A 69,159-nucleotide genomic window follows, 5' to 3' on the forward strand; every position below is an offset into this window, starting at 1 on the left:
AAGTCCAAGTCTTAGTTTTCTTATTTTTTTAAAAAAGATCCTTGCAGGTATGAGGGAGCATTTGAGATGATAAACAACACATATTTATTAAATATATAATATAAACATGCTATATAAACATGTTATGTAACCATTAATCACAAAACACAACATTTATTTAGTGCACTCGGCATTGGACTGATTTCTTTACGTACATTATCTCAGGTTTGAACATGAGATTCAGCATTTTGTGTGGAGATTAGTTTTAATTTTCATTCCAACATGGTTTTACCGTGCTCATATTGGAGCTTAAAGCCAGAGACATTAGAAACTTAGCACAAAAGGAAAATTAAAAAAGTAAAACAAAAAAAGAAACAGCCCAGGTTGGCACAGCACCCCGGTGGCAGAGCCGGGATTGGAGTGGTTCCCTGCGCTGCAGGTCCGGCTCCCTCTGGCGGGCCTTCTGGGCACAGGCCCTCCTCCCAGCCGGCCGCGCTTGAACCTCAGGTCTCTCCGTAGTGCATAATTCCGCCCCTTGGAACTCCACCTCCTTCTTTTAGCCAATTGTCGCGGTCTTGGTATAACAGGAGGCGGGATTAGGGCGGGGCTCTCATTAGATTGGCATCATCCCTAACCATTAGTATGGGGATGCTCCGAGATAGACAGCATGGTGGCCCCATAGATGTGAAGCCAGAACCCGGCGCGGGCCAATGCGGTCGGGAGGCGGGGCTCGGTTGTGTGTAGAAAGGGCCCGGGGGATTGTGGCAGCTATCGCAGCGTCGGACGAACGGAGCAGCTACCGGAGTCCGCGGGTGCAGTCTTCGCTGCTGCCATGAGCTACACAGGTGGGCCCGGCGGGGCTAGGGATTGAGCTCCGGGTGGGGAGGAACAGGGGCGTGCCCGGGCCGCGCCCGGCTCACCCGCGCCTTCACCGGGGCCTGGACACTGTCCTCTGTTGCGGTCACAAAATGGCGCCGCGGGCCGGTGGCCTCAGGTTCGCGCCCCTCGGCTCCTCAGTGCTCTGTGCTTGCACACTAGTGTCACGGCCACCCGAGATCTTAGCTTCTGTCGCTGGTGTCCGCGGGCCCCGCCCTCGGCGCTCGACGTCTCTCCTCCCAACACCTCCACCCCGGCCTGGCCTCCTCGGACACCTCAGGTGCCTTTTTCTCAGGTCTCGGCTCTTACGGTCAGCCAGCGGGTTCGCCTGCCGTCGCCTTTACGGCACCCTCCCCCGCGCAGTGTCCCTGCAAGATGCCGCAGCTCCCCTCGCCCAGCGCCTGCCCCGGGCTGGGAGATGCGCCAGGCCCCAGGCCGGGGAGTAAATATTTGGAGGATTTGTGCTGAGCGGGGCACCGTGGGTCCTGAGGGGCTGAGCCTGAGCCTTGCGAGGAATAGCTGGGCTTCCATAGTAATTCGTTCACCATTGTCAAATTCTTGGTGTCAGGGGCTGAATAGACATTGGAATACTGGCAAGAATTCTTCAAGCAGTTTATAGGCCAGGGCAGACCACAGTAGGCAAGCAAATGAATCTGGGATATATTGTGGGGTGGTCAGTACCCCAAGGGGGTTGTTGTATTACATGGGGTGGTTGGAGATCTGTAAAGAGGTGATATTCAAGCAGAGACGGCAATAGAGTAACAGAGTTAAGGATATCTGGCCCGGGAGCCTTTGACATAAAAGCCCAGGGGCAGGAGCTGCCTGGCACCTTGGAAAATCTTCCAGGGAGACCAGTGAGACTTGAACAAAGGGGGCGGGGGGGATGAGTTCAGAGAGGCATGCCTGGGATGTGTTTGGGTGATTGTAAAGCTCTCTGGATGAATTGAACTGCTGTGTTTGCCTTGGCAGTGACCAATGAGGCTGCTCAGTCAGGAGCCATGGAGGAGGCCTCCCTCTTTGATGAGGGTATTAGGCTGAACTTGTGTGGTTGCCTGGTAACCCACATTCTCCTGAAAGTGTTTGGGACTGAGAATGGAACCTGAGACTCTGCGGCTCCTACAGGCTGCTTTATGTTGGCCTAGGCAAAGAGGTGGTGCCAGGCTTTGCTCCTCTGGCTCCCAGATCGGGAGCTTGGCAAGAACCCCAGTTTTTCAAGCAACCATCCTTTCGACTAGTGGTTTTCAACCTGGGCAATTCTGCTTCTCAGGGGACATTTGGCAATGTTTGGAGACATTTTTGGTTGTCACGTCTGGTTGGGTGGGGTTCTCCTGTCATCCAGTGGATGGAGGTCAGGAATGCTGCTGAACATCCTACAGTGCACAAGACAGGCCTCACCACAAAGAATTACCGGGCTCAGAAATCAGTAGTACCAAGGTTGGGCCACCCCCTGCCCTAGGCCTTTCTGTAACTTTCCTGGTTCAGGAGGAAAGGCAGTAGGGTTGTTACTGGCATCTCTGGAATTGAGATGTAATCCTTCTTACCAAGTCTCACTGAGAACTGGAAGACGGTTCTGTGGTTTTTAGGGGCAAGATTACTGAAGAAACCAGAAGATGTATGGTTGGGTTCTGTGGGGTAACTTAATAATGGAGCATTCATATTTATAGACAAGGAAACTGAGTTAGAGGTCACTAACGGCTAAGTCTGAATTTCAACTCCAGATCTTGTAGGCTGTCATTCTGGGTTTGAATAGGCCCTGAGATAGCCAAGCTAATGAGGTAATGATTAGTTTTTCCTTGGTCTTGATCAACTGGAAACCACAGTAGCTTTATAAAGCCTTTCCTTTTTAAGAAGCAGACCACTAAAGTCAAAGGCATTTTAAGTCACATCTCAGACGACTTTCGCGTTTAAGGAGAAGTTCTGGAGGCTGTGAAGCAAATGTTACCATTACTCGTAGAAGGTGATGAAAATAATCTGTCTTTCTGATAACTTGTCCAGCTTTTGAACCTTGTTAGTTTCTATGTACTTAGGAAAGGAGTCTCCATCTCTGGGACTGAGGGGAAAGATGATCCAGTGGAAACACTGGACAGAAAAATCCAGAATCAGGCCTTCAAACAAAGGTCTGAAATGCTACCCATCGTTTTATAGGAACATTTATTGCCTCACGGTTTCTGTGAGTTAGGAACACACAAGTGGTTTTAGCTGGACGGTTCTGGCTTGGGATCTCTCATGAGGTTACAGTTTGCATGTTAGTCGGACTGTAGTCATCTGTAGGATTCACTGGACCTGAAGGACCCCACCCCCCCACAAAGTGATGCAGACTTACATGACCGGTCAGTTGATGCGGCTGTTGGCTCCTGACCATGTGGACCTCTCCACAGGCCGGCTGGAGGGTCCTCGCAACATGATGGCTAATTTCTCCCAGAGTGAACGATCTGAGAGAGAACAAAGGGGAAGCCTCGGAAGTCACACTCAGTCATTTCTACAATCTCTTATTGGTTACACTGGCTACCTCTATCAGTTTGGGAAGGGACATGTCAGGAGGCAAGACGCATTAGAGGCCATCTTGCAGGCTGGTGACTACCAGATAGTATCCCCTTTCAGAAAAAGAAGGAAAAGAATAAAACTGAGAAGCTTGGTGTATTTTTGTGGGGAAAAGATGTCAGAGAGGCTGGCTCAGAGGGAGGGGCTGTGATGCGTGGTTATCCTAAATCCATGGTCTGACCTTTAGCTTTATAGGACCGAAATTTTGCTTATTTTATTTTTTTCACTCAGAGCTGATCAGGCTGGTAAATCAAACCGAGAAGAAAACGCTTCACGAACCCAACCAGAAAGGCTTTACTCATAATTGGAGTGTAACTGGCCACAGAAGGCCCTGCCCTGCAGACAATGTTGTGGAGCAGAATGTGAATGTGGGGAGAACGAGTAGGTTGCCATTGAGCTCGGAAGGTTGGACAGATTGTCTTTCCTTTTTCCCAGAGAACAAAGAACCAGGGGCTCCCTCCCCTGAATAGACAGAGCTTTGCTCTGCAGCTTTTATTCTGTGTTCCACGGTGTATTCTTGTCAGTGTGTGGTAGGTTCCAGTTGCAGCTGCAGTATTTACAAACCATGTTACTTAAAGTCTGGGGCCATTTTGCTGTCGATTACTGAACACGTAGTTTCTAGAGGCTAGTTGAACAAACGGTGGAGAAAGGTGTTAGGGTACTTTTTTACACTACGAGGCTTCCTCATGGATGAACCATCTGAAGAGTGCTTTCAGTGTTTCTTGTGGACAGTTAATCATCAATGCTTAGAATTTAGGCATCTCTGGAAGGGACTGGGTCCCTGGAGGGAATCCCTTTGAATTTGCCCTGTTTAAATAGGGAAGGTGAAGAAGATTGGGTTTGTATACTTGCGGCTTTCTCCTTCCCCAACACCTCTTCTCATTTCCCTCCTCTGGGGCTTAAAGATGAAGTGTGGCTGCACTGATCCTTGTTTGAGACTGTTGGAGCTGGGTGTGTTTTGGATTTCTGGCTTGAAAGGAGGAGATTCCACAGCACCCGCACCGGGATCTGGGCCAGCACCTGCTAATTATTGATAAATGTATTATTTCTGTACCAAGGGGGGTAAAGAAAGACTTTAATTGTCCTCAAGAGGTCCGTTTTGCCCCCAAATGAGTGTTGTACCACATTTGAGGAGAGCACTTGGTTTGCAGACCTCTTTGGACTATGGAATTGCAGGGTCAGGGATCTTGGCCGTGGCCCCTTTGTTGACTGTGGTGAGGATGGAATGAAATAATGCAGGTAAAGCTCCTAGCACCCGGCAGTGGAAACACTTGTTCAGTGTTGGCAGCGGTTGCTGTCATCTTTCGCTGCGGTTTTAAGAGATGAACTAGAGACTGCCAACAAAGAGACGAATGCCCAGTGAGGGGAAGGCACTTGGTCTATGCTTCTGTGGTAAATAAGTTATTGGAGGCACTGGCTTTCATTTTTAGGGCATGAGTTGACTCTGATGGGAATAGGCAAATATTGCCTCTGACGGTGTCTGTCATAATTTTAGTGCTATGGGTAAATCGTTAAAAAAATTTTTAAATGTAGGTTTAAAGAAGTGTTAGGGTTCATCATAGTCTGTTACAACCAGCATTTAAGAGCAGTAGTTCCTGATAGAGGTTCAAGTTTTCCTTTCTTGGTACTAACTCATTTTAAGTTGAGAAATAGCTTGAGAGTTGAGAGATTAGGAAATAATACCTGTATGTTGTATATAATATTTATTCCATATAAACATGCAGACCCAAGTAATTATGTTTAAGAGGTAATTGAATATATACATTTTAATGGGAAAACTGAAAAAATACAAAGCAGTTTGGATTTTAGATTTGGGGGAAGAAAAGGGGTATTATTGTCTTAACATTGTTCAAAAGTAACCCTATCTTTATTTGAATTGGAGGTGGCTCACCTCCAATTAACTGAATGATAATTTGAGTACTCATTTATCAAAATATGTTACTGGTTTTAAGTATTTGAAAATATTTATCCTGTTCTTCTGGTGTAGCAAGTTAAACATAGCCTGCCTTTCCATTGGTTAATAGGTTCTGGAGGTGCAATTAAAGTGTTCAGAAGCTAGAGTTTTGGTGGCTTTGCAGTGAGGTGAGGGTTTGCCCGCCAGTCTACATAAACGGTAGTCTTAGGTCATCATCATGTGTCTTGTTTGGGGAAATTAACCGCTCTGTGCATTTGTTTAGGCTTTGTCCAGGGATCTGAAACCACTTTGCAGTCAACGTACTCAGACACCAGCGCTCAGCCCACCTGTGATTATGGTAAGTGTGGGCCCCTGGGAATCAGAGCACTGGTGAGTGGTCTTCCTTCTAGTGGCAGAGCAGTCTGGTGTCTTCTTGCCTTTGGCATTGCTGTCACCCTGTCTTACTTTTCTAAATCAAACTTGTACAAAATGGTGTGATGGGCTGTTAAAGTATCCGGTGCTCTCCTTGGAGGCAATCACGGGAGAGAGATCTGTGTTTTTGAGCAAGCTGGAGTTCTTAGGGCCGGAAATTGGTTCCTTTAACACTTTACCATTTTGTTAGAAGTCTGTGACAAAGGTCTGGCTTCAGAAACTCTTACTGAGGGCCTGGGAAGGAGTACCAAGGATTGATCTGAGCAGAAATCAAACGGTTAACGTAGCCCCAGGGTAGTGCACAGACAGGCAGCCTCTCTAGCGCTGCCTGTCTGAATGTCGCAGGCTTTTAGAGATGTCAGCCTGTCTCAAGCCATGCAGCTCCTCGCACATAGGGTTAAGGGAAAATCTCTGATTGATTTCTCAAGTGTGGATAGTCTCGAACTAAATCTAATTCAGTATGACCCCGGGGGGTCATACATATTGTGTCGGCTTGCTTTGGCGGGCGTCACTGCTAATAAAGCTGGTATTTCCATGGTCTGTGACCCTCTTTGGAATTAATAAGGATAATGCTTTAGTTGCTGAGATGGGTAATTTGTTTTACTACCAAGGTCTGGGGAAAGACTGGACCTACATGTGACATTCCCTTAGAAATTACTGAGTAAATGGACATAAGTAAACTCCTGGAAGTATTAGCAGCTAGTCCCTGTGGGAGAGGGAGACTTAGAATGTTTTGAAATTGGGGCAGCCGGGTGGCTCAGGTGGTTGGAGCGCTGTGCTCGTAACACCGAGGTCGCTGGTTCAATTCCCACATAGGCCAGTGAGCTGCGCCCTCCACAACTAGACTGAGAACAACGGCCTGACTCGGAGTTGAAGGGGGGAAGGGGGTAAGAAAAACATGTTTTGAAATTGAATCAAGAGGTATCAGGTATTTCATAAGTGAGGAGCAACTTGATTTGCATGGCTTCCCTCTCCTGCCCTCCCTGCCTCATTCCTTTTAATTAAATGTACCAAATTGCAAGTCTTTTTTGAATTATTTTCCCTCTGGTTTACATATTCTGGGTCCAAGCGTCAGATACGCCATTTGCAAATATTTTCTCCTAGACCAGGGGTGTCCAAACTTTTTTCAACGTTTTTCACCAAGGGCCATATGCGGTAAAATACACAAACAGCCGGGCCACTCACTCGAGGTGAAGTACGTATTGCCTCACCTGGTTTATTTAAGTAAACTAAATATATTTTCAGAATTTGCTGCGGGCCAATTAAAAATGGATTGCGGGCCACAGTTGGCCCGCGGGCCGCAGTTTGGACACCCCTGTTCTAGACTGTGGCTTATGTCTTTCTTCTTTTGTCAGTCATTGTCTTTTGAAGAACACAAGTTCTTCATTTTGATGAATTCCAATTTACCAGTCTTAATAGATTGTGATTTTGGAGTTGTGTCTAAGAAATTTATGCCTAACCCAAGGTCACAAAGATTTTCTTCTAAGTTTTCTTTTAGGGGCTTCATAGTTTTTACATTTTACATTTATTTTGTGATCCATTTTGTGTTGATATTTCTACAAGGTGTGCAGTATAAGTCAAGATTCTATTTCACCTTTGTTGAAAATCAATTGAACATACATGTGTGGGTCTGTTACTGGGCTGTAATTCTGTTCCATTGACTTACGTGTCTAAATTTTCTCCAGTACCACACTTTCTTGATTACTATGTAGTGAGTCTTGAAATCAGTTAATGTGAGTCCTCCAGGTTTGTTCTTTTTCCAGAATTGACTTGGATAATCTAGTTCCTTTGCTTTTGCATATAAATTTTAGAATCAGTTTGTCCATTTCCATAAAAAGTCCTGCTGAGATTTTGGATGGCCTTGAAACTATAGATTAGTTTGGGGGAATTCACATCTTAACAATATTAAGTCTTCCAATCCATAATACTCCATTTATTTAGATCTTTGATTTCTTTCATTAATATTTTGTAGTTTCAAACACAGAGATCCTATTTTGTTATACTTATATTTCAGTGTTTATGTAGACAACCATGTTGTGAAAGAATAGGGACAGTTGTGTTTTTCCTTCTGGCTTAAACTGCAAGAAAAATATAATAACATTTAAATAACATTTTGAAAAACCATCAACATGCCTATCTTAGGTGATTGAATAATTTATAGGTGGATAGAATTGTGTATCCTGCTTTATTTTGCTTACTGTTAGAAGCTTTTCTTTGTGCTACAGAAAGCTTAATAGATTCTCTTTTGATTCCTCCATGAGATAGTTCACTGAGTATTTATTTTTGCTCTATAAGTATTGCTTACTATGACCATCTCCTTTTCTTGTGTTTGTTTCTTTTCTTTTTTTAAAAAAAATTGTACTAAAAATTCCCTTTGTCAGCCATGGTCTCATCTTTTCTGAGGATCGACGTGAGTTTGGATGTTCTTTTGGAAGGGGCAGGTCTTAGGAGCCCCCAAATGCCATAGTATAGACAAAGGCTTCCCTTGAAGGGACCCAGCTGGGGAGCCCATCAGGGAGTCTGGGTTGCTCCGAGCATAGCAAATAGCACATAGGGAGTGCTTGTCTGATCCTGTTTTAGTAGCCAGTGCCCACTCCTGCTTCCTTTTCTTGTGCTTCCTTGCTGTTCTGCTGGGCCCTCCGCAGTTCAACCAGGGCACCATATTCTAGCCTCACAAGCAGAGCCCAGGTGGGTCTGCCTTTGCCTCCCAGTCCTGTTTCCTTTTGAGTAGTGTCCACTGTCCCTCGTGCAAACAGCCACGAGACCAGGCCCTTGTTAGCTGCCAGGGCTAAGTGTGCATTATTCCTTGTGTGACTCTGCCAGCCTCTCTGCTTGCCCGTCACTCGTTATGTGATTCCCTCCTCCTGGCTGGCTTGCTGCTTACTGGCTAGTGGTGTCTCTCCTTTCACATGCAGTGCTCTGGGCCTGAGTCGTGGCCAGACCTGCCAGCCTCTGCGCTGTTTGCTCCGGATGATAGTTGCTGACTAAACGAATGAATGAGAAGCCTCTGCTTTGCTTTCCCCAGACGAAGAGGAGTTTTGCTTTGGGAGCTCTCTCGCGCCCGTGTTCATTCCTTGCAGTGGTCATTAGAGTCCCTCGCGGGTTTTTGATACCTGCCATTCTGTTTGTGTGCTGGATTGAGGAGAACCTCGGCCTGCTCCCTGTTCTCCCTGGTTCACCTTCTCGTTGTGTGCACGCTTGCTCCTCTGTGGCTGGATTCTGCCATGTATCATCCTCCCGTCTCACGAAGCTTTGGTCCTGCCCTGGGATGAGCACGGTCTGTTTGCAGGGCAGAGAGAACCGGAAGTAGGAGATGCTTCTGGGCTCCCACCAGAGACACTGGGAAGGTGGTCTCCTGTTCTCATGGACTCTCCTGGGGAGGAAGTGTGTCTGCTTGACTCACTTAACTCTGCATTTCTTCACTTCTCAGTGGCTGTGTGTTCTTGAAGGAATGAAATTTTCTCATGTGCTCTTTCAACTCCAGAGCATATTAATTTATAATCCAGAGTTGTGTCTTGTCCTTCCTTCTGTTGATGTCCAGCGCAACTCGCACAATTCAAGGGCTGGGTGACCCTGTTAAAGCAGACATTTGTGAGACTAGGGTATGTCTTCAGAGTGGATGAGGGTTCTGTGCTGAGCTTCTTGTACAGCAGAGTCTGTGTGAGGCTCTTATGGGATTGGGGGTAATCTTCTAATTTTGGCTCTTTGAGGGAGGAGTATAGGAGCCAAATTCCTTAGCTCCCAAGGATCTTGTGAAGGGGAGGTCCCTCGAATAGTAGATGGTCCAAGCCACAGAAGGTGGAGCACCAGGGCAGCAAGTGGCCTGGACCATTTACATGGTGCTCGCAAGCTCCAGGTTTCTCAGCTCCGGGCAGGTTCAGGCTCCTGCAGCCAGTCAGATACTGGGAGTCATTGTCTTCATTTGTGCCTGAATTAAAGTCTCGTAAGCAGTTGTAGATGTAATTACCCTTTTACTTTTTGTAGGATATGGAACTTGGAACTCTGGGGCAAACAGAGGCAAGTATGATTCTCATGATTGCTCCCCTCTCCCTTGGTATTGAACTGATGTGTTTCTGCCACTATCCAGTTTGGCCCCGGGTGTTGGGGTGATTACCTTTAGGGGCTCTGGACCAGTTACTCATTCACACAAGGCCTCATCGGGAGAGCTAGGGCCCACCCAGCCTCGGGGGGCTAGGGTCCCCAACTTGTCTCTGTGATAGAAAACGTCCTTGTCTCTCTCTCTCTGTCTCTGCCTCTCTTCTCCCTCCCCCCGCCATCTCTACCTGTGTCTCTCATTGCAGGCTACGAGAACTATGGTTATGGCTACGGCTATGGCCAGGATAACACCAGCAACTATGGGTACGGTATGGCCACTTCAAACTCTTGGGAAACGCCCAGCTCTGACACAAATGCAAACCCTAGTGCTACAGGTAGCGCCAGTGCCGATTCCGTTTTGTCCAGAATGAACCAGCGCTTAGATATGGTGCCGCACTTGGAAACAGACATGATACAAGGAAGTGTGTACGGCTCAGGTGGAGAAAGGTGAGTGGGTGCCTGCCTGGGGGCTGAGGCTCGGCGGGGGCACCTCCCACCTCCTGCCTGCTGGCTTCTCCCTCTCTGAATCATCTTCCTGTCTGTTTTCTCCCTCCTTGCTCTGTTGCTGGGACTCTCAGAGACTCTGCTGGGATCTAGTGCTCGTCCTTTCTCTGGCTTTTGTCCCCCCTCATTCCATGGCCTAACGGCCAGCCTCTCCCCCGGCTTATAGGGGGAAGAACAAGCCCAGACTGGGCTGGCTTCCCTGGACCCTCCAAATGCCTCTTAGGAGCAGAGTGTTAAGTGGCCCTTCCCTCTGGAGACAGGCATTTGGAGTTCGCACGAGACTTGGCATCCTGCCTGCTGTCAGGGCAGGACAGGTTGGGTTGAGTGTGCAGAGTGGGATGAGCCTTTGGGGCTGATCACAACGGGCTGGGCTATCTCCACATAAGGGACAGGTCCTGCCCTGGGACACTTCCTGGCTGCTCTTCAGTGCCTGGCAAATGTGCGCCTGTTGAGCCTTGGAAGTGCCCTGTGAAGAACTGTCACCGTCCTCTTTCTGCAGATGGGGAACATGAGGCGCAGGCGGGTCACACCCTTGCCTGAAGGTACCCAGGAGTAAGTGGTGGAGCTGGACCTAGCACCCAAACCTGCCCTGCTCCCCAGCCTCACGTTGTAGGTGTTTGTTGTGGTCTAAACTGGTGCGGGCCCAGGAGGTCCTGTGCCCTAGCAAGAGCTTCAGTGAGAGGGGCACGTGGGTTTCTAGCGCAGAGCAGCGTGGAGCAGCCTAATGGGGAGAGTAGAGAGAAGGGGCCTGGCCAGGCACTGGTAGGGTCAGGTGAGACCCCAGGGCCACTGGGAAGCAGAGGGTGCCAGGGGGACTTCTTTGCATGGGCTCCGTAGCAAACAAAAAGTGTGAGAGGAACCCCCAGAAACACTCCCTGCCCTCGTTTCTGGCAGGTACAGTGCTTGGAACTAAGGCTGCCAAAGGCAAGGAGGGGCTTGGCTCTTGTCTCTATGGCCATGTGGACCCTGTACTACTGCATATGTGCCATCGTGCCACATCCTGGAGCCGGGGAGCACTGGTGAGGGATGGCGTGGCACCTGGGTAGCACTGGCTGCTTCCTGTGCCCATGAGACGAGTGGGCTCTGGGCCTGGGGGGCTGTGGACTGCAGCTTCCACCGTTAGCACAGCTCTCTGTGCTGCCATGTCTCCCTGCGGGAGGCTGCTCTGCCTTCCCTGTCGCTCTGTAGGGTCTGATGCCTCATCCTGGGCTCCTGGTTGAGGAGATAGAGCACTTTTTCTAGCCCCTGGGCAAGCTCGCGGTATCTTTCCTGGGAAACACTCCCCATTTTGTCCCTCTTCTCCTCTTGGGTAGTGAGGGATTTTGGCGGGTATAGAGGTTCCCCCAGCCATGAGGGATGAGACCTGCGCAGGGTTTCTCATGGGTGTTATCAGCCCATTGGACAGGCATTCGTGTGCTGGAGGATGCTGGGGTGCTCGGCTCTGCCCCCTCCCCACTTCCCTGCACGCCCCAAGAAGCATCTCTGTGCACTGTGGCTACCACAGACACGTGTACGTGTTTCCAAAGGACTAAGGGCTATGCGATGTCTCTGCCCCTGAGACCTGCTCCATCCCAGTTGTCCTTAGGGTCCCCAGGCAGGTGAGTGGCAGCACAGTCTTGGGGACATCCGCTGACGGGCCCTTCCTACTTCTAGCACTCTGCTCCTGAGGGGCTTCTTAATTGGCATTTCTGAACATTGAGCCTCTCCGGCAAGGGGCACAGGTGCTGGAGCAGGGCTTTCTGTCCCCAGGACGGGGAGGTTTGGGGATGGCCAGGGTGATGGGGCCTGAGGCCTTCCCTGATTCTTGCCATCTCACTTTGCAGATATGATTCCTATGAGGCCTGTGACGCGAGGGCCGTCCTGAGTGAGCGTGACCTTTACCGGTCGGGCTATGACTACGGCGAACTTGACCCTGAGATGGAAATGGCCTATGAGGGCCAGTATGATGCCTACCGAGAGCAGTTTCGCATGCGTGGCGGCGACACCTTTGGCCCACGGGCTCAGGGCTGGGCCCGGGACTCCCGGAGTGGCCGGCCAATGGCGTCAGGCTATGGGCGCATGTGGGAAGACCCCATGGGGGCCCGGGGCCAGTGCATGCCTGGTGCCTCCCGGCTGCCCTCCCTCTTCTCCCAGAACATCATCCCCGAGTACGGCATGTTCCAGGGCATGCGTGGCGGGGGCGCCTTCCCAGGCGGCTCCCGCTTTGGCTTCGGCTTTGGCAATGGCATGAAGCAGATGAGGCGGACCTGGAAGACCTGGACCACAGCTGACTTCCGGGTGAGTGGAGCAGGCCTTCCCTCCTGGCCCCTGGCTGGCCGGAGCAAAGCGCCTGGGCTCACCCACCCTGACCTGGCTCCATCCTTCCCACCCAGACCAAGAAGAAGAAGAGAAAGCAGAGCGGTAGTGCTGACGAGCCCGATAGCAAAGCCTTCCGGACCGACTGCTCAGACAATAGTGATTCGGACAACGGTGAGCCAGGGCACTGGCCACTGCCCCTGCCTCCTGCCCCCTGGGGCTCCTGGGCTGAGCCTGCCTCCTCTCACCTTCCAGATGAGGGCACCGAGGGGGAAGCTGCAGAGGGCACTGAAAGTGCAGACGCTGTGGAAAAGGGTTCCAGAGCAGTAAGTGGCCCCGACCCCGCATGCTCTGTTTGCAGGGGTGCCGGTGAAGAGCAGGCTGCCTGAGCCCCTGTGCCACAGAGCTGGGCTCTCGCAGGGGCCACAGGCTGGCCTGAGGCAGCCCGGCACTCATGCGTGACCCGCCTACGGACGTGGGGAGCTATGGGAGAGGGAGTCAGGCTGTGGGCAGGCTGCCCCCCCAGTGGCAGTCTGAGCCCTCTGTGCGAGGGCTCTTGGGAGGATGTGAGGCGCCTGGCCCATAGCAGAGCCATTAATAAACAATTGCACATGCTTTGACACTTTGATGTTATATTTTTGAAATCGTGTCTTAGGAAGGAGATGATGAAGAGGGAAAAGAGGAGGAAAAAGAAGACGGCAAAGAGGACGCAGACAAGGGTGAGTCTTCTGAGTCGCCTGGGTGCTGGGGTGGCTCTTCCAGGCTCTCATTGTGGGAGGGGTCCAGCTGAAGGCAGGGTTGTGGCAGCTTGGGCCCTCCCTTGCAGGGCTGGGTATGTGCTGGCAGGAGGTTCCTCTTCCACTGTCCCCTTCTCGCTCTTCCCCTGTTCTTCTAGGCAGAGGCTATGGGTGGCAATGGCCCCTGCCTAGAACATGGGTTTTGGCTTCAGGTGGGGCAACAAGCAGAGTGTGGGGGAACCCCAGGTACACCCTGCCCTTGGTCCCTCAGTAACATACAGTCCGAGTCTCAGTGGCTGGTGTCCGAGCTGGGACCCTTGGTGCAGGTTTTACGGCTCTGGTTTGCGTGTCCTCTCCCTTAGCGCCTCTCCAGCCCCTGTGTTGGGACCCGTGTCCCCCCACCCGAGTGATGAGCGCCAGCAGGAACCTGACAGTAAATCCAGCCTCAGCCCACTGTTGCCGCGGTGCCTGGTGAGGGGTGGGCAGGGCCATGTGAGCTTTGGGGTCTTTGCCCCTGGCAGCTGCACTCAGGCCTCAGCTGTAGCCTCCCTGCATCCCACCGCCCAGCCCCTTTGAGCTTGTGCCATTGTTCCCACCGAGACAGCCTCTTTGCCTTCCAGACTCTCTGTGGCCCACTCTGCAGAATGTGGGTATCCTAGAGAATGGTGGGGTCAGCGGGTGTCCTCCCCTCTTGAGGGCCTTGGCCACAACTGTTTCCTGTTTAGCCCAGGGTACTCGTCTGCTCGTGGCCAGAGGCTTTGCTCAGACAGCTGCTCTCAGAATGGACCCCTTGGACTAGACGGCGGGTGCTCTAGCCAGAGGCCGCAGGCCTTCCCTGACCTGGCGGAGTCAAGCTGGTGATTGTGCCCCTCTGCTCCCATAGGGTCCCTGAGCGCCCAGGATGAGAGTGGCCAGACTAAGCGCAAGTTACAGGCAGGCAAGAAGAGTCAGGACAAGCAGAAGAAGCGGCAGCGAGACCGCATGGTGGAAAGGTAACCAGCTTCCCTCCACCCCTTTGCCTGCCTCGCAGTGGGGCTGCCAACAGGAGAGCAGGGCCATAGCTCTGCCGCCTCACCACCCTCTGGCCTCCCTTGGGAGCCACCACCTGCTCGGCCGTGCATGGACCCTGCTTCCTGCCAGGCCTAGCTCCCAAGGCCTGACTCGTCCCTTGTCCCTCTGCGGCCGCCTGGCGACCGCTGGCGTCTTTGGCCTAAGACCCAACACTGCTCGGCACCGTTGCCCAGAAGCTCCGGCGCTCAGTCACTCGGTGCACGAGCTCCGAGGTGCACTGGGGGCCTGATGCCCCTGCGGGAGGGGGCCAGCTCATCAGAGACTGAAGGTCCAAGGCGCCTGTGCCACCCCAACTAGCTGCCAAGAGGCCACCGTCGTGCCCAGGAGAGATGGCAGCACCTGTGGGCTGTGGCAGCCTTGGGCCTGCCCTCTGCCCTGCCCGCCGGCCCTGTCAGGCCGGCCCTATCTGCGGCTGAGTCCTTCACGCCCCTTGGTCGGGTCTGTCTGCCCTCAGGGCTCCCGCACTGGCGCTTGCCTCCTCCTCCTCCGCCTCAGACTCTTGCTCTTGCTGGACCTTCCTCAGCCTCGCCGGCGCCCGGCCCCTGGGCTCTCCAGACAAAGCTGACCCCGTGGCCCAGATAAGGACGTCCGGCAGAGGTAGGGACCCGCCCCGAGGCCTCGGTGGCGGCTGGCCTCCTCCGCCCCTTGCCACGGCGGCCTGCTCCGGCCCAGGCCCCAGACCCCGGGCTTCTGCTGTGGACACCAGGCCCAGACAGAGCACCTCGCTCAGGTGACTCCAGGCTGCCCTCTGGCAGGCCGGGCGGGCGCCCTCCTTCCAGCTCAGACTGGTCTCTTCTCGGAAGAGGAAGATGAGGCAGCAGGTGCCCAGGCCTGCTTGCCTCCCATCCCTCCCAACACCACCCCTGAGCACTCTGAGCAGAGGATGGGCTGGGCCTTTCGGTCCCCCAGGCCCCAGAAGGAAGATGGCAGCACCTTTTCGGGCCCTGCCTCGGGACTGCGTACTCCACTCTGCACCTCAGGGCCACCTGGCTCACGCCAGGGCATCCTTCCTTCCGGTCCCCAGCTGGGCCAAGTGCACAAGCTCCTGCCCAGCCTTGGTAGAGAGGTCCTCCGGCAACCTTCCAGCGACTCTTTGCCTGTTGCAGCAGCAGCTGCCTCAGGCTTCAGCCTCCTGCCTGTGGGAAGGAAGAGCTCCTTCCCTGTCCCCTACGTTGCAGTAACTGCAGCCTGCAGACTTTCTGTCCCTTTCTACTCCCGACCCCACTGGTCCCAGCCTGTCCCCCTGCTGGGACTGCACTTCAGAGGCCCGTGAGCAAGGCCTGTTTCAGGGCTTGCAGCTGGGTTGGGTGAGGCGGCAGCACTGTTTTGTGGGACCCTTGAAGCTCCAGCCCCTCGTTTCTCTCCCGTGGCAGGATCCAGTTTGTGTGTTCTCTCTGCAAATACCGGACCTTCTATGAGGATGAGATGACCAGCCACCTCGATAGCAAGTTCCACAAAGAGCACTTTAAGTATGTAGGCACCAAGCTCCCGAAGCAGACGGCTGACTTTCTGCAGGTGAGCCTTGGAGTGGCTCAGCTGCTCCTGGATTCTCAGACCCCTTAGGACAGGGGTGTCCAAACTTTTTTCAACGTTTTTTACCAAAGGCCATATGTGGTAAAATACACAAACAGCCAGGCCACTCACTCGAGGTGAAATACGTATTGCCTCACCTGGTTTATTTAAGTAAACTAAATATATTTTTGGAATTTGCTGCGGGCCAATTAAAAATGGAGCAGCCCGTAGGCCGCAGTTTGCATACCTCTGCCTTAGGAAATAGAGCAGCTCACACGAACCTTGGTCTCTCCTTGGTATTTCTGGCAGGAGTACGTCACCAACAAGACCAAGAAGACAGAGGAGCTCCGGAAAACCGTGGAAGACCTTGATGGTCTGATCCAGCAGCTCTACAGAGACCAGGATCTGACGCAAGGTAAGGAGCTTCCGTCCCACTGCCGCCCTGCCCTCCTGGTCACGACACCCTTCTTCCTCCAGGGAGCACCTGTGAGAGCAGCCTCAGACCCACGTGGAAGTGGCAGGGTGAAGTGTGGAGATAGTTTGGTGTCTTTCCCAAACTCCTGGGTCTGTCTCAGGCACCTGGGACCAGCGGCAACTCCCTCCTACTTCCCTACAGAAATTGCCATGGAACATTTCGTGAAGAAGGTGGAGGCAGCCCACTGCGCGGCCTGTGACCTCTTCATTCCCATGCAGTTTGGGATCATCCAGAAGCACCTCAAAACCATGGATCACAACCGGAACCGCAGGGTGAGTGGCCACCAGTGCCCTTCCACCATCCTGTGGGGAGGGCCTGGATTTATATGCCTCCTGGTGAGGGGTGCGGGGGTGTGGGGAACAGGCAGATACGGGCATTTCCAGCCCGGTGCAGTCAGCGTAGCTGCAGAGAGAGGGGCAGGAAATGGGGACTCTGCCTGGGAGAGGGTGGCCCTTAAGGAGCAGTGGGCTATGGGATGTGGGCCCCTCCGTGTGCATAGGGGCCAGTAGCCCAATTCAGTTCAGAAACCAAACGGAGAAGCATATGGGGCATGTGCTGCTAGCGGGGGCACTGAGGGGTCTGGGCTTGCTCCTGTAGGCAGCGCAGTTGGTAAGTGGGGGACTACCAGCATTAGAGCTGCTGTTAGAGATCTCAGGCCTGGTGTGGGAGGGAGGCGGGGCCATGCAGGGCTGCCGCGGTGTCAGGCCCAGTGTGCCTCCACCCTGGGAATGAAGAGAAGGGCGGGAGAGAAGAGCTGTTTAAGGAAGCGAACGGAGGTCGGCGTGAGGGAGTGACCAGGAGACTGCGATCCCACCGATTTCTGGCTTGAGTACCTGGTGGATAGTAGTGCTAAGAAGGGGAGGGTAGTATACGGTACAGGAAACGGATTAAGCTTGGTAAGAAATGGAACAAACTTCTTATTTCCCAGTGTATCCCCCATGCCTAGCTCAGAAGCCAGAGCAGGTATGTTTTGGTTGCATGGATGACATGCCCGGTTGGAGGCAGCCGGTAGAGAGTGGGGTGGAGGGGCTGTGTAGCAGGGAGTGAGCTGAGAGGACCCAGTCTGCGCTAGAGAGAAGCTTGGCTGCTGTCACCCTGGAGGAGGCTGAAAGGATTTGTGAGCAGTAATAGCAGCGACGGGGAGTGTGGGAAATAGCATGTATCAGCCTTTTCCCAGGCCCATCAGACTCATCTCTGGTCTTTCTCAGCACAGTGATTCTCAGCTGGGATGGGGTTGAGGGTCTGGCTTGGGTGGCTGAGGAGATTCAGGATTGGCGTATGCCACTGATCGTTGGGAAGACGAGGAAGACGTCCCTTGGCTTTGGCAGCAGAGAAGCTGTAGGGATCCAGCGAAGGCCAGGTTCTTGGGTTGGGAGCTAATAAGGGGTAGGGAGAAGGCAGATTGCAGGGGATGGGCAGTGGTTGGCAGTAACTTTTGGAAAATCGAGGTGAAGTGAGTGATAGTTAGTGAAAGACAAACTCAAAATTGACCTTAAAATAAGTGAAAAGGATAAAGAAAGAAAAAGAGCCATAACAACTAGTACAATTACTTAGAAAGATACTTGAGAAGGCACCAGAAGTAGTTCGTTCATGGAGATAGTTTGAATACAATTTAAATACCATGTGTTTTAAAATACTAGACTGTGGCAATTAGTGAAAAGCTTCTAATCATTATGATTTTTGGTAACAGCTTTATTGAGATATAATTCACATTCCATACAATTTACCCATTTAAGGTCTACAATGCAGTAGTTTTTAATATAGTCACAGTTATGCAGCCATCCCCACACTCAATCATAGAACATTTTCATCACCTCAAAGAGGCCCATACCCTTTATCCATCACTCCCCAAACACCAGTGCTCCCCCAGCCTTAGGCAAACACTAATCTAATATCTGTCTCTATATTAGCTTATTCTGGGCATTTCATATCACAGCAATCCCATAATACGTGGTCTTCGTCCACTTCGCCGTAGTGTTTTCAAGGTTGCTGCACATTGTTGTGTGTATCTGAACTTTATTCCTTTGTATGGCCTGAAAATAGTGTCTTGTACGGGTACATCACATTTGGTTTGTCTTTTCATTGATTTGGGCATTTGGATGTTTTCCACCTTTTGGCTATTATGAATGTTGTTACAAACATTTGTGTGGACATGTTTTCATTTCTCTGGGGTATGTATCTAGGAGTGAAATGCCTGAGTTAAATAGTGTAACTCTTCAACTTCTTGAAGAACTGCCAGACTGCTGCACCATTCTATATTCCTGCCAGCAATGTATGAGGGTTCTGATTTATCCACATCTCACCAGCACTTGTTACTTGACTTTGATTCTAGCCGTGCTAGTGGCTGTGAAGTGGTATTAATTCTGTTTTTCATTTGCATTTCCCTGATAACTGACTAATGATGTTGAACGTCTTTTCATAGTGTTGTTGTTGTTTTTAACCTTTGGTCTTCCTTGGAGTTGGAGATTCCTGTTCAGATCCTTTGTTCATTTTTCAATTGTTTGGTCTTTCTGAATTAAGTGTCCTTTATATATTCTAGATACAAGTCCCGTATCAGACATGATTTGCAAATATTCTCACTCATTCTGTGGGTTGATTTTTCTTCTTGATGTGTCTTGCAGCACGAAAGTTTAATTTTGATGAAGTCCCATTTATCTATTTGTTTCTTTTGTTGCTTGTGCTTAGGGTATCATATCTAAGAAACCATCACCAAATCCAAGATCACAAAAATTTACCCCTATAAGAGTTTTAGTTTTAGCTCCTATGATTTGGATCTTTGATCCATTTCAGTTAATTTTTGTATATGGTGTGAGGTAAGGGTCCAATTTCATTCTATTCCAGGTGGATATTCAGTTGTCCCAAAACCATTTGTTGAAACGATGCTTTCCCCATTGGACAGTTGTGACAGCTTTGTCAGAAGTCAGTTTCTACATGGGTTTATTTCTGAACTCTCAATTCTACTCTACTAATCTATATAGTTATCCGCATGCCAGTACCACACTGCAGCTTTATAGTAAGATTTAGAATCGGAAAGTGTGAATCTTTCAACTTTGTTCCTCTTTTTCTAAATTGTTTTGGCTATTCTGTGATCCCTGAGTTTCCCTGAGTTTTAGGGTCAGTTTGTCAGTATCAACAAAGAAGTCAGCTGGTATTCTGATAGGATTGTATTCAATTTCTAGATCAAGTTGGGGAGTATTGCCATCTCAGCAATATTGTCTTGTAATCCGTGAATAAGGAATGTCTTTCCGTATATTTAGATCTTCTTTAATTTCTTTCATCAATGTTTTGTAGTTTTCAAGAGTATAAGTTTTTAATAACTTCTGTTGTTAAATTTATTCCTCAGTATTTTATTCTTTTTGATACTGCTGTAAATGGAGTTAATTCCATTTTCGGGTTGTTCTTTGCATGTGTATAGAAATATAATTGATTTTTGTATATTGATTGTGTATTCTACCACCTTACTGAATTTGTTTATTAATTCTAATAGTTTTTTAGTGGATTCCTTAGGATTTCCTATGTACAAGATGAGTCATCTGCAAATAGGGATAGTTTAACTGCTTCCTTTACAATCTGGATGCCTTTCCTTTTTCTTGACTAATTGCCCTGGCTAGAACATTCAGCACAGTGTTGAAGAGAAATGAGAGCAGACATCTTTCCCTTTTTCCTGATTTGGTGGGGTGAGCAACAGTCTTTCACCATTACGAGGTATGATCAAACAATACAGTGAATGTTTAAATAGGAAAAAATGTATTACAATAAAAGACACATTAATCCTCCTCAAAACACTCCTCCTCACGTCAAACACTCTTATCCCATTGTTCTTGCCACTTTCTGAAGCAGTTCTGGAAGTCCTCTTTCTTGACTGTCTTTAGTGTGCTGTCATGGCTACCTCAATGTCCTGAATCATTTTGACTTTGGGGAAGGGCCAGAAGTCACAAGGTGCCAGATCTGGTGAATAAGGTGGATGAGGACACACTGTAATGTTTTTATTTGACAGAAATTGCCATGTACCAGAAGCGATGTGTGACACAGAGTGTTATCATGATGGATGATGATTTAGGGCACACTTTAAAACACACCTCTCAACCGTGGCTCACACCCGACTGACAGCACTGAACAAGTCGAAACTTGTCACACACTGTTACTAAGGTTCGATATGCCGCTTCCCTATTGAAGATCCCTGCCTTTCTGTTGAGTGGCACTCTGCAGCAGCATTCACCGTAATTTGTGATCACCACAAAAAGGCTGTGTGTCACGCTTCACTTCTGGTACAGTAATTTCTGTCAAATAAAAGCATTACATTGTGTCCTCATTCACCTTATTCACTGGATCTGGCACCATGTCACTTCTGGCTCTTCCCCAAAGTCAAAATGAGCATGAAAGGTAAATATTTTGAATCGATTCAGGACATCGAGGCAGCCATGACAGTGCAACTAAAGACACTCAATAAAAGAGGACGTCCAGAACTACTTCAGAAAGTGGCAAGAATGATGGGATAAGTGTGTTCATAGCGAGGGGGAGTATTTTGAGGGGGAGTAAGAGCAATGTGTCTTTTACTGTAATAAATTTTTAAAAATTGAAACACTATTTTTTATCACACCTCGTATGATGTTAGCTGTGCATTTTTAATAGATGCCCTGTGCCTGATTGATGAATTCCTTTCTGTTCCTAGTTTGTTGAATGTTTTTACCCTGAAAGGGTATTGGATTTTGCCAAATGTTTTTCTGCATCTGTTGAGATGATCATGTGGTTTTGTTTTTTATTGTATTGGTGTGGTGTGTTACATTAATTGATTTTGGGTGTTAAATCATCCTTGCATCCTTGGGATAAATACTGCTTGGTCATAGTATATGATTCATTTTATATGTTGTTGGATTGGGTTTGCTAGTATTTTGTTGAGAATTTTTCATCTTTATTCATAAGAGATAATTGGTTAATAGTTTTTGTTGATATCTTTACTTTGGGTATCAATGTGATACTGGCCTTCAAGAATGAGTTCAGAAGTTTTTCCCTCCAATTCTGTTTTTTTTTAGAAGAGTAAAGAATTGGTATTAATTCTTTAAGAGTTTGGTAGAATTGGCCTGTGAAGGCATCTGGACCTGGGCTGTTCTTTGTGGGTTGCCTTTTTTTTTTGATTATTAATTCAATTTCTTTACTTGTTATTGGTCTATTTAGATTTTCTATTTCTTCTTGAGTCTGTTTCAGTAGTTTTTATCTTTTTAGAAATGTGTCCATTTCATCTAAGTTACCTAATTTATTAGCATACATTTGTTTGTAGTCCTTTTTATTTCTGCAAGGTCAGTAGTCCCTTTCTTTCATTTCTAGCAATTTGAGCCTTCTTTTTTTTCTTGGTCAATCTTGCCAAAGGTTTGTTAATTTTGTTGATTTTTAAAAAGAATACACTTTTGGTTTCATTGATTTCCCCCCACCCCTGCCTTTTGTTTTTCTTTTCCAGACTTCATTAATTTCCACTCTAATCTTTATTATTTCCTTTCTTCTGCTTGCCTTTAGGTTAAATTTACTGTTCTTTTTCTAGGTAATTGGTTTGCAATCTTTTTTTTTTTTTTTAAGGAAGGCGCAGCTCACAGTGGCCCATGCAGGGATCGAACCAGCAACCTTGGTGTTATTAGCACCATGCTCTAACCAACTGAGCCACCCCTGCAATCTTCTTAATGTAGGCATTTATAGCTATCAGTTTTCCTCTGAATACTGCTTTCACTGTATACCATAATTTCTGGTATGTCCTCATTTTTATTCATCTCAAGTTATTTTCTAATTTCTGTCTGATTTTTTCTTAGACCCATTAGTTGTTTATGAGTGTCATGTAATTTCCACAAATTTGTGAACTTCCCTAATTCCTTTCTATTACTGACTTCAAATTTTATCCTATGTGTTCAGAAAACATACATTGTATTATTTCACTTCGTTTTAATTTACTGAGGCTTGTTGTATGGCCTGGCATATGGTCTATCTTGGAGAATGTTCCCTGTACACTTGAGAAAAATGTATATTCTGCTGTTATTGGGTGGAGTGTTCTGTATCTGTTACACCTATTATTGTTCAAGCCTTTTATTTCCTTGTTGATCTTCTGCCAAGTTGTTCTATACATTAATGAAAGTGGGATATCGAAATCTCCAACTGTTATTGTTGAATGACCAACTGTTTCTGCCTTCATTTCTGTCAATTTTTATTTTATGTATTTCAGTGCTCTGTTAGGTGCATCTATAATTGATAATTGTGTCCTCCTACTGGATTGGCCCTTTTATCATTATAAAATGTCCCTTTCAATCATAGAAACTTTTTTTGTTTTATATGCTATTTTGTTGGATATTTGTATACTCAGTTCAGCTTTCTTATAGTTGATGTTTGTATATCTTTTTCAATTCTTTTACTTTACATTTACTCATCTTTGAATCTATTGAATGTATAATAATATATGCTACGGACAGCATATAGTTTGATCTTGTTTTTTTTTAAATCCAGTTTGACAATCTCTACCTTTTGACTGGATTATTAATCCATTCACACATCATGTTATAGATACTGTTGGATTTACCTCTGTTGTTCTTCTAGTCCCACTTTACCTCTTTCTTTCTTTATTTCCGTTCGTTCATTCATTTGATTTTTAATGACTGAAGCAAAAAAAACATTTAAAACCACAGCTTCTTGAAGAACCATTTGTTCTTGCTGGTCTTGTACCTCGCTTCGAACTTGACTCGGCCTCCCGCTGGGTCTTGTCCACAGAGTACCTTGTGGCCATGAGGTGATTGCAGTTATAAACTTTCACAAAAGGTTTCATCCTGGACCTCTTAGCAGTTTTCTTCTTGCCCATGACAGCTGTCACTTTTCGGGCATAGCAGTCAATTCCTGCCACCAGAGCATGGCTGTAGGGGCAGGCTGAGGTGCCATCATCAATGTTCTTCATGGTGACTGCTTTGTATCTGGAGTAGTGTCCGGCCAGGACCAGCACCACCTTCCTGGGTTCATAAACTTGCCCATTTCGACAGCAGCCGCTCAGACTTACAGCAGAAAGGAAATAACCTCTCTTCCGCCTGCTTTCTTTTATACTATTAGGTATTTTTTAGTGTAACATTATAATTTCTTTAATGATTTTTTAATACTACATTTTTGGGCATTATTTTCTTAGTGGTTTCTCTAAACCTTACCTTATACATACTAACTTCTCAAAATCTCCTTCAGATATAATAACTTAATTTCATTGAGATTAAGTTACTCCTCTGTAGCTCTCTCTGCTAGAAGGTTTTTGTGTTATTGTGATACAAAGTATTACATCCATATATGTTACAAATCCAGTAATATAATATAGTATAATTGTCACTTTATATAATTTTTTGTCTTTTAAGGAAGCTGACAGAAGAACAATTACATATTTCTAGTTTTTGTGATATTAGCCTTCTTATTTCTCCTTCCGGATTTCTTCATTTGGATTCTTCCTGTGGATTTGAGTTACCATCTGTAGTCACTTCCATATTAGCCCGATTCAGCTTTACTCACCCCCAGTTCTTTGTCCTGTTATTGGCAAATACATTACATTTCTGTATGTTATAGGCCAAACAATACAATTACATATATATTGTTTTATACAACTGCTTTTTAAATCAGTTGAGAAGATAGGAAAAGAAATATGCATTTATAGTATAGTATCTTATAATTATATAATTACCTTTATTGTTCTTCCATGTGGATTCACATTACTGTCTGCTATCACTTGCTTTCATCTTGAACTTCCTCTGGTATTTCTTGTACAGTCTGCTAGCAGCAAATTCTCTCAGTCCTTGATTGCCATATGTCTTTATTTCACCTTCATTTTTAAAAAGATAGCTTGGTTGGGATAGGATTCTTGGTTGACAGTTTTTTCTTTGAGCATTTTAAATATGTTATTCCACTGTCTTCTGGCCGCATTTCCCCTGAGAAGTCAGTTTTTAATCTTATTGGGGTTCCCTTGTAAAAAGTGATGATTCATTTTTCTCTTGCTGCTTTTCAAGATTTTACCCTTGTTTTTGGCTTTGTGGATCTCTGCAGAGCTGGTCAGGCTGCCATTCAGAAAGTCTGTCCTTGAATTCATTTTTAGGAAGCCTTTTTAACCTTAATTCCAAAAACCTGATAAGGATAATACCAAAATGTAGATTAGTTTATTATTAAAGAATAAAAGTGCTAAGTAAAATATTATCATTATCAAAGTAGTAGTGATTCAAATGTGAGATACATTTGTGTTTATGTATTTGGAGTTTGTTGAGCTTCTTGGATGTGTAAATTAAAAAGTTTTGCATCAGATTTGTGAAGTTTTTAGCCATTATTTCTTCAGACATTTTTTTCTGCTCCTTTCCCTTCTCTTCTGGTGCTTCCATTATGCATAATCGGTCATTTAATGGTGTCCAAGGTTGTCAGCCTGGCTATTCATTTTTCTTCATTCTTTTTCTCTGTGTTTTTCATATTGTGTGATCTCTGTCGATCTACAAATTCACTAATTCTTCTGCCAGTTCAAATCTACTGTTGAGCCCCTCTAGTGAAATTTTCATTTCTGTTGTATTTCTTAGCTCCAAGATTTTTCTTTGTATAATTTCTTTATTGATATCTCTATTTGATGAGACAGTGTCATCATGCCTTTTCCTCTTCCTACCCCTCAAGTCTTATTGTATTTGCTTGTCTCTTTGTTTAGTGACTAGTCAAATTATTTTAGCGAAGTCTTTTTTCTTCCTGACAATGTGAAGCCTCTGATACTGAGTCTTGGAGGAGACAGCCATGGGCAAGCGCACAGCCACCCTGGGATGACAGTGGTTTTGACAGCACTGCCTTTCACTGGCTCTCTCCCAGACTACAACTCAGCTGTTAACCTCCACGAATTGTTGGCTGATGGCTCTATTGTTTTCATTAATGCCTTGAGGCACTCAATTGCTCTTCAGTCTGATCGAATTAAATTTGGGCTTCTTTACAGGGATTGTATTTTTAAGGTCATTGTTTGATGAGATTTATTCTGAACCTAGGGAGGTTCTTAGCTCTCTGTTTTACTGGTTCTCTCTGGTAACCTAGCTAGCCAGTGGTTTAGTTTATATTGCTGTCGCATCTACCCCTCTCATTTTAATTGCTTTTCTCCACACTCTGCTGTTTTGACAGAGCGCTTAGTCTTACACTTCCAGGAACTCTTGCAAATGGAGTAAGTTCCTTTAGGAAGAAATTGGAGAGCTCAGTGTTTTGAGGCCTTCTTTTCTTCCTGCACAAAATCTTTGAGCCTAGGCTTTGGAGCTTGGGGTGGGGACAATGGAGCACATCTCTCTGAGTGACCCTGCTGCTTTATAAGAGATGGGTGGGGAGGCAGTAGTAACCTATGGTCTTCTTGGTTTGGTTTGCCTCTCCCTGCATAGAACCTCTGCTTTATGAACAAGCCAGTATTTTCAGCATGCCATGCCCAAGGTCAAGCCACCATTCTATGAATGGGGGCTCAATAGAGGAGGGAAGTCCCCACCTCTCAGAGGAACTGTGCCCAGAACTTAGCCTCGGCAGCACGAAACTAGATGTTGGGAAGATAGAGCCCTCAACTGTGATGAGCAGGGACGAGAAGGAGGGCTGTGTTCTTGGCAGCACTGTCTATAGAAGAGTTTCCATCACTCCGAGCTGCAAGGCAGGGAAGCAACAGATCATGTTTTAACCACTACAACTCACACTCTTTTTACTGAGTTTTAGTAGCTTTTCCTTACTAAATATTTCGTTTGCTGTATGTCCTTAGGACAATTTCCAGAGACTTTAAAATAGTCGTTTGTTTGTTTTTAATAGTTTTCATCCATTTCACTAGGGAGCAGGTCCACAGAGCTGCTCAGGCTACCATGCTGGAAGTCTGTCCTCGAATTTGTTTTTAGGAAGCCTTTTTTTTTTTTTTTATTGGGTACTTCCAGGACTTTTCCAAGTCAAGTTGTTCTTTCAATCTTAGTTGTGGAGGGTGCAGCTCAGCTCCAGGTCCAATTGTTGTTGTTAGTTGCACCATCCCTTGCGGGAGTCAAACCGGCAACCTTGTGGTTGAGAGGACGCGTTCCAACCAACTGAGCCATCTGGCCACCTGGGAGCTGAGTGGCAGCTCATTGACTTCATTCTAATTGCGGAGGGCACAGCTTGCTGGCCCAATGTGGGAATCGAACTGGCAGTCCCGTTGCCAAGAGCTTGCACTCTAACCAACTGAGCCACCGGTCTGCCCCCTTTAGAAAGCCTTTTTAACTTTAATTCCAAAAATCTGATAAAAATGCAGTTGTAGATTAGTAATGATCAGTTTAGTAGTGATTTCAAATGTGTGATACACTATAAAAGTTTGCTTCTGGAATACATGGATGTTTCAATAAGAAATAAACAACATTGTCAGTATAAAATACTGGAAATGAATGCATATGCAAATAATATGATTATATTCTTAGAAAAGCTGAATGATTCCAGCAAAACGTTCTTAGAATTCATGGAATTTGGTAAGGGGGTTGGGATTCAAGATAACACAGAAAAAGTACTAGTTTTTCTCCACTCTTGTAATAACCAGTTAGAAACATAAATGGGGGAGAAAGTCTATATGCAGAATAACCATAAAATGTATGAAATAACTAGGAATGTAGATTTAAGAAAGTTATGGGCTCTTAAACTTCCAAGACATGAAACAAGACCTCAATGAATGGAGGAACATACTGTGTTCTTAGGTGGGAGAATTAATAGCAAAACGAAACGAAAAACAGTTCTCCCCACATTAATGTAGACAGTGCAATTGCAGTCGAAATCTCAGGGAGGGGGCGGGCTGAAATTACTTTAAAGTTTTGTTTGTAGAGGTAAGTCTAACAATAGCCAAGAAAATGATACAAAAAGCAGTAGTGATTTCAGGGCCTTGCTTTAGTAGATATAATTTACTGCAAAGCCAGTGCAATTAAAATGTAACAAGTGATACTGGTACAGTAGGAAAACTGGAATCAGAATAAAGTCTAGTGAAAGATCCCAGTATGTTTTGGAACTTCGTATTTGTCAAAGTCAGTATGGGTCTCTTACCTGAAACCCTGGGGCCAGATGTTTTTGAATTAATTTTAGGATTTCAGAGCAGCCACATGGTACGATTGATCACTAATGTCCCCAGTAGGACCTGGGAAAGTGCCTTATAGTTGAACCATCAGTAATTCTTTAAGCCATTTCTATAAGTAGGATAAATAAAGATAGTACACAAACAATGTCAGCTCATGTTTTGCCACCAAATGAGTTTTAGTGGAAAACTTTTCCTTTTCGATTTCAGTTTTGTCGGTAAGGGGATGTGGACTTCTTTTCAGTTCAATGAGGTAAACTGGTTGGTCTTACAAATTTCTGGAAAGGAAAGTTGGCTTCTACCTCAGACCATGTATTTAAATTACAGAAATTTCAAATGTAAAAAACAAAAGAACAAAATTTAGATTATTATTTGTTTACCTTGATGTTAAAGGAAGCCTTCCTGAGCAAGTGGGGAAACCCAGAGGCCATGGAGGTGATGGCCGCTTAGAAACACTGGGTAGGTGGCCCAGTGTGCATATCAGAGCACTAGGATTTGCTGGTGGGCAGGGACATGCCATGGGACACAGCAAAAAGATTCCACATTGGTAACATCTGATACCGAGGGGGAGGCAGGGGACAAGTACCTTGTTGTAATACAGGTGGAGGAAGCATGGCTCATAACTTTTTTGCAGAGGCACTCATCTTTTGGGGAACTTGTTAGAATTAAAAGCACCAGCGTAGAAGTATTTAAGTTTATTCTGGTGGTGTTTGGTTATTACAACAAAAATGTCGACACAATGTAAATGTGCCTCCATTTGGAAACACTCTGTGTCCATCTGTGCTCCTCCAGGACGAAGGATAATGTGTTGGCAAGTGAGGAGGAGTTGGGGCGGAACCATCTGCAGTAGGACCCTAATTGTGCACCTTTAACTTGTTTCCTTTTGAGCATGAGGTCTATTAATATTTTCCCCAAGTGGTAGAGAAAAATGTGTAAAGAGAAAAAGGTGAAGGTTGGGAAAGGGAGTAGAAACAGCAAGTGAGGTGGCTTTTTGAACTGTGGTGTAAAGATTTGTCTGGGGTCCAGTAGGGGTCTTGGAGGTGGTCTTCCCCCCTCCCAACAAAAGTGGCTTTATTGTTTCCTTTCTGCTATGGCTTTATACATGCTTATTACCTTCGTAATGACAAAAGTGAAATTTGCCTGTACTCTGACTACTGAGGAAATCACCTGCCATGTGGGTGTAAGTCCTAGAGAAAAGGCTCTGGCAGTTATAGACTATCACATATCTTTATTATCGTGCAAGGGGAGAGATGAGCCTTATTTTAAGGATTGCATGGTATTCTTTGGAATGTATGATCCATTTAACCACTCTACTGAAGAACGTTTAGGTGCTTTCCAGTTTTTCTCTACTGCGACCACTGTGCAAACACATTTCCAATTCTAAAACTTAGGATAGATTCCAGGATGGAATTACTCAAATTTTTAGGTTGTTTTTTCCCCCTTCTTCTGCTTCCCCACCGCCTCCCCACCCCACTCCGGTTCAAGCTGTTGTTTTTCAGTCTGGTTGTGTAGGTCACAGCTTCCTGGCCCATGCTGGTGTTATGAGCCTTGTGCTCCCCCCGGCTGAGGCAGTTGTTCACCAGTCGCCCGTCGGCCGCTCACAACAGCTCACGGCAGCTCTTAAAGGGAGCACGATAGCCCACTGCAGCTCACGCCAAACTCTGGCCGCTCACCACAGCCCAGCTCCAGGGAGAGCTATTGTTCACAATCTTAGCTGTAGAGGGCACAGCTCACTGGCCCATGTGGGAATTGAACCTGCAACCTCTACTTTTGGAGCACCGCGCTCCAACCACCTGAGCCACTGGGCTGGCCCCAAGTTTTTAGTCTTGATATGTTCCAGCAAACTGCTTTCCAGAAAATGTAACAGTTGAACCTCTTGCCAGCAGGGTAGCAGTGCCTTTGTTCAACCTTGCCACTTGGGAGTAATTCTTCATCCTGGGATTCCTATGCATTAAGAGAATGTGTATCACTGAAATATACTGTTTGACATTTGTATTTCTGCTTTTATATCCTTCCTGTTAATCCTAAAGAGTTCTGTGCTTATTAGGGCAGCTGGCTCCTTGTTATGAATTGCACATTTGGCTTTTAGTAGGTTTTTTAATGTTTGCTTGTTGCAAGTTTTTATACGAGTAAATCAGGTTTCCGCAATAAGCTGTAAAGACATGTCTTTTAACCAGTAAGTATGGTGCGGAAGGACACAGCATTTGAGCAATGATGAAATCAGGTTGTGGCTCCATGCTTATAAGGTGGCCCCACGCTTGTACCCAAGGTACACTACCTTACAGACCTACACAATCTAGTGGAGTGGGGGTGGAGGTGGAGGGCGAGGTGTGTGTGTTCGGTGCGGCAGGGCCCCACCAATGTGGCAGGGTAGGGCTTCTTTTGGTGCCCAGAGCACCGTCTCCAGCCCCGCCTGCCCTGCCCGCAGCTCATGATGGAGCAGTCCAAGAAGTCCTCGCTCATGGTGGCCCGCAGCATCCTCAACAACAAACTCATCAGCAAGAAGCTGGAGCGCTACCTGAAGGTGAGGCAGGGGCTCCTGGCCCGTTTCCTTGGGGAGGCCGGTGCCTTGGGCCGTTCAGACCGGTTTTTGCCCCTCAGCCCCGGGGATCTGCCCTCCTTTCAGCATCCTCGCCCCTTCCGCAGGGCGAGAACCCTTTCACTGACAGCCCCGAGGAGGAGAAGGAACAGGAGGAGGGCGAGGGCGGCGCCCTAGAAGAGGGGGCGCTGGTCGATGCGGCAGGGGGCGCGGAGGGTGCCGAGGGCGCACCAGCGCAACCCCCCGTGCCCCCAGAGCCGGCCCCTGTGGATGCGTCTCCACCGCCGCCACCGCCTCCCCCCGAGGAAGACGAGGAGGCTGTGCCCCTGCTGGGCGGAGCGTTGGAGCGCCAGATCCGCGGCATCCCGGGCCTCGACGTGGAGGCCGACGACGAGGAGGAGGAGGGCGGCGGGGGCGCCCCATGACTCGGGCCCGCGCGGCCTAGGCTGGAAGTCGAGTCTAATAAAGTTATTCCCATTCCACCGTCTGGCTTTTTAGTCCGTGGTTGGCGCGGGAGGGAGCCGGGACCTCGCTGAGGGGCTGGGGGCGCCTGTGCGCCCGACCCGGGAGACGCTGGGAGCGCCTGCGCACTTGAGGCGGGGAAAAAGAAATGCGCCTGCGCGCAGTGAAGCACCCATGGCCCTACCCAAACTCCCAAGATGCTAAGAGCGCCGAGCCGGAGCATCCGGAAGGCCAGCCGAAGAGGGCCCGCTGTGAAAGCCAGCCAATGGTAGCACTTGGGAGGAGTGACGTATACGCCTTGTTTTCCAGTAGCGGGCGGCGGGAGGCGCGTTGAGCGCATGCGTCCAGTGGTAGCCTAGAAAAGGGGTGGCTGGCGGGCCGACCCGGAGACATGGAGCAAGGCTACGGAGGTTTGTATGGGCGGCCCAGTGCGAGGTGGGGTGGCAGGTGCTGCCTGGGTACGCCTTGCAGAGGTTTGCGGGCCGGGGCCTACGCCCGAATGCGGTTACCACAACTCGGCCGGGCGGAGAGGCGACCGGAGCACGCGCGCGCCGCTCATTGGACTGCGGCGCCGTCGCTCTCGCGGCGCTGTATGGGGATTGGCCGGCTGTGCCTGAGGAAGGCGGGCGGAGCTTGGCGGGCCACCGCTGCGGCGGGCTTCGGGGGGCGCCTCGGGCGGCCGGGACCGTTTTTGCCCCTCAGCCCTGGCCGGGCCGACCGCACCGCTCGCGGGCCCGCCTTCCTCTCCGAAGACGCCACAAAATGGCGGCGCCAGGGGGCGGAGTCACGGTCGGCTCTCGTGGGGCGCGGGGTTCTCTTCCCCCCGTTGCCGGTCGTGTCCCGGTACCTGTGGGGCTTGGCGGAAGCTTCCGGGTGGCGCGGGGTCGTTCTCTTCCCCGCCAGCACCGCAGTGCAGTGCTGCGGCGCTCAGCTTCTGGCTCGTGTTGGCCTAGGAGGGTCAGATGCTGGGTATTTCCTTGTGGAGTGCTGTAAACCTGATGTGCCCTGAGGTTGTGACAGATTGGTGGCTGTCTTTCCGGCAATCCCTTATGGTGGCCTGGAGGTGCTGGGGACTCAAAGAGGGAATGTGCCTTTCGTCCACTTGGGCTGCAGGGCCTGCGGCAGGACGGCCCTCCGCGGGGGCTCTGCTCCTCGTCTCGAGAATCAGTACCTCCTGGGAAGGCTTTGCTCTGTGCTGGGAGACGAATGTGCCTACAGGGAACAGTTGGGATATCTAAGTATATGAAGTCCGAGAAGCAGGCGGTCTGATCTTGGCTGCAGCAGCTAGAGAAGGCACTGGTCTTGAAAGGTGGCAGCATTATCAGGATTCCGCCGCAGGAACTGCAGAGGCAGAAGGTCCTGAGGTGCATGGGTGTCTCAAGGGTCCTCGGATGGCTCCGTTTGGCTCTTGGGTCTTTTCTACAGCCTGACTGGGTCTCATCATTCTTTGCCTCACTTTCCACCAGATCTTTTCAACCAGTAATCCTGCCTCACGCATACTTTCTACTTGCTAAAAACCTTTCTGGCTCAGTTTGGATGCTGCAGCTTTCCTGAATCCTTCTGTAACATTTCCATCTGGAGTTATTTCCTAGGAGTCGGTGAGCCTTGACAGTTGCTTCCTGACCCATTCCCCAGCTTCATTATCTTGGGCAAGTGACTTAGGCTCCCAGGCTTTTACAATAGGGAAAATAGTACCTCAGGGGCCGTTATGAAATTATGTGAGCAGCATATGCCGTTTTGTTAGCCCAGTGCTCCACAGTAAACAGTGCCCTGCCGCTGGTCACTTGCTGTTAGAACCACCATTCTGCTTTTCTCTGCACAGATGTGGAAGGCTGTGTGGTGTAGAGAGGGTGTGTGTGCCTTTTAGAGGGCAAACTTCAGTTTGATTTTGGATCAAGTTCCCTAACTTCTGAGCCTAGTTCTCTGGTCTCTGAATGGCATTTGGCTAACGTGTGCTCAATGCCCATCATGTGTCAGCACTCAGCTAGTGGTTTGGGTTGTTCAGGTAAAGGAGATGGGGTAACTTCTTGCTTGGTAAAGGTGAAGTCATTTGACAAGTGTAGATAGCTGCCTGTGCCCAGCCCTGCCAGGCTCCAGGAACATTCAGATGAAGAGGGACTAGACAAATGCTGTCATTGGGGGTCTGGCAGGGTGTGGGGAGCTACCACAGAGGAGAGTGCAGTCTGATGCCTCCGGGCCAGGCTCAAGCCCTGGGACTTGAAGGCCCAGGGAAGTGTTGGAGGGTTCAAAGCTACATGGAAGCAAGGCCTAGAGAGGAAGTTGGTTCGCAGTTACGGGCACTTATGGCTGTTCGGTGGTGAGCCAAGGGGTGGGGAATGGGACTGTGTCCTAATGCTGGGCTAGCTGGTGGCTCATCCTGTGTCATCTTTAGTTGTGGGTTGAGGCTTAGGCCAAGGTTCCTTAGCAGGTGACAGGCAGAGCTGTCCTAAGGCCATTCCCCTCCCCTCTTTTCCCTTGACCTCAGGCAGGTGGAGTGTGATGATTCAGTCAGCCAGTTGTGGGGTGACATTTAGGGGTCAGTGTTGTGATTATACTGCCTTCTTCTAAGGCACTGAGCTCCTTGGAGGCGATCCTTTTAGGCTCAGAGCCCCTCTAAAGCACCTGTTTTCTGGTGAAACACATAGGATTTTATTGTTTTTAACTGCGGTGACAATGGTCAACAAAATTACATAGGTTTCAAATGTACAATTCTGTAATGTATCGGCTGTATGTTGCATTACGTGTTCACGACCCCGAGTCAGTTCTTCCATCACCATATATTTGACCCCCTTTACCAACATACAGGATTCTAACTCACAGGTCTTCTGTTCACAGGCTATGGGGCCTGGAGTGCTGGACCTGCCAACACCCAGGGTGAGTAGGATCTGCTTTCCAGGGAGGCATGGACTCCTGCAACCCCCAATCCACGGCACCAGCGTGACAAAGCCATTCCTGAGGCAGCGCTGGGGGACAGTGGACGATAGCCTGGAGAGGCTGATTTGAGGGATTGGGGCGGCGCTAGGGCCAGCCCAGGGACTGACCAGGAAACCTTTGCTGTAAAGGGCCAGATGATACATTTTTTTGGCTTTGCAGGCTACCTGATCTCTGTAGTATAGAAGCCACCATAGACAACTTATAAAGGAACAGATATGTCTGTGTGCCAGTAATATTTACTAAAGCCCACTGACATTTGCATACCATATAATTTTTATACGTTATGCAATAGTCTGTTTTAGCAGTTTGTTATTTTCTTCTAAGTGAATAGCCGAAGGTATACTCAAAAATTTTTTTAATTAATTGACTTTGTTTCTTAGTAGTTTTATGAGATTGAGCAGGTAGTATATAGAGTTCCATGTGCTCACCCTAATTTGACCCCTGCAGATTTCCCTATTATTAATAAACCAATGTTGATACACTGTTATTAAGTATAGTCTATAGTTTACATTAACATTTACTGTGTTGTGTAGTCCTATATGTGTTTTGACAAATGTGTAAACGATGTGTTTCATGTCAAAAGTCATATGTCATATGAAATACTCTTGATTTTTTTCCCCCCTAACCATTTAAAACACAAAACCCATTCTTAGCTTGGGGGTGCACAGCAACTTTCGATGGGCTAGATTTGGCCTGGGGCCTGTTTGCTGACTCTGCTCTGGAGTCCAGATCATGGTGCGAAGCACGTTTGAGGGGCCAGAATGTGCTCTGGTTGCAAGGCGTCCTGCTTTCTGCTGTTCCAGGGGATGGGACAAGGGCTTGCTTTGTTTTCTGAGCGTGGGATTCTCCCTAACACCACTGGGCAACGTCACTTCTCCCCCATCTCCGAGTTTCTCGGGAAGAAGCTTCCCACGTCACTCAGGCACATAATGTCCCCTTGCTCAGTTAAGTTGAGGATATGATTTTCCACTGGTGCATTCACTGGTGTTTTTTGGCAGTGTCTGAGCTCTGGCTCCTGGTGAGTGCTAGCACTTTAGAAGGGCTCTGCCTGGGGACCTGGACTGCTGGCCTCTTGGCGGGTGGCCCACACTGGATGAGCTTCCTGGGAAGGCTGCAGCATCCTTCCCATTACCCTGATGGGGGACATTGGCCTTGCTTGGGAGGGAAGCCCTGATTATGCTTCAGAGTGCTCCAGTAGGAAATAAGTTTTACAGCTGGTGGGCCCCAGCCTTTCCTGGTCTTAATAGGAAACCAAGGGCACTGCCACAGCCACGCGTAGCCCTTCTCCTGTGGATAGTGGAGTGAGGTGACAACTGTCCTCAAAATCCAGGTGTGTGTGTGGGGGTGTCTCAGGTGCCTTCATTCTGCGAACAGCTGTTGTGTATTTTTGTTTCCTCTAAGGTGCATATGGAGCTGGTGTGGCTAGCTGGCAAGGTAGGCCCTTCTGGGGGTCCGTGAGTGGGCATGAGGGCTTCTGAGAGGAACTGGGATGCAGGGATCCCCATATTCCCTCCTAGCTGTGCTCAGTTCTCCTGAAGGCTCGGCAGGCCGGCCTGAGGTGCTGAGCAGTCCTCGAGGGGAACTTACAGGAGGTTGTGATGAGAGGAGGTTGTGATTGTGTCCTGGGAGCAGTAGCTCTGGTGGGTCTGTCACCAGCCCCAACTGCCACTCCTCTGGCTTTGGATGGGAAGCAAGCCTTAGGATCTAGCATGAAAACCCCACTGCTCAGAGTGAAGGCCTTGCCCCTTCCCTCTTCCTGCTGCCTTTGTGAGCTGTCCAAAGGTGGGAGATGCCAGCGGCACTTGGTCCCATGACCCTCTTCCTTCTCTGTGGATAGTGGGTGTTCCTCCCCAGATATGTCCACCATGGACCAACCTTGTGGCTGCGGAGGTCTGACTTGGCTCTTCCTCTCTCTGGCAGGTTATGAAAACTACAATTATTATGGTGCCCAGAATACCGGCGTCACCACAGGAGCAACCTACAGCTATGGCCCAGCCTCGTGGGAGACCACCAAGGCTAGCGATGGCTTGGCAGCTGGGGGCCCTGCTGTGCATATGGCTTCTTATGGCCCAGAGCCATGCACCGACAATTCCGACTCGCTCATTGCCAAGATCAACCAGCGTTTGGACATGATGTCCAAGGAAGGAGGCAGGGGCGGGAGCAGCGGCGGTGGGGAGGGCATACAGGACCGGGAGAGGTGATTATGGACCTGAGCCCTTCCCTGGGGATCCCGCACATCCAGCTTTGTACAGATGGGAGTGGGCACCGGCTCTCCCAGGAGGTCTCTTCCCTGGCTCCCACCTGAGTATGGGTAGATGAGTTGGGCCTTTGTTTGGACAGAGGCATTGTTATAGAACTTGCTGGTTTCCTAAGGGGTGGGGCTCAGGACGTGACTACTGCTAAAATATGCTAGACTCCTTATTTCTGCACTGGGTGCCTAGCAGAGCCTCCCCATTATTATGGCCAAGGGCTTGTGCCCCTTATTCATTCATCAGTGTTTGGAAGGGAGTGTTGGTCTGCTTGGCCTCTGAGAATTTAGGAGGGGCACGTGGTGGTTTGGTTTCCTTGGCTGTTCTGAGTATGGGGAGGTGAGCTTTGCAGGAGGCAGTGAGGGTGCACGCAGAGTGTGTAGTAAAGGGTGTGCTTTCTTTGCAGCTCCTTCCGCTTCCATTCGTTTGATTCTTACGACTCCAGGCCTTGCCTGCCTGAGCACAATCCCTACCGCCCCAGCTACAGCTACGACTTCGACTTTGACCTGGGGCCGGAGCGCAATGGGGGCTTCAGCAGTCAGTACAGCGATTGCCGGGACCCCGCCCGCGAGCGGAGCTCTCTCGATAGCTTCATGCGGGGCAGGGGCCAGAGCCGCTTCCAGGACCGGAGCAATCCCAACACCTTCATGCGCAGTGACCCCTTCTTGCCCCCAGCAGCCTCCTCTGAGCCTTTGTCTGCTTCCTGGAATGAGATGAACTACACTGGTGGGCGGGGCCTGGGAGGCCCCTCCCCTAGCAGGCCTCTGCCGTCCCTCTTCTCCCAGTCTATGGCCCCCAACTACGGCGTGATGGGCATGCAGGGGGCGGCGGGCAATTATGACAACTCTGTGCCCTATGGATGTGGCCAGTCACAGACCTGGATGAGGGATCGGGTAAGCTCTTGCGAAGTTATAACCCGTCTTCTTTGCTTTCCTTTGTAAACAGCTTTATTGAGGTAAAATTTATAGACTTTAAGATGCACTCATTTTTAAGTATACCATTCAACTCTTGGTAAAAATGTACAGAATTGTGCAACTGTCACTGTCTAATTTTAGAACATTTCCGTCAACCCAGAAAGAAACTTTTGCCATTAGCAGTCACTCCCTGTTTTCTCCCCCAGCCCCTGGCAACCACTAATCTACTTTCTGTTTCTATGGATTTGCCTGTTCTGGACATTTCATATGAATGCAATTATATATAATACATGGTTTTTTCTCTGGCTTCTTTCATTCAGCATAAAATTTTGGGATGGTTTTAACTCTTATCTCTCCTTGTTTTGTGAAAAGATCTTATCTGCCTTTGTTCTCTGATCTTACAACCATTCTTCATTTCTCTGGGATATCATAATGGCTGGGTAAGCGGTACATCGGGATGTGCTTGTGTCTGTAGCCCCGGAGGAGAGGGTTTGACCGCTGCGGCCCAGACGGCATGGGCAGGAAACGGAAGCAGTTGCAAATCTACGAGGAGCCAGATCCCAAACAGGCCCGGGCTGACAGCGAAGGAGATTTTTCTGAAAACGGTATGCCGTGGGGGTCAGTAGGCCTGGGTGGGTGTAAGATGAGTCTGTTGCATGCTTGGTGCTCAGCCAGCTTGTCTGTACAGTGGACATGCGGGAACTCAAGGGTGCTGTGTGTCACCCAGGCTCCCAGAGCCCCCACTGTAATCAGGACAAGCTCCGTCACTCTGGACAGTGAGCTTGGGAGGGTGAAAACGGAGTGGGTCAACCGCTGAGGGGCTGACTTTCCCTCTTCCTTTGTGTCTGGTAGATGATGGAGCTGGTGACTTCCGGTCGGGAGATGAAGAATTCAGGGGTGTAAGTCCACCTTCACTGGTTAGCCTCCTTTGTCTCTAGTGTAGGATTTATTTCTTATTTGAGCCTCTTTCTCACAGAGGCGGGGACAGCTGCAGTAGTAGATGCCTCTACCTCGTGAGTGGATTTAATACCCTGAGTTGCAGCTAGATTTCTAAGAGATTTCCACTTAGAACAATCCTTCCCTTCCTGAAGAAATTCCCAGCCCCCTCCCTAGCCGCTCGTGTGTCTTACAGTGACGCACCTGCCATGCACACACGCTGAGTGCAGGGCTGTGGAGGCTGAGGCTTCCAAACAGTCCCTGAGACTTGTTTGCTGCCAGCGCCGTGCTGGTGCTGAGCCCAGTCATGGCCTTCAGTCCTTCCAGCCAGTCACAGGAGACTGGTGCTTAAGGCCGGCTCTTAGCCAGGACCTGGGGAGCGAGCCTTTGCCACCCCCTGCAAATTCTGATCCAAGTCAGATGGAGGGCCTGCAGATCTGGAGTCTGCAGGCCTTATCCATGTGCTTCTGACGGTCCGGTGGGCTGGGGGCAGGGTTGATGGGACAAACAGCTGTAAATTTTCAGTTATTGGGGGTCTTGCTCGCCCTCTGCCTGGCTTGCTTAGATCGAGTCTGGGAATCTGTGTACCTGCTGATGACTAATCTTGAGCTCGATGGCTCTGTTTTGATTTTTGGTTAGATGATCATTTTTATCTATACCTGATTTACAAGCTTTGCAAGTATAAAGAAATGGCTAGGAAACTTGGTAAAGCCCATTTTCAGTAAAGAACACTGAAACGTGCATCCTACAAATTAGGGTTTTTTGACATACAGCTCCTGGTGTTCCCATGTGCAGAGCTGCGCAGGTGTAAATTGCCAGAGATCATTCTTTGGACTGAAAGAGAGTGATTTTAATAAAAAAGCACTTTAGTCATCATTACAGAATCTCAGAAAGCAAGCAGGAGTGACAGGACACACTCAGGCTCCATCCCCAGGCCCTGGGCCTTGTCCGGACACATTGTTGCTGGGTTCCTCGTGGCACAGCGACCAGCAGGAATCTGGGGAGCTGGGCTGGTGTGGACATTTTTGGAAACTACCTCACTGCCCGATTTCGTGTGTGTCCTTTTTCAGGAGGACGAATTCTTCGACTCTGGGAGGCAGAGAGGTAGGCATTGCCCAGTGTCCCTTTGAACTTTCCTGTGTCTGCCTGGCTGTCCTGCACTCACTACTCAGCTCCCAGCCAGGCTGGGCTTCTGTGCAAGCCTAGGGCCTGGATGGAGGGGCTGGCTGCTGGCTGGCCTTGGCTGTGGTGCTCACCCCGAGGCTTTGCTCCAGTGTTTGGAGCAGCACTTACTGGAAACAAGTCTGTTGGCCTTAGTCAATGCAGGCTGCCGGGTGGAGGCGGGAGAACTCTCTGGGTGTCTGCAACAGCTCGCAGTGGTAGGGAAAAGAGTTTCAGAAACACAAGAGAAAAGGAAAGGTACCCTCAAGCCCGTCTTCTCTGTTCCCCCTTGGCCAGTGCTGGTCCCTGTACTGTCTTCTCCTGGGCTTCATTCTTGCCACAGTTCCCTCGGTTTCCAGCCCAGGGCTGTGCTCTCAGCCTCTATCATGGGGTACTGGCAACTGCAGTGCATGTCGCTGCATGGGCCGGAGTTTGGATACCTGCCTGGGTTGGGAGCTTGGGGCACGGGGAGGCCTGTCAGGTACACCGAGGCCAAGATCCTCCGGAGGCAGCCATTGCTCAGCAGGTCTCAGTTCCAGTGCCAAAGACCTAAGAGTCCAAAGTTGGCAGCAAGAGCTAAGCCACGTTAAACCTCGGGGGTATATGGAGAAACAGTCGGAGACGTGGTGGCCTTGATCTTATCCAAATGCTACTTGTTTCTTTTCCTGTTTCCATGGGTCTGTCCATAGCTGGTTTCCCCCAAGTATCACAGGTTGGCTCCTTTGTGACTTTTCTGCCATAAATTCTGAAGGCCCATCTTAGATGCTCCTTCCCTGCTATGTTCAGGTTTAGCCAACCATCTGAGGTCTTCCCACCCTGTTCATTGAAACAGTTGTTCTGTAGCATGGGACCACACAGAGCATTGAGAAGCTCATGCAGCGGGGAAAATGCTAAAGCAAAGGTGACATGTTTATTGCGCGCAGGTCCTGCTACCTACCTGGGATGACTTTGCTATTAAACAGCAGTAATAGTTTCAGGCAGTGACCTCTTGCCAAAAATCCCACACGCCCTTTTGAGAGGCTTCTGAGCAGCGCACGCCGGTCGCCATCTTCGTGGGACAGTCTCGTGACTGGCATCAGGGGTAGGGGTTACAGTTCAGATGCTTATCCGACCTTTTTTCAGTGTCTGGCCCTGGCTCTGAGCCGTGGTGGCCTGGCCTGGCCTCACACTGGTGCACTGGGCTGCATGGCTCGCAGAGGAGCTCCTGTGCTGGCCCCAGGGGACGGACGGAGGACCCATGGGTCTCTTCCCACGTTTCTTTCTAGGATTGCTTCCCATGTAGCCCTGGGAAAGCCCTAGAGTGACAATTTTTGTAAGTGGAAGGAAGAGTTTGGGCCAGCAAGGACTGTCAGACCTGCTGAGCCCTAGTTCAGAGGAGGCCGATGGGTTGGTCTTCATGGTCCACCTAGAGGTGGGACGGAGGGCGGTAGAACAGCCTGCTTTATGTTGAGGCCGTCCAGCGGCTGCCTCTTTACCTGGGAAGAACTGCTCTCTCTCTCTTAACTGATGTTGGGAGAAGACCCCTTCAGGGAACTGGATTGGAACAGCAGGATAGGGAAGCACAGAGAGCAGGTGGGCTGCAGTGTGAGTGGGATGGGTGGGCCGTGTCCCCTTATCAGGCCACGTGGGGAGTGAGTTCTCTCCCCTGGGAATTCCTAAGGGTTCTCCTCGAAGGCCTATCCTTGTTGGGGGGCTTTGACAGCCCCTTGGTGCCTCAGGGTATCCTGACCCTGCTGTGCGTGGAGGCAGTGGTGGGGCACGGGGTGCGGTGGCTAAGCTGCGGTCCCATCAAGGCCCTGCTGGTCAGCTCCATTGTGGGCTCCGCAGAGGGTCTCGAAGGGAATTATCTGTTGCAGGAGAGAAGGATGATGAGGATGATGAAGTGAAGAAGAGAAGGGAAAAGCAGAGGAGGAGAGACAGGATGCGAGACCGAGCAGCTGACAGGTGAGGAGGCAGGCGAGGGGGGAGGTCGGCTGGGCCTGGGCACTGGCACGGCTCCTGAGCTTATCTGTCTTCAACTCCACGATGCAGTGGAGCTGACTCAAGTGTCTGGGGAAACTCTAGTCAGTGTGGTGGGAGACAGAACTTGGGAAACACGTGTGGGTCATCTTGCCTGTGGGTCCATGTGGTCCTCATGTGCCCAGCAGGGGGCTCTGTTGCCCTCCTGCAGGCCTACGGGGAGTTCCCTGGCCCCTGGCTTGTGTTTGTCATCTCACAAGTGATCTCCATTCAGCACAGCTGCTGAGGAGGCGCTCTGCTGCCTTGTCCAAATCTGGACCACCTCTGGAGTTGGACGGAGCGATTATATATAGCTGTTACCTTCAAGACTGTCTTTAAATAGAAAAAGAAGTGCAAAAGTGCAAAGCCCAAACGGTGTTGGTGTGGCTGCAAAAAAGAAACACATCTGAGAAGCTGTGGTGTTAGGTACTGTGCCCCCAGAGCAGTGGGCTTAGGGAGTTCCTAGTTCTGAATAGTCCCCATCTTAGGGTGTTCTCGTAGGGGCTTTTAGGCCAAAGAGACTAGATGGCAATAAATTGCTCTATTAATCACTTTCTTCGAGGTTGTGCTCGTGTTCTTAAGATGGGAAAATGGGGTAATGCTGCTCTTGATGCCCCATGAGAAGTCTTGGTTCAGAAATCACTTTCCCATTTCCATTTCAGTTCTAAGCTGAGATGGTTACCCCTGTATCATTTCTCTTTCTTCAGGATTCAGTTCGCCTGTTCCGTGTGCAAGTTTCGTAGCTTTGAAGATGAAGAAATCCAGAAGCATCTGCAAAGCAAATTTCACAAAGAGACATTGCGGTTTATAAGTACCAAACTCCCTGACAAGACGGTGGAGTTCCTCCAGGTGAGACATGCTTGGCTTCCGACATCATTTCCCAATGATCCTACAGGTGTCAGAGAAGGGAAGCAGAAGGGAAATAAGGGGCCTAAACTTAGGTTTTCTATCTCCAGAGTAACAGTTGTTTAAGTCCCCGTGTCAGAGGAGCTGACAGCCATTGTAGTTCCCACTAGTTCTTCCACCAGAGCTGCTCTGATAGCTGTCTTCTCACCTTTGGGACGGTTGAGACAGGCTGTCATCTGCTAGGGGGTTGGCAGCCGCCCGTGGTGAGCTGCCTCTTGGTGCTGTGCCACCCTCTCCTGATTTCATTTGGTGCTGTCTCCCAACCCCTCTAGGAATACATTGTAAACAGGAATAAGAAGATTGAGAAGCGGCGCCAGGAACTTCTGGAGAAGGAAAGCACAAAACCAAAACCAGATCCTTTCAAAGGTGAGCTGTGATCTGGGATGGGTGCTGTTCCGCGTGGCGCTAAGGCATGTGACCGTGTGAAGCCGGCACAGGTGGCCGAGGATGTGACGTGAAGACCCATGGGAGGGGCACTCAGCAGTGGTCAGAGGCCCTTGAGCACGGCCTCGTGGAGATCGAAGCTCTGTAGGTGACTGATCAGAGTGGAGCACTCAGTGGAGCACTCGGAAGTTTGTTTCCTCCTTGGGCCGAAGGATGAGAAAAGTTTAATAAATGCCCCGGTGTAGAGACTGGTTGTCCTGACCCCACATTCCTGCTGGAAGGCAGATGACGCCTGTCTCAGAATCTGTCCTAAATTCTTAGGTCTGCAGGGAGAAAATGGGAGTTTTGTTGGGGGCCGGGAGGAAAGCATCACTTGATGCTGTCCCAGATCCCACATGACGTGGGTTTCATCCACAGGGATTGGCCACGAGCACTTCTTCAAGAAGATCGAGGCTGCTCACTGCCTGGCTTGTGACATGCTGATCCCCGCACAGCACCAGCTCTTGCAGCGGCACCTGCACTCTGTGGACCACAATCACAACCGCCGGGTGAGTCCCCTCCCACTGTGAGCTGGGAGGCCAGGCTGCCAGCGGGGGCTCAGGACCTTCTGTGTGCTACACGGGGATGCCGACAGCTTAGGAGCTCTTGCTAATACATCAAGTCTGCCACTTCATCAGTTGATTGTAAGATGCATCCCAGTTTCCATTAAGATGTGAGAAAGTATGTCGCTTAGAATTGACTAAATACAGTAGCTGAAATTCTTCTGGGTTGAGAATGTTCCCTGTAAATGAGTCAATTCCCCATTTGCTGAAAAACTGGTTTTCCTGTAAGCTGAGGCCGAGGGCTATTCAGAGCAGAGTGCCCAGTGGACCCAGAGTTCAGGACCCATTTGCTCCTTACTAGCTGATGGGGCCTGAGGCTAAAAGTTTACTTTTAGGGTCAGTAAATTTTTCTGTAAAGGGTCAACTTGTAAATGTGTTCAGCTTTGCAGGCCATAGCGTCTCCGTCCAACAAGTCTGCCGTTGATGGGCAATGGCAGCCCTAGACACTAAGTGAAAGAATGGGTGTGGCTGCACTGGGGCCACTGGCTGTAGCTTGCTGACCCCTGGTTTAACATCTCTGTCCTCAGTTTACCCAACTATGAAATGGAGATGTCAATACCTGCCTGCCCATCTGCCAGTTTTATTAAAGAGCAGCCAAAAGCACTGTATAAACTGTATAAACAGGGATTACTGTATGATGTCAAGCTCTGTTTTGGGACATTTGTACTTTTGCTATTGAACTTCTAAAGTCACTATAACTCAAAACTGAAGGGCTTGCCCTTTTTCCCTACTTAGTCCACAAAGCTTCTAATCTGGAAACACTTGTTTCATCCTTGCTTGTGCACGTAGTAACTGGGATGTGTTTATGCTTTTATCCTTTAAGATTATCAGACTTTTCTACATTTTCATAGTGTCAGCTCTGATACCTCGAGTGCCTTCTCTCACACTCCTGGCGTCTGGCACTTGAGGATTTTCCTCAGTGAAGAAAGATGCTAGCCACCTCTGCACATGGCTGATCTCAGGGCAACTCACTGTAGCCTGGCCAGTGTGTTCTCTTGCTCCTCTATAAGAGCCATTTTTAAAAGCCCGTATTTGGTTCCCTTTGCAGTTGGCTGCTGAACAGTTTAAGAAAACAAGTCTCCATGTGGCTAAGAGTGTTTTGAACAACAGACATATAGTGAAGATGCTGGAAAAATACCTCAAGGTTTGTGTTTAGGAGTCCGGGAACACAAATTGACGGGAAAAGCTTTTAAAACGTAAGATGAATTGCGAGTATGAAACTATCTCGAGTGCAGTATTTAGCACTTCTGAGTTAAGGGATATTGCAGTGTATCGGGCGTGTGGATTTCCTGAGACTGTTTGCTTGAGAACTCTGGGATGTGATTCTGCTTGATTAATCTGTACAATGGTAACTCTTACCACGAGAAACCTTGATTATCTAGCTGTAAAATACTGAGCAAATGATGGTGATATGTTTAAAAAAACAAAATCCAAGGTAGATAATTGTCCAAGAAAGAAGCGAAAAAGAGGTTTTGCTGGCAGAGTCAACCAATAATGAAACGGAGGATCAAGGTGAAGGGAAGAACCAGAGGTGCCACAACCAGTGATAGTGACAGGGGCAGAGTAGTAAAAAGTCTCAACGAGTGTGCCCTGGAGAGAAGTTGGGAGAGCCCCCGATTCCTCCTTGGTAAGCCCGTTTTGCTAAATGCTCAGCCCCATGACTTCAGCATTTGAGGCTGGTAGCTGAGCTCCAGTATAGCCTGGCTAGGACCTGTTCACCCTCTTCTCAGTTACTAAATGCTGCAGTATTTAACGATGCATTCCATCCATTCAAGGCCCAGAATCTAAATGCAGCGGGTTCTTGAATAATGTCATTTCATTTGACATCGTTTAAACATTGACGAGATGCTGTAGGAACTTAACTCCTGTTTGTATCAATTGCTCTGTAGTAAAACTGGTTGTTATACATGGTTTATCTGCAGTTCCAGGAACTTGTCAACAACATCAAGTGAGGACTTACTGTAACCAATTTAAGAACCATGACCGATCATTGTTTTACTTTGTGGCCTAAACAGATTGAAAGTGTCTGAAGTCAAGTGTGGACTCAAGCTTCTAACCACCATATTTTAAAACACATTTCCTAATCTTGTAGTGATAATATTTAGTTTTCTTTTTCTAAACTAGAAACAGTTTTAGCCTATGCTCGTGAGAAGTTTGTCTTCTCAGAGCGTCAGACTCAGATTTGACTCCTGACTGTTTAATAGCTGTGTGGCCTCTGGCCAATTGCTGATCTTTGAGTCTCATTTCCTTATGTGTAAAATGGGGATAACCCTCAACCAGGGCTCTGAGCTTAAATGAAACTAAAATTTAAAATAGTCTTAATTTCCTGTTACAAGGCTTTTTTTTTTTTTAATTTGGTGTGGAAAAGCTAAATCTAAGCTTCTCCTCATGGTTACATGCTTGAATAAAAGTGCAAAATAGTGCTGGTGAAGCTTTTCTGACATGTCTTTTCTGAGTCTTTAGGCTCTGAGAGCCTGTAGGATTAACTCACCTGATGTAGTTTAAAGTATTTCTCTTGTTGACTCTGCCCATCATGAAAACATGAGCTCCCAGCAACTTAGGTAGGCCTCCTCCATTTCTCATTTGGACAGTTCTTTACGATTGCACTGACTTGTGTTTCTTCCTGGCCAGGGTGAAGACCCTTTCACCAATGAAGCTGTTGATCCAGAAATCGAAGGAGATGACAATTTAGGAGGTGAGGATAAAGAAGAGACACCTGAGGAGGTGGCTGCAGAAGTCTTAGCTGAGGTGATTACAGCAACAGTGAGGGCAGTAGAGGGGGAAGGAATGCCTGCTCCAGAAAGTAGTGAAATGCTGGCCGAAGGGAAAGGCCCCGTAGACACGGCAGAGGCCACTGGTGGTCCACATCCTGAACAGCTGCTGGAAGCAGAGACACCCTGTGGAATGGCATCTGAGAAGGGGAATGCTGAAGCAGAGACTGGAGGCGAGGCTGCCCAGGCTGGAGGCGAAGCTGCCCAGGCTGGAGGCGAAGCTGCCCAGGCTGGAGGCGAAGCTGCCCAGGCTGGAGGTGCAACAGAGGCAGAAAGCACCGTAACAGTCACTGCTCCTTCCCCAGCTGCCACAGAAGCCGAAGTGAAACAAAATGAAGCAGAATCCAAAGATGTTATTCCCACAGAATGATACTCTCCTTGTTTCAGGGGATGTGTTATATGAAGCAGTGGTCTCTTTCCTTTGGTTTGTAAACAGTACTAGGGTGTGTGTTAACTGGAATATGCTGAAAACTGGGTTTGGTGAAGAGACCCAGCCATTTCCTTCAGAAAAGTGTACCTCACAGGCTTGTCTTACAGAGTTGGGTGGCTTTCTGCCTTGGTTTGAAGGCTGCAGAAATTGTACATTCCCCCAAGCAGCTGAGATCTCTTTATATTGCAGTTGGAGTAATAAAAGTCGGGTAATTAGATTTTGATGATACTTTGCTTGTTAAATACAGCCCCTGGCTGAATGCCTTTTTGATTATTTTGTCTGGGAGCAGCTCATTACTAGGATATATCTTGCTTTATAAAGATTTAAGTTTCAAGAATTTGCTTTGGTATCAGTTATTGACCTCTGCTTTTGTAGCCCACTGAATGGTGTGTGATCTCACAAGATGTAGCAGAGTCTCGTTAACGTGGTGGTGTTCTGTCACGTCAGTGAACTCAGAGGCCTGATGAATCTGACACACCGGCACCACTGGAAGCACACCCACTTGCCCCTCAACATGACACTTTGCCTGCGGCAGTTTCCCAGTCTTTAGTCCTTGCTGAACCCCCTTCACAAGGTTTTACCTCATTTGTGTTCCACGTCTGCATTACTTCAGGGTTTTTTACCTTTAAATTGAGTTACTTCCTCTTAAACATTTAAAAAGAAAACTTGGTGTCACTCCCATGAATGGAAAACCCAGTATAAATTGCCATAGATAAGATGCTATCTGTAAAAAAATGAAGATAATGAACCTCTTTTGGAGGTTTCTGAATCATGAGAAAGTTAGCATGTTTTAGTGTAGCAAGCACCAGTTATATGTTCATATAATCAAAAGAATTGGAAGGTAACTCCCTTTTGAAAGGATATCGCTGGGTCTGTGTTTCCCTGTAAACCTTAGAACTGTCATCTTTGGGGAAGCATTGGCCAGTGGGAAAATATTTAAAATGAGGTGGTAAAAATACTTGATGAGCATCTACTGTGTACCAGGTGCTAATTTGTGATAAAAATATGGGCACTGTTCTCAAGGATCTTATTGGAGATGTGAATATTTATGAAAAAGTCAATACTAGAACTAAAAAATAAACTGTAAGCAAGAAAATGGTGCCTCTGAATTGTTTCTGCTCATCATTCCTCAGTACTCCATCGATGTGGCTTAGTCACAGGTTGAACATGCTCTTTGAAGCTTGTTCTCTTAAGGCAAAAATGTTGATGGCATTGAACATCAATAGTCCGAAAAAGGATAACAAAACTATGAAGTTGCTTTATTTTGTTTGTCTTGTAAAAGTAATCTGAGGCCTATCAATTCTAAATTTTAGTGAGGTTCTTCCACCCCCCACCCAGTGTGAAATGACACAAATCATTTTATTCCTAAAGGTAGCGTGAACCATGCCGTCATAACCCAGGATGGGACTAACTAGGGGTGCACAAAGGGATGCCCTCATATTTCCTGAGATGACAGGAATAAATAGCAAGCTTCCTCATTGGGAATTAATACCAGTTATTAACCACTTATAGAGGAAAAACGGGGAGGTTAAGGAACTTTTAGGGTCACACATCAAAGATGTGGGGATACCCAAATTAATACACAGGTCTGAGATACCAGTGGCCATGAACTTTCCATAGAGCACCGGTACTATTTAAAAACAGGTTCAGTGAACATGGCAATCCCTGTATTCCCAAGCAAAACAAGTTTTAGGAATTGCAGCCTAATTACAACTTCGTGTAATCATACTGTGGACCTGTGTGATTTCACTGAGTTTTAATGAAATTAATACAGTCGTTAAAAGGGAAACATGCAATGTAATGAGCAAAGAGTTTATTCAAAGATGCATATCATTAGCATTAATAAATTCAACATTAAGTTTTGGACCATAAATCACTTGCACTGCCTGATAACCTGGCTGAAAGTGGTCCTTGCTCACCAGAAGTGGCCAATGGTGATTAGACAGGCACAGGAGAGTCCAAGTAGAACTTCAGAAGTAATGGAGGAGTAGAACAGCGTTTTAGCATTTTATTTTTTTACAGTAGCTTCCTTGGAGGGCTCGACCAAAAGATGGGCATGGAAAAAAGCCGTGGGTGTGGCTATGCACTGATTGAACACTGACGGCTCTTTGCTAATGGAGAAAATACTGGGCCACTTCATCTTACACAAGGGCATTGAAGCCTGTCAGCTCAGTTGGTTTTCTGCCATCAGACTCAGTCTATGTGCTTCCTCTCAAAACACTACCTGGTGAGTGTACACTTTATATAACTTAGAAATCAGCTTGGGGGGCGATATAGTGGAGTAGGGGGCAACTGATCCATTCTCACGGGGTTGGCTATCAGAATTCAGTGAGAAACACTTGGCACTATTGAAAAGGGTTTGCTCAGTGTAACATTTTTTTAAAAAACTCGTATAAAATGAGCTATTAACCATTTTAAAGTGGACAATACATTGGCATTTGGTGTACACACAATATTGTGCAGCCCCATGACCTATAACTGGCCCATGACATTTTCCTCCCCCTAAAAAGAAACCCTTACCAGTTCGTTGTCACGTCCCACTGCCCCTCCCCCACCCCGACAGCCACTAATCTTTCTGTCCCTGGGTCTACTTTGGATATTTCATATAAAGGGAACTATACATGACCTTTTCAGTCTAGCTTCTTTCACTCCGCATAAGTTTTTGAGTTCCTCCATGTTACAGCCTGTTATCAGTACTTCATTCCTTCTTATGGCTGAGGAATATTGCATGTACATACTACATCTGTTTATCCAGTCATCCAATAATGGACATTGGAGTTGTCTCCACCTTTTGACTACTGTGAGTAGTGCTTCTAAGAACATTGAACAACATCTGAGTACCTGTTTTCAAAGTCCTTTTGGGTACACACCTACAAGCGGAATTATTGGGTCAGATGGTAATCCTGTTTACATTTTTGAGGCACCACCGACTTTCACAACAGCGGCACCATTTTAAGTTCCCATCAGTAACGTACAAGGGTTCCAATTCCTCCACATCCTTACTAACATTTTCCATGTTTTCGATTCTGGCCATCCTAGTGGGTGTGAAGTGGTATCTTACTGTGGTTTTAATTTGCATTCCCCTAATGACTAATAGTGTTGGCCATCCTTAATGTGCTTGCTGATTATTTATCTTTGGAGAGATGTCTGTTCAAGTTCTTTGCTTGTTTTTAAATTGGGTCGTCTTTTTGTTAAATTGTAGGTGTGTTTTTTTTATACTCTAGATACTAGACACCAGATGTGATTTGCAAAAAAATTTTTCATTCTGTGGGCTGTCTTCATTCTTTTTTTTTTTTTTTTTCCAAAATGGTTGTTTATCTGAAATTCAGTTTTTGGTTTTTTTTATTGGGGAATATTGGGGAACAGTGTGTTTCTCCAGGGCCCACCAGCTCCAAGTCCAGTCGCCGTTTTCAATCTTAGTTGCAGGGGGCACAGCCCACCATCCCATGGGGGAATTGAACCCGGCAACCTTGTTCTCGAGAGCTCGCACTCTAACCAACTGAGCCATCCGGCTGCCCGTGTCTTCACTCTCTTGATAGTGCCCTTTGATGTGAAGTTGTTTTTGATCAAGTCCAATTTATTGTTTTTTGCTGCTTGTACTTTTGATGTAAGAAATTATTTACAAATCCAAGGTAATGAAGATTTACTCCTATGTTTTCTTCTAAGAGTCTTACGGGTTTAACTCTGATATTTAGGTTAATGGTCCATTTTGAGTGAATTTTTGTAGATGGTGTGAGATAAGGTTCCAACTTCATTCTATTCTGTGTGAAAATCCCGTTGTCCCAGCACTATTTGTTAGACTATTCTTTCCTCATTGAATAGCTGTGGCAGCCTTGTCAAAAGTCAGTTGACCATAGCCACATGTGTTTATTTCTGGGCTCTCAATTCGACTCTATTGTTCTGTATGGCCATCCTAATGCCAGTACCACATCGTAGCTTTGTAGAAAGATTTGGAATCAGGAAGTGTGAATCCTCCAACTTTGTTCCTCTTTCTCCAGATTGTTTTGGTTATTCTGGGTCCCTTGAGTTTCTGTATTTTCAGGGTCAGTTTACCAATTTTTACAAAAAAGCCAGCTGGTATTTGGAATTATGTTGAATCTATAGATCAATTTGGGGGGCACTGCCATCTTTACAGTATTAAGATAGAATATTCCAATTCATGAACATAGTTGTCTTTAACTCTTATTTAGGTCTTTAACTTCTTTAAAGCAATGTTTTGTAGTTTTCAGCATTTCTGCTGAAATTTCTGTATTTCTATTAAAGTTATTCCTAAGTATTTTATTCCTTTGATGATACTGTAAATGGAATTGTTTTCTTAATTTTATTTTTGGATTCTTCGTTGCTAGTGTATAGAAATACATATGATTTTTCTGTGATCTTATATCTTGCAACATTGCTGAATTTAATAGCTCCGATAGTTTTTTGGTCGATTCTTTAGGATTTCCCGTATATCAGATCATGTCATCTGTGAATAGAGATTGTTTTACTTCTTCCTTTCCTATATGGATGCCTTTTATATCTGATTGCTCTGGCTAGAACTTCTAGTACAATGTTGGCATTCTTATATCATTTCTTTTTAAAGTTATTTATATTCTCAGTAATCTTTCTCGTAATTGTGAATTCAATTTAAATTTATTGTGGAAGACCATTTTCTAGGCTCCTGCAAATACTCCAGAAAATTCCAGCCAATCCATTTAAGCTGGATTCTTTGACTGAAGAACATAAAGTACCTGTATGAAATCTCCTTTGGGGAACTAAATTTAGGAGACACAGGTCAACACATTGGGTATTTAGTGCCTGCAAGGCCCAGGCATTGTGGGTGCATGTATCATGTCTTTGCTCAGTAACCTGCCCAAAGATACCCACTCAGGACAAATCCTCAACCTGCCCCATGGGAAATGCCTGGGGATTTTAGTTTCTCTGATGCTTTGGTAACAGTTCTCTAAATAGGAGTGAAGATAGAGAGCTCACAAATACATCACAAGTTCCCCTTATTTGCTGCCATAAAATTCTCTTAGAATTATTCTTTAGAGATAACCCCCAGGGACCAATGACTGACTTAAAGGTAACAAAATGTTACCTTACTACAGTGGTTCCCATAAGGAAAAATGTAGCCTTCTTAGAGAGATGTAAGTCCCTAATTCCTTCCCATTGGAGGACAGTGAGGATAACAATACTAATTGTCTCAAATGAACTAAGACCACAACAGTTTTCCTATGTTTGAAATACATTTTGTCTAACTCAGCAATGGCTAAACCAGAGGAAGCTAAGGGAATAGTCTGGGAAAAGGAAGAACTTAACCACTATTCATCAACCCCAATAAGGCTGAAATATGTCTTCCTTATAGAAAGGGGATATTTGGTCCCAGGATGTATCAGTTACCTATTGCTGCTTAACAAATTACTCCAAAAGTTAGTGTCTTAAAATAAAAACATTTATTATTTCGTAATTTCAGGTGTGGTTTAGTCGGGTCCTTAGTTGGAATTATAAGGCTGTAATCAAAGTGTTGGCCAAGGCTGTGGTCTCATCTGAAGGCATGGCTGTGGAAGGACCTACTTTCAGTGTTGCTCAGGTGGTTGTTGGCAGAACTTAGTTCATTGTAGCTGTTGGACTGAAGGCTTTAGCTCCGTGCCAGCTGTTCACCAGAAGCCACCCTCAGTTCCTTGTCATATGGGTCTCTCCTACATGGCAGCTTGCTTTATCAAAATGTGCAAGCTGAGAAGACAGAGTCCAGCCAGATTCAAGTCACAGTCTCTTGTAAATGTAACCTAATCGGAAAAGTGACTTCCCATTATTTCTTTCATTAGCAACAAGTCACTAGGTCCAGTCCACACTCAAGGGGGAGATTACAGAACGGTGTGAATACCAGGCGGTAGGGATCATTGGGGGCCATCTTTGAAAGCTGCCTACCACACAATACCAGTATAAATCGAGATATAGATGCTCTTCTTATACCTGATTCCAAGAGCCTGCTTCATGAGCCCATTTGTCTGGAAGATGAAAGGGACAAAAGAGATTTACGCTTTCAATCCTGTTAGTAGGTCCTTAACACCAAGCTTTAAAATGGGCCTAATCATGGGGTCCTGGCTGAAATAAGTTCTATCAGGCATCCTTCCCTATCTATCAAGGCAAGAAAGCCTTCCCTGCTCAGCAAATGCCACAGGGAAGTTTTTTAGCAGCGAGAGCAGCCTCACTTGGCCCATTGCCACTCAGTCTGATGCTGTGATGATTCAATGAGGTCTTGAACCTCTGGGATCACCAATGGCTCGTGATGAAGTTTTATCAGCAACACTTTTCACCATGCTTAACCTCTAAGCTTTCAAATCACCAGCCTTCTGTGTGAGTCTTAAACTAGAAGTTATCTTGCAATGCTGCTCATTTCCTAACCAAACATTCAGAAGTTTGCCTATTTCAAGTTTATCATTAGCCTTTTCTATTCACTTCTCTCTTAGGCACAATTTTCCTTATAAGATTCATTCTTTTTTCTCCTTAAAAAATTGAAATATAAGAAAAATATTCATAAAGCATAGGTATGTATAGCAGAGTGAATAATTACAAAGCTAATGCATAGTCAAGAAGTGGAACGGTTTTCAGTCATGTAAGATGAAAAAGTTCTAAAGACCTGCTATACAACACTGTGCTTATAGTTAACAATACTGTACACTTAAAAAAACAAATTTTGAAAAAAGAAATAGACTACTGCTCTACCTCAGAAACTGGCCACACTCACCCTCATCCCTGCCTGATCACCCTCTCAGGTAAACAGTGGTATTTACTTGCTTGTTTTTCTTTATAGTTTTACTTCCCTAAAACTTCAGTCTATTTTTGTCTGTTTTAGAAATCTACATCGAATAGGGATGATCACATATGCACATATGATTTGCTCCTTTGGTTTCTTATTATGTTTGTAAGACTTATCTATGTTGTATGTGGCTGTGGTTTGTTCATTTTCATTACACTCGTTCTACTGTGTATGGACATTTGGGTTTTCAGCGGGGGCTCTTAGGAACAGTGCTACTCTGAGCCTTAAGTGTGTCAGCAAGTTTCTGTGAGATTGGAATTAGTGGGCCATACAGTATTCAGAGTTCCACTTCACCAGAAGAGGCCAGACTGTTTTCTAAAATGACCCAAACGATGAGCATTTTCTAAAATGACTGAATCAAAAGAGAGTTCCCACTATCATTCCTTCTTTGACCTCCACACTCCTTCCTCCTAAGCACTTTATCCCATTTGCATTTTCTTTCCACCCTGAAACTTTTAAAATCACTTTCTTTTATTATGGCAATTGTACGGCTCTTCGTTCTACATTCCACTAGGTTTTCCAGCAATCTCATTATTTTGAGTGTGACAGTGAATGATGTTTGTAAAACACTTCAAAACTAAGCAAAGCATAGCAAAATACAAATTATTGGAGGAGCAGAGACTTAGGGCCATCTTGTACCTGTTTGTAGCTGACAGAATTGTAATGCTTTACTCTGAAGCTTATGTTTGTTCCTATCTAGTCTGTGTTAAAAATTGGCAAGCATAACGGTGGATACATGTCATTATACATTTGTCAAAGCCCATAGAGCATACAACACAGAGCGAACCCTAATGTAAACTATGGAGTTTAGTTAATAATAATGTATCAATATTGGCTGATTAACTGTAACCACAAGATGTTACTAATGGGGGATGAGGGAGAAGGGAAGTGAGGGGATATATGGGATTACCTGCCACTAAATTTTAATATAAATCTAAAACTGCTAAAAAAAACTATTAAAAATTGCAAGCAGAATAGCTTCTGCATAATAGTAAAGAAATTTCCATTTCTTTAGACTTGAGAGTCTAAGCAGAGATCAGCAAACTACTGCCTAGGAGACAAATCTGGACTATGGTCTGTTTGGTATAGCCTTCCAGCTAAGAATGGTTTTTGTAGTTTTAAAAGGTTGAAAACAAAAATCAAAAGAATAATATTTTGTGATTCCTGAAATTTACATGAAATTTTAATTTTCGTATCCATAGTTTTACTGGAACACAGCCACATCCGTTTGTTTACATAGTGTTAGCTATGGCTGCTTTGTGCAACAGCAGCAGAGCTACCAAGACTGGCCATGTTATAGAGACTGTATGGCCCACAAAGCCTAAAATATCGACTGCCTGACTCTACAGAAAAAATTTGTCAATTCCTGGGCTATAGAAAAAAGGAAGGCAGTCTTCATGGAGGCAGGAGATCTGAATTCTAAAGTGTATAAATGTGTGATTTTGTGTGAGGCACTCAACAACTCTAGGAGCAAACGATAAATTCCAGAATGTAACCTCATGGGCAAATTCTCATTGGACAGTAGGCATGGATTCATGCTATTACAAATCAAACACCTCCAGCTTTTACAAAGCTGATCATGCTATATAGATTTACCCTTGCTTTTAAGAAAACACTATGTAATTTTTTGGAAAATTCCTCGCATGTATGAAAAGAGAATGAGAAATCTATAAGGATATCCATTGTAATACTGATTATGATGATGGAAAAACTGGAAATGAAATAAATATAAATAGGAGAACAAATGAATTAGGATATATCCATACCATATTCTATGTTATCTCCACGTTATCTCCCAATTAGGCAGATCTCCAAGTATCCATGTGGGATGACTTCCAGGATGTATTAAACGAAAAAGAACATGTTACAAATTAACAGATATGGAATGATCCCTTTGTTTTATAACACAACCATTTCTATATGTAGATACGTATTGTTGCATAGAATCAAAAGTCTACACCAGTGCTATCCAATAGAAATATATTGCAAACCATGTACGTAATTTTGTATTTTCTAGGAGCTGCATTAAAAAAAAGAAACAGGTTAAAATTAAGTTTAATAACATATTCTATTTAACCCTATATATGTAACCCTATATATATATTTCAACATAATCATAATTATGATTATATACATAAGCTCAATATAAAAAGTTAATGAGATTTTACATGTTTTTTTGTACTAAATCTTTGACATGCAATGTGCATTTTACAGCTGCAGCACATCTCAATTTGAGCCAGCTACATTTCAAGCACTCAACTGCATGTGGCCAGTGGTTATCAGATAGCACAGGTATAAACACATCAAAATGATAACAGTGGTTACTCTGGTAGGGGAGCGGGAGGGGGGAAGCTTCATTTTTCTTCTCTATTTTTCAGTATTGTTCAATTAAAATGGTTTCATGCATTACTGTACTAAAAACAAATATTACCAGTCAGAATTACTTTATGTACTACTACATATTTCATTCCTTAATATTTTTTTTAATCTCTTGTGGGTTTTTAGTATTGCAAACACAGTAATAACAAGAGAAAGTGAACAATAGCTTATTCAAAACGTGAACCATTAAATAACGAGACTATTGTTCAACTGGATAGACATTTTTTGAATTTGAGTTACCTGTGAGGAGTTAAGCTATCCACTACAGAAGACATACAGAATGAGACATTGTTATCCTAAAAGATTTCTGAAGACAGCGTTTGGAACTCCCTTTACAGCATGCATAGTCTCTTCAGGTTGGATTTGATTTCTAGCAATAGCCAAAAAGCCCTCCAGTTGGATCCAGTAAATCAAGGTAGATATTGAAGTGTGACTCTATAGAGTCAAAGCAGAGATTTTATTATGTAACTTGAAAACTGGGAGCTCCAAATTACTTCCAAAGACATTTGTTGTCTGCAACAACAATAAATTAAGTGGATAATGCAACAAGACGACTGTGGCTGAAAGGGCAGTTTAAAATGGATATTCTGGTTTCCTTCAAATTTGTCATCCCATGGGCCAGGGAGCTATGCTTTACACAACTAGACTGAGCAACGACGACTTGAACTGGAGTGGGGTCGGGGGTCGGGGTGGGGGGAGGCAGAAGAAAGGCAGAAAAGAAAAAAGAAGAAGTTGTTATCCCATATTCACTTAGCCCTGTGTACCTTCCTATTTTTCCATTTCCAATCATTTTCTGCAAATTGCTGAGCGTGCAAAATTAGGAGGCAGAGATATTCACAAGTTTCAATATTCTGTAATACATACAGAATTAGAAGAAGCTTACTAATGAACCAATCACCATTACCACCTTTATTTCTTGCACTTAATAACTTGTTATCTCATGTTTTGTTAAAGGGTAAAATTAAGTCTTTACTGTGCCCAGTACTCATCAGTGATTGATTATTGCCCTTGGTGAAAAGTGAGCAAACACCATAATCGAGACAAAACTATTGACTGCTATCCTAGTGTGTCAATATATCCTGAAAGAAAGGGCTATCAGGAAATTTTTCATTACTTAGAATTTTTAGAATAACTTGAGTGTGCTGGTTTTAAAATATGAGACTTAAAATTCTAAGAGTAAATTAAGGGCAAAAGAGAAAGGAGGTTATGCTTCCCCTTTGAAAAATTTCGCAGAATCATTTTAAACTGCAAGTGACCTAAGCCTAATTTCGTCGTTTTATGGATTTCAGGACAAGAAGGTCAGCCGGGGGACAACGGGAGGGAGGTGCGCCAGGCCCGGAGTCCAGCAGCTTCCAGTCTTTACCTCTGAGCCGGGCTCGCCAAGAAAGATGCCACCTCGGCCTTGCTGACAGCCTCCGCACCTTTCCCGCACCCCAGCCCCAAGCCCCCATCGCCGCTCCCCCCCCCCCCTTGCGGCCCGACATCACCTCCACTCCTTCCAGCAGGTGCGGCCTCCCTCAGACAGGAGTCTCTCCCTCGGCCTCTGCCATCAGTCTGTGGGAATCCGTCCTTTCTCCCTTTGAGGGTCAATCATCAGACCCGTCTTAAGTTTTGGACGTCTCCCTCTGCCTTCGGATCTTTCCCCTCAGGCGCAGCTTTCAATAATCTCTCCTTGGTCCCCTCCCTCAGTCTGTGGGGTCCCCTCTCTCGGTCTGCAGGGTACCCCCAGCCCCGCGAGCCCGCCTCGCACAGTTACCTGGTGGCCGCCGGCTCTCCCGAGCTCGCTCGCGCTGGGCACGGTCTAGGGGGCGCGCACGCCGGGCGGCGGCGGCGGCGGCGGCGGCGGCGGAACGGAGCCGCGCGCGCAGCGTGCGCGGTGACGTCAGTGCGCTGGCGGCGGCGGCGGCGGCGGCGGCGGTAGGGCTGTTTGTTCTGCTCTCCCGCAGCCGAGTAGCCGAAGCGGCGGCTGCGGCGGTGGCGGCTGCCGGCGGTGCCCGCGGGTAAACTGGGCCTGTGAGCGCGGCGGAGCGGTGGGCGCGGCGGGCGGGCCCCGGCGTCACACAGCAGCCCGACGAGGAGGCAGCGGCGGCGGGCGGCCAGCGGGGGCGGCGTGCGGCCTAGCGTCTCAGGTGAGGACCAGTGCCCTTCGGGGCGGCGGGCAGCACGGGGTGGCCGGAGGGGGCCCGCGGCGCGGCCCGCGTCACCTGCATTGCGTAATGGGGCCGGTGCGCCAGCTCCGACGCCATCGGCGCCTCACGGGGGCGGAGAGGCCGGGGCGACGCGGGCTCGGGCCTGCGGGCCTCCCGCGTCCCCGCGCCGCCAGCTCGCGCCGGGGCGTTGGCGTCGGAGCGTCGGGCCTCTCGCTCGTCCGCCGGGTAGTTGGCGCGGTCGTCCCCGGGCTCGGGGCGGGGGCGCGGGCGGGGGGCGCGGGCTCCGCGGCGGGGCGGGCGGCCGGGGGCGGGCGGAGGGCGGGCCGAGGCGCCCGGCACTTCCTGCCGCCGCCATTTTGTCAAGTGAGGAGGAGGAGGAGGAGGAGGAAGCGGCCGCTGCGGGGCCCGCGGCGCGCCCGGTCTGGGTAAGTCCCGGCCTGGCGTGGTGGTGGTGGCGTCGCTGTCCCCGGGGCGGTTTCGGCCTCAGCCCGGCAGCTCACGTGGGGTGGGTCCGGAGCGCTCTCCCTCCACCCCGGCGCCTGGGTCCTGCCCGGGCCGGGGCAGCGCGCCTCCGCCCTCATTTCCTCACCTTCCCGGGCGTCCCCGGAGCTCTGCGGAGAACGCTGCTTGTCCCCAGGAGGAGGCTGCCGCTGCACGCCTGCCCGGAGTCAGGCGCCTGGGGGCAGCGAGCCTGGCTCTCTTTACCCACCTTTTCCCAGCTTGGCAGCCCCTCGCTGGGTGCTTTGTTTTGCTCGGTGGGTGCTCGCTTGGCGTCCTTGCCACGGCCTCCTATTTGCGATGTGCGGGGTGGTGTTTTGGGGTGTGGTTGTGGGGGAGTAGTGATTCAGCGAAATAAAATGACCCCCCCAAAAAAAACGGAAATAGCACAACTTCAGCCGACTGAGACGCCCCCAAGGCCCGGCCTTGGATGAAGATGGGAAATCCCACTTTGGTGTAGTGGACAGTGTAAATACTCCTGTGCAGGCCGGTGATGAATCATGTGTCTTTTCTAGAGTGGCCGACTTCCCTTTTATTCAAGACCACGCATTATTTTTTGAAGTGTTTTTATTTAATTGTTTACTCATTTAATGTGCAGCCTACTGAGGTTTATGGTCTTGGTCTTTGGGTTCGTTTTCACGTGTGTTGGATGCAAGAAGTGACTTCACCGAGACTGCCTCACGACAGTTGGTGTCTGCTTACCTTGGAGAGGGCTTTTGCTGTCCCTGTTTACAAAAACCAAATCACAGCGTACCTCTAAGCCAGTGGCTCTTTGCTATAAGAGTGGTTGGGAGATTTTTATGAATGAGGCTGTCAAGTTCATTAAATTGTTAGTCCTTGGAATTTGTAGTCCTTGGAAATTGTAAAGAAAGCGTTACTCTACAGGATTTATGAATGTTTTCAATTCAGGAAGGTTTGGGATAGCACAGTTCGTTTTAGGACCTTGTCAATAATAAAACATTCCTTTTGGTTTGGTTGGGGATTATCTCTCCCGCAGGGCATTGTAGATAACCAACCCCTCCTCCCCAAAAGCTCCAACGTGGGGAAGATAAACCTCTCAGATGGTTTCCGTTGATCAAATCGAGGCGGAAAAGCCTGATCTGAAACAGAATGTATCCCTTATTATCCGTCATACCCTTTACTTGGTAGGAAACATAGTATCTAAGGGCTAAGGCTGTGGAGTAAATACATGTAAGTCTGTTAAGATAGTTCTAGTTAGTCTTACCGGGAAGAAGACAAGCCCATCTGGGTTTATCTTGCTAGAATTCAGCCCCCGACAAATTGCTGAAAATAAGGAACTTTGCTTGCACATGAAAGTGGCTGCATTTTAAGGATAGGTTGGCTGTTCTGGGGTGCCGATATAGCTAGCTTCCCTAGCTTGGATGGTAATGAGGAGGGGGAAAAATTACCTAAGAGTTGCAAGAGAGTCGTTGGCCACTTTGTAAAAATTTCAGTAAAATTTCCACTAAATTATTGAATTGTTTAAAGGAATTTAGACTTTGTTTCCAAAAGTTATCTTTTTGAGCCAGTAGTTGTGATCTTTGTACTAAATTGCACTTTTGCTTTTGAAGGTAGGGGATGCAATATTTTTGTGTTACACAATTCAGGTTATTGAATGCCTTGCAATGTACAGATTCTAGAAGGAGATTGAAGTTTTTTAATTGAAAGCAAAAACCATTTGGTGCCTCAGTGATTTGAAGACTGGACTGTTAAATCTTCTGACAACCCATTGTTATTGTGTGTCAGAATTGTATGTAGTGTTTTCAGTTTTTTATTTTGAATAAACTTGTAGATCATGTTTGTCTTTATGCTCTTGGCAAATCTATAAAAAGGAAGGAAAAGCTTGTCATTGTGAACTAATGTTTTATAAATCGGTGGTTTTTGGTGTTTAGAAAAGACATTCTCAAGGCAAGGATTCTGGGGATTCCTTGTTGATGCTGACATTTAATTCATGAGACATGAACTTGTAAAAAAAAATAAAAATTCCTTTAATTTCTTTTTACGAGAGTGTAAGTTCCATGAGGGCAGGGTTTTGTTTGATTGGCTTTGCCTATTTTAATTTTCTGTTGTGTTCTCAGCACCTAGAAGAGCTCCGAAAATATTCTTTGATTGAATAAACTGGAGAAATAACTGAACAAGAAGTGGCATGTCCGTAATACCAAGTGCAAATAATTCCTCTTGAGTTAATAAAATATTGTTAACAGTGGACGTAATTGTTTAGGTGGTTGCTTACAAAGAATGGATTTTAAGATAACATTAAGGTCTCTAGAAATTGCAGTGACTTATTGATAGTCCAAGCAGCATGGCTTGCAGTTGCTTCTGTGCACTGGCTACTGTACGTTTCCCATTTAGTTAGCAGTTTGAAATGTGGTAAGTGGGTTTGGGCTCTGGTTCAACCCTGACCTGGGAAAAAAGTATTTTAAGAGGGAGATGAAATGCTTAATAATAAACATGTATGGGTAGCATTTCTCAATGTGAATCTCATATTGTCAATAAAAAAAATGATTTTTTTTGAAACATTGAGCACTCTTTAATATTCTGACTTTATGTGTATGTGATTGGCCAATCCATCTCAACAGTTTAGTTCCTGAGCTCTTACTATGTATGAGGAAAGACAAGATACTTACACAATAACTTTTATTTGGTACATATATTCTTTATTAATGTAATCATCCTCCAAACATTTATTATGTGTAAGTTATGTATAATTTGAGCATTACACTTATAAAATCCTATCAAACATCTTTTTGTTTTTAGTTTTTTATAACAGATTTATTGAGATATAATTTACACATGGTACAGTTCACCAATTTAAAGAGTACAATTCAGTGGTTTTTAGTATATTCGGTTGTGGAACCATCACAACCAATTTTACAACATTTTCGTCTCAAAAAGAAACCCCTATCCATTAACAGTCACTCTCCATCTCCACAACCCCTGGCAACTACTAATTTTCTCTATCTCTGTAAATTTGCCTATTCTGGATATTTCAGGAATCGTACAACATACAACCTTTTGTATCTGGCTGTTTTCACTCAGTATGTTTTCAGGGTTTGTGCTGTACCATGAATCAGTATTTCATTCCTTTTATGACTGAATGATATTCCATTATGTGAGTATGCCACATTTTATCCATTCATCAATCAGTTGGCGGGTATTTAGGTTGCTTCTCCTTTTGGGGTATTGTTGAATGATGCTGCGGGGAGCGGTTTTACACAAGGTTTTGTGTAGACATATGTATTTGGGTAGGTGCCTAGGAGTGGAATTGCTAGGTTGAGGTAATTAGGCAATGATTTTTTTTTTTAACTGCATTGATTTTCTAGTGCTTGCATAGAGGGTTTAAAAGAAAAGCTTAATGGCATATGGTGTGGCTATTTAAAAGAATGAGGAAATGAAAGTGCAAGCATGTCAGCATGTTGACATGTAGTACAGACTGCATGATGTGACCCCTGTTTGTGTTTTCTTTTTTAATTTTGCATTGTTAGAAAACAGTTTGGAATGCTAATGAGGCACAGAAGACGGTCTAGAAGATTCACCCCAAACTTGTACTACTATTGTAAAAAGTGACTTTAAAAACATCTATTTTTTTTTTTCAATCTAAACAGGCTACAAGTGATTAAACTGCACCCACATGTCCCAAAGCAAATCATGGGATGTGTTCCATTGTAAAGAAATACATGAAGAGTGAGTCCAGTGTCAAAGTTAGGGCAAAGCAGCCATCTCTCCCGTTCTTGACCAAACCCTGAAAGGGAATAGCACTGGTTGGTCCACATCATTTGCAAATGAGATTTTAAGGGTTTTTTCTTTAAACAAAAGTAGTACGTGGTTATTTTTTTTTCTTTTCCTCTTTATTTTTCAATTACAGTTGACATTCAGTATTATTTTATATTAGTTTCAGGTGTATAGCATAGTGGTTAGACATTTATGGAATTTGTGAAGTGATTCCCAGATAACTAACTATAGGACCTACCCGGCACCATACATAGTTATGCATGGTCATTTTAAAGAATTTGGAAAACACAGAACATTAAGATGATGTTAAATGTTAAGAAACATCTCTTGTACCATTTTATTATAGTCTTTTTCTACATATGAGTAACAAAATTGAATTGTACTCTAAGTTTTCAAAAATTACATGGTGAATGTTTCCAAAATGCTCTGTGGTAAGTGGTTGCCTAATATTTTATCATATGAAGTACCATCATTTAATTATGCTATTTTTGGACATGATTTTCAAGTTTTCTTTTTTTTTTTCAGGTGTAGAGAGGGAATTTGCTAGATCAAAGGGTGTGCAGTTTTGAAAACTTGATACAAATTTATTCTCTAGAAAAGTTCCATGAATTTCCATTTCTCTCATCACAGCCTAACAGTGTCTTGTTTATAAGGGTGAGATTTTTAACATTTTCCCCAACAAATAGCAATTGTATAAAAACAAAATGTCATCTTGAGTGTTCTCAGGGCTCTAAGAAGCAGAAGTGTCTCAAGATCTTGTTTGCTCTTTGACTTTTCTACTCTCTCTCCTGCCCAGAGTTGAACTTTGTTTCCTGAATTCCTGACCCTACGTGTTATCTGAATGCTCTGGGCAGGGTGACGGCGGCGAGGGCTTGAGCAGCTTCTTGTCATCCAATCTTGTCTGATTTTTGCTGGCCTGCTCCAGACTGATACCACCAGTGCAGCACAGTTAGACCCCAGTTTGAATCCTGGCCCAGCTGCCCGCTCTGTGACCTTCAGTCTGTCACTCAACCTTCCCCAGACTTCACTTAATCTTTCAGCTGAGGATAAAATGAGGCAGTGACTTCTCAAGGTTAGCTATTTGCTGTCGTTGACCATGGTGAAGGATTGAAGTGAGACTAGGTAGCTAGGTTAGGAAAGTGCACCAGCTGCTGCGTATCACCAAGCGTCACTAGGGGACACCAAGATGGGCCAGGTGCCTTCCCAGAACCCCTCTATGTGTGTCTTCCTTGGTGAGCTGAAGGTGGAGACCAATGGAGGAGGTGCTTTAAAGTGGGGTTGGGGTTGTTTTTAAGTGAGATTTGTTTTTAATCTGATAGTGAGATTAAAAGTGGTGATAATGGGATTGGGATTGATGGAAATGCAGGAAGCTCCGGGGGCTTCTACTCTGGGATCTTGGCTACAGAGTTTGGGAAAATGATCAGCACGGGAAGGTAGCCTGTGTGTTCTCAGGCCTAAACTGTAACTTGTCTGTTTCATTGAAACCTGGTTATATGAGCAAGGGTGGCGGAAGTTGCTGCCAAACCGAGGTTTTCCCAGTGCACTAGCACAGCATTCCCCTGGACCTTCCTACCGCCTTTGGCCTTCATTTGAATTGTGTTGACATCTTGGCTTGGTGAAAGGATTCTGGTCTCCAGGAAGGTTTGTGTCACAATTCAGGGCCTCTCTGGGAGGGAGGCAAGGCAGCTGGATGAGCCAGGAAAGTGGAGTTCCTGGCTAGGAGGTTGATGGACTTGGGGCCTGTTGACCAGAAGAACCAGTCCATGCCAGTTGCCATTACTAGGAGCCATTCAGATCCAGTTCCATGTAGAATTCCTTTTGTGTTAAACACAATCGGAGAACATATTTCTTTAAGAGATTGGTCAGATCTGAGCATTTAACCACCAATTGAGAGTACTTGAATGAATATGCCTTTTTTTTTTTTGATGTGTGATATACAAGTAAAGACTTTTGGTTCACCCTAGATAGAGGCTTTTCTTGTGATCTTTTCCTTGACAAGTGTTGGCCTGTTCCGCCCAATGTAGGAAATTCCAGGACTTGGGGCTATGGCAAAGGGAGATCTGTGGAGTCCACTGTCTGGGCTCTGGCCCAGCGCGGGCCCCCTTCTGGGCTGACCTCAGGCAAGTTACATAAGCTTCCTTCAACCTCAGTTTCCTTACTTGTAATATGAGTTTTGTATGCTTAAGCATGGGGGCGGGGGCCTCTCATCTTTATTATATTCAGATTGGGGGAGAAAGGGAGCCTCTGGTCTCTATTGTGTTTTAGTGGTGGTGGGGCGGTGCATACTTTGCTCTACCCTCTGTCCAGGCCTCACAGCATGAAGTCACCTTCCTGGTCTTGGTGTCCACTTAAGGCTGGAACTTATTATTTGTTCTTAGTTGCTGTTCTGTCCAAAAACTATGGAAGCAGTGCCAGGGGAGAGGTGTTGGGTTTGGTATTGTGTAATTTCCAGAAATAAGAATTAGTTAATTTCTGTGTCCTTATGTGTGGCAAATGTCCCCAGTTGTCCTACCCCAGGCAGTGACACATACGTGCCTGTGGGCACACTGGCCTTTGAGGTTTTGTTTTGTGTAAAAGAAAGGGAACGAAGTGGGATAAATTTGGGGATTTTATACGTGAAACACTTTCCACTGTGTTTGAGGAAACGTATTTCATGGGAATGTTGAAACAGGAGAGCTGCATGGGGTGTGGAACCTGCCGGCCCGGGGTGAGGGTGGGGGGTGCTGTGGGGCACACTGCCTGCTTTCAGCTGGTTCCATACCCTCCCAAACCTCAGTGTGTCATATGTGAAATGGAATAATAATTCCTGTGCTCCAGAAACTTTTACCAGAATCTAGATTTTAAGAGAAAATAGTTATTTTTGTATTATCTGTATTTTTCAAATGATGGGTAATGAGATGAATTTAGTAGGTTGGAACCATCTTATAAGGAAAAAATGTAAGCGTCAAAGGTTGTCACCCATTCAAGGGTATTTCATAAAAACTTTGACTTTATGTTGTATATATAATACAATGTGTTTCTGATTATGGTCACATCAGAACAGTGTGAAATAACATTGTTTTAGATACAACTCAATGGTAATTGTGGGTACTTTGATTCCCCCTGTCCCTTTTTGGCTGTTTTACAATCTATTTCTTCATCACTTTCTCAAGGGTGACTTCCTGGATATGCTTTCGAGTAGCAGGTGAACTGCATTGATCTTTTTCTTTTCTTCCTTGTACCCACTGCTTGCTTTCTAGGAGCTCAGTAGGGAGTGGGAATGGGGTGGGGAAGTTGAGAAAGCGTGTAGTGGTGAAGGTTGCAGCAGGCAAAACAAAGTGTATAGAGTGGTGTGTGTGTACGGCACACATAAAACTAGTTACAACAAGAGGGACTTTGTTGACTGATGTGACAAGAAGTCTGCGTGGGGCTCAGGCCCAGCTGAAGCCAGGGGCTCCAACAGGGACAGTAGAGCTTGTTCTCTATCTCTGATATCCTGACCTCAAGGTCAAGAGTGTGTCTTCCCCAGTAGCTCTCTCTAATGGCAGGAGACGCTGGCTCGGATCATTGCCCATCCCTACCCATGTGCAGTACAGGGATATCTCAGACATGGCACCTGTCACCCATCTCTGCCCTCCACTTGGTCACCCCAAGTAGTAGCTCCAGCAGCATCTTGGCCATTATTGTGAGTCATGCTGTATGGGATACTTTTGTTGAACCATCTGTCGTTTACACTAGAAGTAGACTGCACCACCTGATTTGAAGCTAGAAATTTTGGATGGCTGAAAAGGGAGTTAATATTCCGTACTAAGGTCATAAACCAGAATTAGTTGAAATCAGCGTAAAATTAGTTAAGAAAAGGGTACAGTGAAGATGGTTAAGGCCGTGTGTGTTCCTAATCCTGTAGTAGAGGTATAAATGAAAGACACGTTTGTCTTTCCAGGTCTCAGATACAGAAGGAGCTGCTGTGGGGGCTCCGGGAGGAGTCAAACCAAGTCTCAGAAGTCGCTTGGGTGGGCGAGAGGACTCCAGCCACCAGTGATAGGACAGGACCCCTTTTGGTCAGAAAAACAGCCGTAGGGAAAAAAACACAGGTGAGATGAGCTTAGAGCAACAAGGAACGTAGGGCAAGACTCCGGTAAGACACCAGGGCGCTGAATTTCACTGAACGCGTGCATGAATGAAGTTATAATGCGGCACAGTTCAGTAGACTGGATTCATCTTTCATCCATGCCTGCAAAAGCTATCGTCGTCATTTTGCCATTTGCTAAGCTGTTTCTGTACTTAAGTTCTTGTAAAGTCTGCTGCTTGGCATTCCTCTAGTATTACAGAAAGCCTACTCAGATTTCCATAATCAAAAACAAGTGTTAAGCGCTGCTAGAGTAATCATTTTCCTACAGTCTCGCTGTTGGATTTCTTTGGTCCTTTAAGGGGCTCAGAATAATTGAGGATCCAGTGGCCAAGGATGCAGCTGGCCCTGCTTTTCCCTAGAGTATTGGTTCTTAACTTGAGGAGAGGTCGGGGGTCCCTTTGAGGACGTGATGGATGCTGTGGATTCTTTCACCAGAAAAATGCAATAGTCGTGAACTTGAAACGATTGGGGCAGTTTTCAGAACCCTAACGTCCATCCATGGACCATGTACTAACATGATTTTCCTGGATTTTAGTTTGAGAATGAGAAATTTCTTATGTTAATTAAAAGGCTCTTGATGGTTTTGAAGACTTTACTTGCTGCACACATCCTGCTTTTTCAGACGTTTGCAAATTCTGATGCGGAAACAGTGTGGGGCGCCCATTTTGTTAAAAACCTTCCAGAGGTTTTTACAGAACCCTCAAGTAACCTGTGGGTCAGCAGTGGTGCAAACCTGCCCAGGGCCTCTGTGCACCCCTCTTTGTCAGCATTTTCTCTTTTCTGGACATAAGGAATGTCAGAATGTGCCAGAATAGGCCTATTGCGGTGAAGGAAGATTTGTGTTCTGGGGCCCTTCACTGAAGCTGCTGCTGTTCCTAAAACTGTCTGTACGATTTGGTGTCAACCTGGAGCCTTTGCTGCAGAAGGTAACCGAGTGGGCCACTCGCCAGCCTGATCATTTGGTGGTGTTGGAAGTGGGTAGACTTAGAATGATTCCGGCTGCAGTCCCCTGTGTGGCTTAGCACCTGCTTTCTGCCGTGGGACATTTGTTCACACACACTCTTGAACCTGCAGGCTGAGGGAGACAGAACGTGTGGGGTGGGGAAGTCCCATCCTTGAGCGTAATACGCTGATGTTTAGGAATATGGACGCGCTACACCAGGTGGTGTGTGCACAGTGCCGCTATATTCTCACTCCCCAAATCCCTCTGGTAGAAGGAATAGGAAATACGACACCATAAACTTGAATAATTCATACTTCTGTAATTGGGGCAGAGTTGTCAGAGGATGGAAAAGAACTTTACTTCTTAGAATAGTGCATGTGAAAAACTCCGTTGCTCCTTAATCTCTAAAGTGTAAAGATTAAATTTACACACACATGCTAGTAGATATTCCCCCCCATTTACTGTTAGTGTTGGCTATGATTAATCCCATTGTTCAGTTGAATTACAGTCTTATACAGGCATGACTTGTGTTCCTTAAGCAGTTTACCTTTCTATTCTGTAAGAGAAACAGAGGGCGGGCCCGGAGCACGTGTTCCTAACGCGAGGTCGCCAGTTTGATTCCTGTGTGGGCCAGTGAGCTGCGCCCTCTACAGCTAAGATGGTGAACTACAGCTGTCCCTGGAGCTGGGCTGCCGTGAGTGGCAGGTGGCTAGCATGAGTGGCCGGCAGCCAGCAAGAGCTGCCGTGGGCTGCTGTAAGCAGCCGACCAGTGACTGCCTGCCTTGGCTGGGGGAGCGCAAGGCTCATAACACCAGCCTGGGCCTGGGAGCTGTGTCCTACACAACTAGTCTGAGAAACAACGCCTTGAACCGGAGGGGGGGGGGGGAACAAGAGAGAGAGAAACAAACGAGATAGCATATGTGAGGTTTTTTGTTTGTTTGTTTTTTAATTTCATTGGGGAACAGTGTGTTTTTCCAGGGCCCTAAGGTGCCCTTCAATCTAGTTGTGGAGGGCGCAGCTCAGCTCTAAGTCCAGTTGCCATTTTCAGTCTTTAGTTGTAGGGGGTGCAGCCCACCATCCCCTCTGGGAATCGAACCGGCAACCCTGTTGTTCAGAGCTCGTGCTCTAACCAACTGAGCCATCCGGCCGCCCCCATGAAAGAGTTTTGTAAAAGGTGATACCATCGTCGTATAAGTTGTTTTCCTTTATAATCATTAAAAATTACTTGACTTTGAAATGCTCTGACTTATAAAAAGGTGCTAAGTAATAAAGTTGTGTATATGTGTCTTCATCTGTTTTCCTTTTGACACTAGGAAACGATCGAGCTGAGAGATGATGAACTGTCTGGAAATAACCTTACCTTCATGTTCATCTATTTAAAGACGGTAACTCACATATCTGTGTAATTCCGGGAATGCAGTTTTGAATTGCCAGGGTTGGAGCCCTCGTGTTGAGTTGAGGCGCAGGAGGCCTGCATTCCAGTTGCCTGTCCTCAGTGTCCTCTCTCAGGATCTCTGGGACATCCTGTTTGCTCTGGAAACCCATGTGAGCATCCTTTCCCTGCACCTGTGAGAGCTGGGTACCCTCCACACACTGTGGCTTTTTCTGCTTGCATTCCAGAGCCCCATATGCCTATTGTTTGCCTTGAGACTGTGTTTATTATTGATCATTGATTCTTTGTGAAAAGGTTCAAAGCGTTTTTAGCAAAAGTCGTCTGTGAATTGACTTCCCAGTAAAGGGTAGAACTACCTTTTCTGAATGGACCTTTTTTCTGTTATTTACTGCTTGCCTGTTCTGAAATGGTGAAGTCTACCGTCAGTCACCTTGCTGTCTGTGTCAGCCTTTATGTATGGAGCTGCAGTGGGGGTCATTTCTCCTTACTGTGTCGCCTCCCCAGACTGGGGGCTTGAGCATGTGTTTATGATCATTCCGCTCTAGTGACTATTGGAGCAATTACCGTGCACCAGGCGCTCGGTTTCTAAGGCCTGTGTAATCCTTACGTCCTCAGTGTCGTCTCTGTTTTGCAGATAAGCTGAGTGCTCAGTCCCTTGGACAGGGTTAGGGTTGCGTGGGTATTGAGCTGGTATGTGGCAGCCCTGGCTCCAGAGCCCACACGATCTTGACTTCTGTTTTGCACTCTCTGGATGGAGGGACTCGCCATGGGGACAGGGTAGACCTCACGGTTGCTCTACGAGAGGTCAGGCCATACAGTCCAAGAAGGAAGAGAGACCTGTTGTAGGAAAGGTCTGGCCTTTAGGCTTGTTGATCTTGAGGACAGCTGCGGCCTGGAAGGAGACCTAGACAGTTCGGCAGGCAAGCACCTGTCCCTGGGAGACCAGGGCAGGGCAGGGAGTGATGGGGGAGGGTCATTACTCTGGCGGGGCACATCTCCTTTTCATTAAAGGCATCACATGAGTGGAATTAAGCCTCACCTTGAAAAGGTTTCCACTAGAGCCCCAACCTGCCTTGATTTGGTTTCATCTCCATTTTTTTGGTGCTCCGGTGAAAGTCTGTGAGTACTGAGTAAGGAGTTTGGAGGGGTCAGGAAGCTGACGAGCCATCTTGAGCCCAGGCACCCCAGTCCTGTTAGATTAGGAGTGTGAACGAGAGAGGATCTCTTCTGGTTGTGGTGAGCCTCAGTCTTCAAACGCTGCTTCTTGTGGGTAGAATTGAGGTCCAGTTCACGGGTGCTGATTTCCCACTTAGGGATTCTTATGTAAAAGGAATTTCTGGCCTGAAGTAGACATGCTAAGTTGGGCGATTCCCCCAGTGTTTGTGCAGGACTCAT

General features: G+C 46.8%; 3 protein-coding genes, 2 long non-coding RNA genes and 1 pseudogene across 19 annotated transcripts in view; 3 read left to right on the forward strand and 3 right to left on the reverse strand.

Moving 5' to 3' along the window:
• The first annotated feature begins 682 nt into the window (after positions 1–682).
• On the forward strand, positions 683–30,491 carry AKAP8L (A-kinase anchoring protein 8 like). 3 transcript variants are annotated; one of them, XM_019736859.3, is made up of 15 exons: positions 683–824; positions 5,574–5,648; positions 9,707–9,739; positions 10,024–10,081; positions 10,184–10,264; positions 12,145–12,598; positions 12,694–12,790; positions 12,872–12,942; positions 13,272–13,335; positions 14,237–14,345; positions 15,798–15,939; positions 16,246–16,351; positions 16,553–16,683; positions 29,899–29,994; positions 30,117–30,491. In XM_019736859.3, the coding sequence occupies exons 1-15, from the start codon at positions 812–814 to the stop codon at positions 30,432–30,434; spliced, it is 1,848 nt and encodes a 615-aa protein (XP_019592418.3). In that variant the 5' UTR covers positions 683–811; the 3' UTR covers positions 30,435–30,491. The 3 variants fall into 3 exon arrangements, with proteins under 3 accessions (XP_019592418.3, XP_019592416.3, XP_019592419.3); XM_019736857.3 differs by having other exon boundaries at positions 684–824; positions 10,024–10,264; XM_019736860.3 differs by lacking the exons at positions 683–824; positions 5,574–5,648; positions 9,707–9,739; positions 10,024–10,081; positions 10,184–10,264 and adding an exon at positions 10,838–11,340.
• Positions 23,062–23,901, reverse strand: LOC141572777 (large ribosomal subunit protein eL27 pseudogene; annotated as a pseudogene).
• Positions 30,492–30,682: 191 nt separating the features above from the next.
• Positions 30,683–46,852, forward strand: AKAP8 (A-kinase anchoring protein 8). Of its 2 annotated transcripts, none has more exons than XM_019736854.3 (14): positions 30,683–30,881; positions 33,307–33,345; positions 34,807–34,839; positions 35,326–35,602; positions 36,061–36,547; positions 37,044–37,173; positions 37,421–37,467; positions 38,575–38,608; positions 40,522–40,609; positions 41,371–41,512; positions 41,842–41,935; positions 42,371–42,501; positions 43,604–43,699; positions 45,187–46,852. In XM_019736854.3, exons 1-14 carry the CDS (start codon positions 30,863–30,865, stop codon positions 45,694–45,696), a joined length of 2,127 nt encoding a protein of 708 aa, XP_019592413.2. In that variant the 5' UTR covers positions 30,683–30,862; the 3' UTR covers positions 45,697–46,852. The 2 variants fall into 2 exon arrangements, with proteins under 2 accessions (XP_019592413.2, XP_019592415.2); XM_019736856.3 differs by having other exon boundaries at positions 30,767–30,881; positions 35,326–35,553.
• On the reverse strand, positions 41,190–45,250 carry LOC148755241 (uncharacterized). The gene is made up of 2 exons (XR_016019013.1): positions 45,047–45,250; positions 41,190–41,434 (listed from the first exon to the last, which is right to left on the reverse strand). It is a non-coding gene; the product is annotated as an uncharacterized LOC148755241 (long non-coding RNA).
• A 4,316-nt stretch (positions 46,853–51,168) lies between the features above and the next one.
• Positions 51,169–56,837, reverse strand: LOC109450023 (uncharacterized). 7 transcript variants are annotated; one of them, XR_012498071.2, is made up of 4 exons: positions 56,694–56,837; positions 56,425–56,514; positions 54,325–55,372; positions 51,169–51,746 (listed from the first exon to the last, which is right to left on the reverse strand). It is a non-coding gene; the product is annotated as an uncharacterized LOC109450023 (long non-coding RNA). The 7 variants fall into 7 exon arrangements; XR_012498069.2 differs by having other exon boundaries at positions 54,325–55,788; XR_012498072.2 differs by lacking the exon at positions 56,425–56,514.
• BRD4 (bromodomain containing 4) overlaps positions 56,822–69,159 on the forward strand; it is a 76,943-nt gene continuing 64,605 nt past the window's right edge. For 2 of the 6 annotated variants that reach the window (XM_088792410.1, XM_088792411.1), the window contains exon 1: positions 56,842–57,066. The gene's annotated coding sequence lies outside the window, so the exon portion shown is untranslated. Of the gene's footprint in view, positions 57,067–57,397; positions 57,513–67,689; positions 67,757–69,159 lie in introns of those variants that run through there. The other 4 variants (XM_074338025.2, XM_074338022.2, XM_074338026.2 and 1 more) reach the window with 4 other exon arrangements.

The sequence above is a fragment of the Rhinolophus sinicus genome, chromosome 15, assembly GCF_057876585.1.
Source record: "Rhinolophus sinicus isolate RSI-liver-muscle chromosome 15, RSI-T2T, whole genome shotgun sequence".
Lineage (NCBI taxonomy): Eukaryota > Metazoa > Chordata > Mammalia > Chiroptera > Rhinolophidae > Rhinolophus > Rhinolophus sinicus.

Bases quoted from the DNA above. Each gene is read 5' to 3' on its own strand.
- AKAP8L (XM_019736857.3), top strand. The intron at 13,336-14,236 runs GTGAGTCTTCTG...CTGCTCCCATAG, and splicing joins CAAAGAGGACGCAGACAAGG to GGTCCCTGAGCGCCCAGGAT. The intron at 15,940-16,245 runs GTGAGCCTTGGA...TATTTCTGGCAG, and splicing joins AGACGGCTGACTTTCTGCAG to GAGTACGTCACCAACAAGAC.
- AKAP8 (XM_019736854.3), top strand. The intron at 36,548-37,043 runs GTAAGCTCTTGC...TTGTGTCTGTAG, and splicing joins AGACCTGGATGAGGGATCGG to CCCCGGAGGAGAGGGTTTGA. The intron at 40,610-41,370 runs GTGAGGAGGCAG...CTCTTTCTTCAG, and splicing joins CGAGACCGAGCAGCTGACAG to GATTCAGTTCGCCTGTTCCG.